The sequence below is a fragment of the Schistocerca serialis genome, chromosome 4 (genome assembly GCF_023864345.2).
Source record: "Schistocerca serialis cubense isolate TAMUIC-IGC-003099 chromosome 4, iqSchSeri2.2, whole genome shotgun sequence".
Taxonomy (NCBI): Eukaryota; Metazoa; Arthropoda; class Insecta; order Orthoptera; family Acrididae; genus Schistocerca; species Schistocerca serialis.
Window position 1 is genome coordinate 647,191,189 of NC_064641.1, and position 72,089 is coordinate 647,263,277.

Below are 72,089 nucleotides of genomic sequence, written 5' to 3' on the forward strand. Positions count from 1 at the left end.
GCAATTTATGGATGGGCCAGAAATAGCACATTTATCGTTTGAAAACTGTGGAATGGAAACTGAAGACTTGGTAGACCTACGCAATTCAGCAATTCATCGTCACAGTCACTAGCACTACTTTCAGTAGATTCACACTCAATTTTTTATCTTGTGCAATACACTGTCTTTTATTAGAAAAGAAAGAAATTAAAGTTTGTTGATTCGACATTGTATTTCGGCACTAACACTTCTTTTTATCTTATAAACTGACGAAGACTGCATGTAGTAAACTACATAATCACATCACACTTCCATAGCAACCTGCCGACTGACTGTTACAACCTTACAACTGTTTCAACAATGCATTGAGTTTTTATATAACAATGAAAGCTTAGATTATACTCGTAGAGCAGCGTTGCCAAATGTCCAACTCATGGTGGAAAGTACCGCTTCTTTAGGCAAAAATTGTGTATCCCCATTGACACTGCGAAAATCATTATAATAATAATAATAATTTTATTGTTGTTCAGCTGATTACAACAATAGACAAAGTCAAGAGCATATATTTCTACATAAACTACTATATCGATGTAAAGTGGTTTACATAAAATAGGTACACGTTAGAATACAGTATTTTCATCTTCAAAGAATTCACCAATGGTGTAAAACGGATTGTTCACTAGTAGCTTGTATAATTTAGCTTTAAAGATATTTACAGGCAGTTCTTTAAAGTCAGCAGTTAGTCTGTTAAACATCCTTAGTCCAAGAACTAGGTAAGAGTTGTGCAATTTTGATAATCTATGATATGGTACATCTACAGATGTTCTGTTTCTAGTATCATGGCTATGAATATCACTTCTCAACACAAAATTAGACACATTGTTTCTAATGTACATTAAAACATTGTAGATGAATAAGTTTACTACTGTAAGACTGCAATTTAATAAACAGAGGTTTACAATGTACTGTTTTATCAGAATCCGTTATTATTCTTATTACTTTCTTCTGTAAAAGTAAAATGTCATTTACATGACAGCTACTAACCCACAGTAAAATTCCATAAGAGATGATGCTTTGGAAGAAGGCAAAATATGCTGATCTCACATCGTCATTGGGAACATGTCTTTTTAAATTTCTAATTAGATAAATAACTCTTGAAAGCCTAGCCAATATATTTTTAATGTGTGGTTCCCACGTCAATTTATTGTCAATAGTAACACCTAAAAATTTAACAGTTTCTAATTCCTGGTAGTTAGGAATCTCTTTGAGGCTAAAGTAAAGTGCCTGGGTTTTGTCTTCATTTAGCAAGAAGCTATTAGCTTTGATTTTGAACCATAATGAGGACTGAGCAAGGGTATTTTCAGTCACTGTTTTCAGTGTACCTAGATCAGAGCTTTTATGTAGAAAAGTTGTGCCACTGGGGCAAATCATGTCGATGTGGCACATTAACAACAATCACGTTGGTGTGGGTTAACATTCCGAGAGTCTTCTTCAGTGTCGAAGTAGCAATCTTCCTTTCGTTTCTGCTGACGTCGTTTGCTCCGGCCATTACCACTACAAAGTCTCTGTCCGCGTGGACTGTGCTTTCTTTCTTGATTGATGTTGAAACATCTTGTAAACCAGCTCCTGATTTAACGGTCCCTTCTATTTCAAACTCGTTAATCACACGAGGTCCGCTTTCCGTTAACATAGCTGCTAATCCTCTGGCGTAACTGTCTGAATAAATCTTGATTTTACGTTTTTTCTTATAACTTACTTGGCTGTTCGCTAAGTTTTGAGAGTCCTGCACCACCTTATCAGATGCGTATGCTGATGCAGTTTCTATATCATCTGTGTTTTGAAGCGAATTATATTTGTTATTTAATGATAACACAAAGCCCTGCCTCTGTTTATCGTTAACATGTTTGTAAGCGCTGCCCTTCGATTTTACAGTTACCCATCTACCGCTAGGCCTGTTGTGAGCCGTTTTAGTCGTAGCTTCACTTTCTGGCAATCCTTCCATAGGTTTGGGGATATTAAGACATACCTGATGACCACTCTCTTCCAATTTAAGCTTGAGTCTTCTGTTTTCATCACTCAGAATTTTTGTGTCCTCTCGTAGCTCAGCAATAATTAACAACAGATCGTTTTCGGAGGATGAAGCACCGATTTTCACATCTTTGGTTTTTGTTTTACCACGCCATTGCTCCGACTTGTGTGGATTTAATTCATATTTCTCGTACAGTTTTTTTAATTCGTCCTGTAAGAGTCCAATAATTGTAATATATGATAGGTTTTCCTTTTTGATACTGCCGGTATTCCTTGCTGCATCACACGTACACGTTCCTTGATCATTAAGGGATGCAGCCTTTTGTTTACAATCCGCACAGTTCCACATAGTCGCACAATTATCGTCGCTTCTCAGGGAAGGATCAACCTTTCCGCAACGAAAATGAAATTTATGGTTACACTGGACACAGACGAAGCCACTTTTAACAGGTTTCGTGCACTTTTTGCAAGATTGACACTGTATAACACTATTTTCGCGAACTTCTATATTCAATACTTCCGCAACTGACGCCATCTTGTACAGATCATTGTCGAGTGTACACAAATATTTGGTTTGAGCTTCGGACTCATCGATTAGGAAGAATCTATATGACTATTAAATCTTGGAAATATTCCCAGTAATGCAATAAAAAATTAAAACAATCTTTTATAATGTTGCATGCTACTTCCAATTCCGTAGCAATGCCCGCGGACGTGTTTTGCGACATCAGGTTTATTCTAAGGGCAAATAAAGTATAGATACGAGTAGCTGATAAGAATAAAGTTCGCAGCGAGGGTGGGCTGCGTAGCTAAGGGACTAGCGTACACGTTGGACCGATTGGAGGTGTGGTGAGGGAAGACATGAGAGAGGAAAGGCTGACTTATTCCACAATCGGCGTTCCCAACACAACTTGCAACGCTTAGCTTTACCGCACTCTTATTATACAGTAACTGCTAATTTGTTGGTGTTTGCAATAATAACAATAATAATAAGAACAGAACAATCGACGCTGAGTGTTCCAAACCGAACCGATAAGTAACGAAACCAAACTATAGGGACCCAACCGCCACCTATTGTGTTACACGTTCATTTTGCATGTAAAAACTGCATGTCATCACGACTTCTCCATAGTTGACTCCAAACTTCGTTAAAAACAGCAACTGGCATAGTTTAAATTTTGTCACAACGGTACAAGTTAACAGACCAGGTGACAATTTTAATGTTTCACCACAACTATAGATATGAATTTCTCGGGGGGAATTTCCAATTTCCAGGGGGGACTTTCCCCCCCAGGCCACCCCCTGAATTCATCCACTGGTCATGTACAGGTAACAAAGTGAGCTAGGTGATATGAAGGTCTATGCAAACGTACTTGTGACAGTGGAACATTTTTCTAACAATTGTGACACTATTTAAGAATGATGGGTTGCTGGATTGTGATGTAGGGTTACTGCCCAAACTCGGAATATTATCAATTTATACACTCAAAAGACCTAAAATTAGTGGCTGTGGTAAGGTGAAGGAGAATTTGAGTGAAAACAAACAGAAATAGTAATATTAAAATTTGAATTGATGATGAAGAGGCTAGCACTATGCACCAGTAAAGGAAGACAAAAGTGGGGATGGTACACATTGTTGAATAAGTGGAAACTTGCAAAGAGAATCATACAGCTGGCACAAAGTGTTCCACAAACTGTGAAGTAAAAAAATGGAATAAGTTTATGTGTTGAACAGCCGTAGAAATTGCAAGAACGCCTTGGAGCGGTTTTCAGTATTGCAGAGCACAATATATCATGCGACCACAGCAATTCAAGACATCAGTAAGTAGCAGTAAGTCTCGCAGGAAGCAACACTGTAGTCTTGCCTAGCATTGCTGCAGTAGAATTTTTGGTGGTATCAGTTTTTTTTTTTTTGGTGTGAAATACAGTGTGAAGATTTAGAGCTAATTGTGTTGGAACTGTATCTTAAGTAGTTTTTCAAATTTAATGGTGATTGTTAAGCTTGTACGATTGAAAATTGTTCATCATGGCTGAAACCAGAGGAATACTGGAAGAAGGACAACAAAACAAGTCTGAAACAGACGCAGCTATGGTGGAACAACTAAGAGCATGCACATAATGAAGAAAGAAAATGTAGAATTAGAATGCAACCTACAAACAGTGCATAGTGATGCCACCAAAATAGAGAAGACTGTAGCGGAAACATGTGATAGATGTGATGGACTCTATAAATAAATGGAAACAACAAGGAATTAAATCACCAAGAACAATAACAGGATCAAATAAGCCATACAGGTATGCACTCAAAATGAATTATAGACAGAGTCAAATAGCATACACAATGGAATCATACTAGTAGGGTGTCGCGATTCTTGGTATGTGGCATCGACAAATTTGATCCAAAATACTACGGTAGATTAACAGAACCTGAAAATACACAATACTCAAGGACAATCACATAATGCATCTTGTAGGGGGTCTCCCCTGTCAGATATGCAAATGGATGTATCAATATACATTATATCTCCTGTGTCTGGCGAGGACACCTGCATGGGTAAAGTAGATGATATCACTGGCGCTTCAGTCCGGAATCGCGCGACTGCTACGACGCAAGTTCGAATCCTGCCTCGGGCACGGATGTGTGTGATGTCCTTAGGTTAGTTAGGTTTAGGTAGTTCTAGGTTCTAGGGGACTGATGACCTCAGATGTTAAGTCCCATAGCGCTCAGAGCCATTTTTGATATCACTGGCTTCACCACTATATTGGTGGTTAGGAAGTCTTTGGTTGTGTGGAGACTTTAAGCGAAGCATTAACACTCAAGCAGACACTGGTTCTTGTCCACATGATTTTGTTTTAAAGAAATTTTTAGGAGGAAAACTACTTTTCTAACGTGGGACTCTTTCGATCAAACATGTTGCCTTTTGGTGTGAGTAGCATCCTCACCATATTCCAGAGGTTTCTTGAACAGACTAGTGCAGAGATTTCAAATTACGTGTATTATGTCAATGCTATTCTGTTCACTGGTCACATGAGAGAAGAACATTAATTGTGCAATATGTGTCGAGTTTTCATGACTCTTGCGCGGAAAGGCCCGTGACTTTTCAAGATGCACCTTCTTCAAAAATGGTTCAAATGGCTCTGAGCACTATGGGACTCAACTGCTGAGGTCATTAGTCCCCTAGAACTTAGAACTAGTTAAACCTAACTAACCTAAGGACATCACAAACATCCATGCCCGAGGCAGGATTCGAACCTGCGACCGTAGCGGTCTTGCGGTTCCAGACTGCAGCACCTTTAACCGCACGGCCACTTCGGCCGGCAGCACCTTCTTCCAACCAACAGCCACCTATTGGGCTAGATCTTCAATGATGAGGTCCCACCAAATAATATGTAGGGGCTATTCACAACAAGCCTGTGCCTAAGAAGTTAAAGAACGTCAAGCATTTCTAGGAAAAATCAATAACTATGTCCGATTTATTCCCCAGACATCCTCCATACACTACCCTATAAATCAAGTAGTGGAAAGTGAGTCGTCTTTCAGTGGCTAGAAGAATGCTGTTTGCCAGGCACACCAGCTAGCTCGACCTCAGTTGTTCTCTCCATGGCAACTGCTAACATAACCATGACACTGAGTTTATGCTGACATCATTGGGCCATGTGATTAGTTGTCATAGACTTTTTCTCCCACTTCTCATATGTTGTCTGCCTCCAGTAAACTCCATGGTGGGAACATTGAGGCAGATCTTCACGTAAGTGGGTTTATGTCCTTCATTGTAAGGCTGTGCACAAATAATTGGTGACTGACAAGTGATGATTTCATGTTAGTATTGCCAGTAAACTTTGTTACAACACCAAACACTGGAAACACACATTTCAGCATACTGCAGAATTATAAATAACACAACTAAAAATCGTCCTGATCCGATATAAGGATTATGCAACCACGAATCATTCATTAAATTGGTCATGATAGTCACAATTAGGCTCAAGTTGATTACCTCAGTTCCAACCCTGATGGCTTCTGGCATAATGTTATGATCCAGCATAAGGCTAAATTTACACTGCCCGCGATGCGATGCGATGCGATGCGATGCCGAACCGAGCGGAACGATGAGGCGCTGAAATCGCGTGACAATGGGCAGGCTTGGTTTAACAGTGGCAACAGAGCGGGGCCCGTTTAGACAGCAGGCTGGGCCGAGCGATGTGATGTGTGCGATGCGATGACTCCGCTGTAGTCGCAACCGAGTTTGCGTTTCGCGCGAGTGTTTGGAGCGATTGCTTGTTTGCGCTTGCGTGTGGAGTAATTGCTTGTTTGCGATGGACATCAATGGCCCCCACATAATTCAGAAAATTCCAGTTGGCATACATGTGTTTTGCAGCGGTTTGAAGCAGTGGTTATAGTAGGAGAAGGCAGGTGTACAGGGCTCAGAATTACACATATTGTGGCGCACGTTTCATGCACACATTGTGCGACTATAGTTAGACCCATCCGAAACAACTGTGACAGTGCGTGGAAAGACATCCCAATCGACAAATATCTGAAAAAAAAAATGAAATGAGCGTAATTGAAGGATGTGTAGGATCTCCGTAGGATTTGCAGTTAATGTGCTAAGGACAAAAAATCTATCAAGTATACAGTGTACTTAATTATTTACGCATATTTTCACGTCTATATTTTCAGGCGAGGTACTGAAGAATAAATGGAAGAACCTACGTGACACTTTCCGCACTGAACTCAAAAAAACTCGTGCTGAACGTTCAGGAGACGAAGGTGGCGTGCCGCCTTTCCAATCCAATTGGCGGTGGTACGAGCTAATGACCTCCCTGACTGACATAATGACGCCACGGAAGACGAAGACAGTATAAAAAGAACAGCATCGCAACACGACGACGCACACAACGACGCACCATTTTCACCAGCTCTTACAGAGAGAGGGAGTGTTTCACCTGATGAAACCAACCAAGCCAGCTCTTCAAGACTGTCTGTAAGTTCAGAGGGTAGCGTTTCGATGTCTCCTCCCTCACCCACCCTACACACAAACCAAAACAGGAGATCCAAGAAATCGACAAACTCTGAGTTGCTAAATATAGAGAAGCAAAAGTTGAAGCTAATTGAGCAACAAATGTCGAAATCAGAAACGCAAGATGACAGCTATCATTTTGTAGTGAGTTTGCTGCCAGCAATGCGAAAACTATCACCAGCAGCTCAGTTGAGAGCCGGGATAAAAATTCAGCAGGTTCTTTTGGAAGAATTGGAACAATCAACCACTGCACATTCGTTGATGTCACCCTATGCACCTGAAAATCCAGTTGAAATCGTAATTGCTGGAAATCCGCAAAATGAAATAGTCATTTCTGAAATTCAACCTGATGACATTGTTATTTCAAGCCACCAACATTCTGAAAACTTTGATACTTAAGTGAGTGAACTGTGATGTATTTTACTTCTCATTATCAACTACGTCAAAATTTATTAAAAGAAAGTTTGAATCTATCACAATTTGTAAATTTTTCATAATAAAATGATTGCTGTAAACTTAATATTATGTACTTACCTGATGGTGATCATAACTTTCTTTTCAGGGGTAATAGCCATTCTGAAATTTGTGTTTTGCTTCTGTAATCTATTTGAAACAGAGGACACTATATAATCAAATGTCTCTGTACTCATTCTGAAATAATTCCAAAATTTATCCTCATCTTTTCTCAAGTCACTGTACAAATGATGAAATTCTCCTAAAGCCCTCCTCTCCTTGTTGATTTCATGCACCCATTCACAACTGCGTTGAATTCTCAGAGCAGTTTTCTAATAAAAAAGAATTTACTGGGTCGAGGAAAAACGACATCGTGCCGAGACTGCTCAATTGCTGGCCAGATCGCGCGCGCTGTATCGTGTGCAGTGTGAACGCTCCATCGCATTGCATCGCTTTGGCCATTATGCCTCGCATCGCGTTGCGTCGCATCGCATCACAGGCAGTGTAAACGTACACTAAATGCAGTCCCTCCCAGGCTAGTCTCTGATAGATAGGCTGCTGGACGTGACTGATGTAAAGCCTAGAGCTAAGTAAAAAGCATTGCCTGCTGGTGGTAGGGTGGTGACTTCAGTATGCAGCCTGTAGGATATTCACAGGTGCTCGGCAGGCACATGACCCACAGATGCAAACTATTCCCTTTGATTACAGCAGCACCGTTGATGCAACAGGTTTAATATTCCTACACCCCCCCCCCCCCCCCTCCCCTTAAGGAAAAGATAGTGGACCCTTCTTGACATTGGCCACATATCCTGCATCCCCTATTGTAGGAATATGGCGTTCACAACCCAAAGATGATAAAAATATGGGTGGCTACACAGAAGATACACCTACCCAAGGTCAATGCAGACAATGTCCAATGGAGCAGGGGTCTCGGGACAGCTATTACTCTGTGGCTCAGAATCTGGGACCTGAATTTGTGTAGCATATGCTAGCATGGAATAAAGCTGAAAAGGAGCAAAAAATGCATAAGAAAGTGTTGCAGTAGGACTGAGCCCCAAGAGGTGTAGCCTGGCATGGGCCAGCTTGTTATGGGTACCAATTCTAAGGATTGGCTGCAGAGCCAGCAAAGGTCAACTGGTGGCCCAAGGAGGTAGTTCTGATGACAGACTGGTACAATGTGGTGAGGTGCGATACGTCCTATGGATGACAGTGGCATCAGAAGATGGAAGATCTGGAGAAGACCGCCCCTGCACAGTGCAGGCATGGGCACGAGTGTAAAGACTGCATCAAGCAGAATTCCTTGTTCAGAAGCTGTGATGCCATGGGAGATATGGACCTCGCAGTGAGGAAGGAGCAACTGCATCTGCTGAGCAAGCCCGTGGGAAGCCGACGGGATACAGGGCTCAGCTGAGGGCAGTCATGTGATGAAAAGAAATCGTATGGGGCAGAGGTCACCATAAGGACAATTGTGAAAGCAGTGAAAAAGGGAAAAGGAACGTGCCTGGAGGGCAGAGACAGGGTGTGGGGTGATGGGAAGGTGCCATGGACACTGAAAGAATGGATCGCTGGAAAGCCACAAAGGCCATGGGCAATGGCACACAAAGGGGAGTATGTGAAAGAGCAGACATCACACCCAGAGGTTGGACAGTGGGCCATGATGGCAGAAATGTCATAGGCACAAGGAGAACAGGAATGACAGCTATAGTTCCCAGGAGAATGGGAATGACAGCCCAATATGCATGGCATGTGGAGCATCTCGAGAGAGGAAAATGGCTGACAGGTGGCAAGAAGTGGAGAGATAGATGTCACCAGATACACAACATGTGTAGGAGCATGCAAAGATAGCAGTGAGAGTGGCAGGAATCGTGCATAATGAAAGGTATCATAGCCTGCAGTGCAGAAATGCAAGGAAGAGGAGAGGTCAGTGCATCAAAGGAAGCAAGGAACAGCAGCACGGTGGCATAAGACACCTGAAAGAGTGAAGGTATGAAGTGCTGTGCCACCCATGTGAGGAAGGAGAACAATGGCTACATCTCCATCACAAAGGCAAAGGTAGCATTAGGCTCAGCCAGGGACGGCAGCAGCCAGCAGAACACAGCTGCATCTGGTTCCATATCCTGTGACAATAGATGACTACACTGGGAATGCAAGCTTTATCCTCATTGCCAACTTTTATTTCCTTGGTTGGAAGGCTGAACAAAAATAATTGAGGATTCAGGAGTGATGATTCCCAGGTAGTATTTCCAGTACACTTTATTACAAACTCACACATTTAAGCACAGTTCAATATAGGTGCAAATTTAGAAATAACACAAATAAAAGATTATCCTGGTCAGATATAAGGAATACACAGTCAAGAGTCCTTAATGATGCCAGTCATGATGGTCACAGTTAAGCTCAAGTTCACTAGCTAAATTCCATCCCTGGCACAATGTCATGGTGAAGTGTAGATGTGGCCCCCTGGGTTGGTCTCTGATAGATGGGCCTCTGTAAGTGACTGGTGTAAAGTCCAGAACTGAGCAAAAAGTGATGCCTCCTGGCAGTTGGGCAGTGACTGCACTTGGGAGGCATGTGACCTGAGGATGCAAACTAGCCCCCTTGATTGCAGCGCCACTGTTGCTAATGTGTTTGCTGCTTGTGAGCAAAGCTGGTACCCATAGTGATGCCTGCTAGTGGTCAGCATGTCAACAGATATTTGTCAGCAGTGCCATCTCTGCACCCTAACACTCTCTGGAGGAGAAGCATCTGTGGTCCAGGAGCAGCTACCCACTGGTGACGGACATTGTACTGGAAGGTGAAGTAGCCAACAATGGCTGGCTATAACAGAGGGTGTATCCATTATGCTGGTGACCTCCAGTGGTACCAAATTCACAGCTATTGATTTCAAAAGGTTATGCACCCACAAAACCCTTTCCATCCAGCCTCAAATGGGCTGGCAGGACTGTTTGTTTGTATACTCACAGTTCAGATATTAAAACCTTCAGGTATGTGAAACTGATTTCAGTATGAAACATCTCCCTAGCTTCTTACAGGTCCATGCTGATCAATGGTTGAAACTCAGCAGAGCTTTTTCATGGGCAACCTCACACAGTTCTTCTGGACCTCCTGTTTCCACCCTGTAACACCAAGCAGATGCATCCACACTATTCTGTGTGGGTACCCAATGTGGGCAAGCATATTTTGGCAGAATGTGGGGTGGATCCAAGAGTCCTTGGAAGAACAGTGGGGGTGCTAAGTGGTGTTAGTGGCTATTCCAACCTGGTCAGCGGCCTCCATCATCAGAGAGTCCATCATCTCTGCTGTCACAACCATACTGTAGTGCTCTCTACTTCTGGCCACTGCAGATAGTTGTCTGGTTCTCTCTTCTCATGAGCTGTGGAGCACCCTCATTGATCCAGTGTCAACGAAGGTCAAATCACCAGACTTGCCACATCTCACAGCAAAATCTTCATCCCCAGAATTCTGTAGGACTCTGCAAATCTCTTCAAAACCAACACCATCATCGTTGGTGACCCAATATGTCTCTTGGGCACCTTTCGTCTTGATATTGGCCAGCTCCTGGCCTCCTTCCACTGCTGCCTTCTGACACACTGGCCAGTCTGGTACTGGCACATCATGCTCGTTCAAGGAGGGAGAAATTTACTTCACCACCAGATGGGTGAATGGAAGATACGGATGTGAAACGTTGCCCACATCCAGCAAAGGAAGTTTTCAGTGGGAAAGTTGGTGACATGACAGGCTGTTTGTGTTAACTTCTGTAATGGGAAAATATGAGGTGGTGGGCTTGCTCTCAGTTACTATTATCTGACTTTGTCTCTGCAAGTGAACTATGACTGCTGCTGATGTTTACCTGAACCAGTTTGGACTTGTGTTGGATAGTGCTTCACCTGATGTGCATGTGGTCTCACTACAAGCCTTAAGTGGAACGCTTAATGTTATAATTTCCATATGGATACATAATGAAGTAGTACTGCCTGTACTTACATTAAATTTTGTTATTAATTTCCATTGGGAACTAATGCTTGTATTCTTTTTCATGAAGAACTATTTCTGTTTGTGGACTACTAGATAATTTTAATCTGTTGTTATGGAATGTTAATTGTGTGTAATAAATGTTGTTGGTCTTAATGTGAGGATTAAAATAAAAGCCTTTTTCCAAGAGTATTACAGTAGGAGCACCACAACATTATCCATTCCATAGAGTTTCACTTGTGAAACACTTTTTCAATATTACCACTAATACTGAATTCGGGTTTTCTACAGCTGTGATCAAAATGTCGGAAACAGCAAAGTACAGCAACTCTTTCATGTAATTAATGTGGCTATTATAATGTCACAACTGTAGAAATTATTGTCCATAGCAACAGATGGATCAATGGTGATGACCTGTCTGTACTGTTTCATACAGAAGAAAATGGTATGCAAGACAAATTTGTCAATTTCCTCTATAGTCCTTGAACTGGTATTTGACTTGGCATTCTCAAATTCTATGAAAAAGTATATTCTCTTCATTGGCAACACTCTGGCTTGTTGTGGTTACAGTGCTGACATTGTCATAATTTGACACTCAAATCTGATTGTTTAGTGGGGATCTTTGAGCACAAATTTTGCAAGCTCCAAAAATACTGGAAGACAATCAAGCTGCTGTACGTGTGTCTTCCAGAACAAGGAAAGCTCCAGAGAGGAACAGTGATTTTTTATGGCTGGCGCCAGGGAAATCACTTCAGCACCATCCAGATCCAGTGCCATCAAGAATCTAACTATGGATGTAAGTATACAACATCAAAGTGACAAAGAAATATACAAGCCAAGTGAGCAAGGTGATGGGATGCTACAGAAGAATCCAGACCTACCCTTTTGTGAACATGGCTCATTATTAAATATTAGGTCTTTAAAAAATAAAATTGATGATCTTAGTGGTAACTATATAATGCATTGTAATATAAATGGTTTCAGTGCTGAATACTCATGTGACAGAAGCTCTAAGTTGGATGAGCTACAAGTTTTTTTATCTGAATTTCTAAGTGTTAAAGTAATTTGTTTAAATGAACACTGGCTTAGTAGTGATACCATAAAAATCTGAAATAAAATTGAAAACTTCAAGGTAGCTACCAGCTTTTGTAGGATAAATAAGTCACGAGCATTGAGCATACTCATTCATTCTGATTTAGATTACCATGTAAGATGCGACTTCAGTTGTTTTAATGAAGAGTGTATTTTTGAAAGTTGCTGTGTTGAGTTAAAGGACTTAAATGTTGTTATAATATCAATTTATAGAATCCCAGGGAAGGTGACGACTGAGCATTTCCTACGTAAAATTCAGAGTTTGTTAGAATACCTCAGTAAAGAAAAGAGGAAAAAAATTGTGGTTGCTGCTGATTTCAATATCAATGTGTTGAATGAAACATGTGAGGTATCAAAATTTACAGACTTAATAAAAAAAATATGGCTTCAAATTAAATTTTTCTGAATCTACAAGAGAAAATGCTCAGTCAGCCACATGCATTGACAATATTTTAACGAATTACGTATTTGAAAATGGATATAAATTTTGTCTAGATCTAGGAATTTCTGATCATTTAGCATTATTCATTGAGCTACCCAGAGCAGGTAGAGAAGTCCCATGTAAAAAAGCTTATGTAAAAATGATCTTCAACCAAGAAACTTTGACTCTATTCCATGATAAGCTCAAGGAGAATGGAACTTTGATAAAAATATTTCATGCACAGCAAATCTTGAAGCATTTCCAAAGGATTTTCTAAGTGTTTTCAGTGAAATGTTTCCACAAAAAAACTTATTTTAATAAAATGACAAAATTAAAATGGATCACTAAAGGTATAAAAATCTCCAGTGCTAAGAAAAGGCAGCTACATAAGGAACTAAGACATAATAAAAAAATTGAATTTATTGAATATGTTAAACAATACAAAAGTACATTTAAGAACGTTGTCAAAGCAGCAAAGCAAATGACAAATAATAAATTAATCTTAAAACACAAGCATAAATCAAAGGCAGTGTGATCAGTTGTAAAACATGAATTAGGTATCAAAGCCTCTAGACATGGAATTAGTACAATTAAGCTTGAAGATGAGATCATTGTAAATCCGGCTCAAATTTCAGAATGCTCAATGAGTTCTTCATTAATGTAGTGAAACCAGATGTTGCAGATTATGGGAACAATGTATGTCCCTTTGGACTAAATCATAATTCTGAATGCCTCACAAAATTCAAAACAGTTTCAACCATAGATGTAGAAAAAATTGTATTAAAACTAAAAAACAAAAATTCTGCAGGTTGGGATGGAATACCAGCAAAAGTCCTTAAATTTGTGTGTAAAATAATAGGATACCCACTGTCTAAAATAATAAACCAATCCTTTGAACAAGGAAGCTTCCCAGAGGTGCTGAAGTATGCGGAAGTGAAACCGTTGCTCAAAAAAGGGTCAAGATAGGATATGGGGAATTATCGTCCCATCTCCCTCCTTCCAGTCCTTTCAAAAATCTTTGAAAATGCTGCTGCTATGCAGAAATATGATATTATTACGGAAACCAATTTGGTTTCCAGCGTGGCAAAAGTACTACTGATGCAATTAACAAGCTTCTCGACAAGATCAGCACATCATTAGACAACCATAATAAAGTTGCAGGAATCTTTTGTGATCTCACAAAAGCCTTTGGCTCTGTAAATCATGCACTGCTTATCTATAAGCTTGACAAGTATGGGATCAAGGGTAATGTTCTAAATTGGCTTACTTCATACTTATCAAATAGGAAACAAAGAGTGATTGTCTCATCAAATGCAGCAAATTACTATTCAAAATGGAAAACAGTACTCCAAGGTGTCCCTCAAGGCTCGATTCTAGGACCTATTTTGTTCTTGTTCTATGTTAATGATTTACCGAACAATATAAATGCTCCATCGATTTTATTTGCAGATGACACATCTGTATTAATTGAAAACCAGGAGCCAGAAAACATCCCTCTCTACATAATAAACACAATGAACAAACTAGAAACATGGTTCCAACTGAATGGATTAAGACTGAACATCCCCAAAACCCACATAGTCCAGTAAGCAGGACAGTCAAAGCCCCAAGAAATTAAAATAACTCATAAAAATCAGGATATAGAAGAAGTAGATTCTGTAAAGTTTTTAGAGTTAAACCTAGATAAAAATTTAAATTGGAATAAACATGTTGACTACCTGTTAAACAAATTATGTAGCTTTGCATTTGCTATGCATATATTAGCTGGTGCAACAGACATGAATACAAGGAAAATTGCGTACCACAGCTACTTTCAATCAGTTGTAAGGTACGGTATTATTTTTTGGGGAAATTCGAGCAACATATTGCGCATACTAAAGCTACAGAAAAGAATAATAAGGAACATGTGTACCCCCCATCCAAGGACATCATGTCGCCCACTATTTGAAAAACAACAGTTATTAACAGTTCCCTCCTTATACATCTATGATATTATCATCTTTCTACATAGCAATTTAGAGTTATTTGAGAAAAACTGTTTCAGTCACTCATATAACACAAGAAACAAAGACAATTTTATGCTTCCCACTCAACGGTTAAACCTACATGCGCAGTCTCCTCAGTATATGGCAATGAAAATCCATAACAAGCTAAAAGGAAAGAATGTTCTGAGTATGAAGCTAGAGACACTGAAAACAAAGCTATATGATGTACTTGTCAAACGCTGCTACTACACTGTTGAGGAGTTCATGAAGGATGAACTGAACATTTGAGCAGGATAAATTTACATATAGTCTTGTGTGTAAATGTAGCTGTCCTTCACAAAAGGGAGGAAAGAAAAATAAAAGTTTATATTAATGTTAAAATTCTTTGTATTAATTAGCCCTAAGTTGTGTTATCCATTTTTTGACGTGTCTCCTGTGCACTAATCATATGATTAGAAATTGTATGTTATGAGACAAATAAAACACTATTCACTATTCACTATCTCCTCTAAAAGACAAACTACACAACTTTATCTGTTGAGGATTTCATTAAAAACTTTTAATTTGACAAAGAATTTACATTTTCATATGGAGAGAACTGTCACTCCCATCCTCAAATCAACATAAAAAGTCCTCACATATCTTAATAACCTTTTTCTCTTTTAATGAACATTCATGGATCCCATTTGGTAGTAACATTTGAATTTGTCAGTGTTATTCACATTGTTTCACTACACTGAATTCAGCACCATGTACTCAGATCATTATACAGTCAGATTCATACCAGAATTCATGCGTATGTTCAATGAACATTTTCCCTTCACAACAGCACATGACAAATCCAGCAAAACAAACTCTTGGGTAACTGCTGAGGGTGTCAGGATCTCTAGCATTAGAAAGAAGGCACTGTACTTGGAAGCATATAATAAGCATGATCCAGAGTTTCTCATGTATGTAAACAAGTGCAAAAGAATGTTTGAAAGAGTTATTAAGTAAGCAGGACAATTGGCTAACAGTAAATTCATCTGATATGACATAAACTAATTAAAAATGGTATAGTAAATGTAAGGATTGAAGTAGGTGCTGAGAAAGCTACTAATTTTAATCCTGTATTAGAAATTGATGAGAAAACTGTTAAAAACTCCACAGAAATCTATGAAAAATTCAACAGGAACTATAAAACTTCAAATAAAATGGATGACGTCTCTCCCCCTCAGATGGACCCCAACATAATGCAGCACAGTTTTGCAGAATATAAATTTACTCAGGTATTTTGTCATGAAGTGGCTAGCAGTATAAAATCCTTAAAATCATAAATTTGTGAGCTGAGATGAAGTTCTAATAAAAATATAAAAGCAGGTCATCACAATATTGCATCCCAATCTGCCTCACAATAAATGTCAGTTGATAAGGGCTGCTTTCCCAACAGGCTGAAATATGCAGATGCTCTTGCGGTCACTGTCTTAAGACAACAAAGAAAGAAAACATTAAAGAGGTGAAAAATATTGAGATATTACACATTACACAATGAAGTGATTGATTCCATTTCTTTTAATACAGATACAGAAAGTCACAATGAAAATATTTTTGGAAGGCTAAAAGTGTAACACTGTCAACTGGAAACTTATTAATACTGTTTTCTTAAATATAATCTTACTTATATTTTCACAGCAAGAAGTATGTGTATTATTATTTTGTTGAACTACAACTTGGCCCATTATTTATTTGAAATTACTCAGTACTAGCTGCATAAAGCAACAGAACCACAACATTTAAATGGGATTCTTTTAGTCCATGTCTTACATACATTTAAGGACCTTATGAAAAGATGTTACATTTTAAAGGTATCTTCATCTTCTTGGAGCCTGAGTATATCTGATTTATTCATGAAGTAGTAGCTTGGCTGTCTCCCTTTCTGAAAAATAAAGTGGAAAATGAAAATAAAATCATGTTTGAATTGTACTAAAGAAACAATTTTACATTTCAATTTTCTATCAGAATATTTCTGTTTACATTCTGTAGTGCCATAATAATTATAATTTAAGCTAGTTAAACAACAAGTATGCGCTGAAATAAATTTTATACTCAGTCATGAGTCACCATAAAGAGCTTAAGAATAGCATAACCTAACAGTGTTATGATTTTATTAAGTCATGAGACATGTACATACCAGATCCTTTGCAATTCTTCTGGCTCCTGCTCTTATGAGGAATGTACTTAGTTCTTCAACTTTTTCCACACCCATTGCATAGTGTAATGCAGTCCTTTCAAGCTGCATGCAAATGAAAAATGTATGTAATACAATCATGGAATATCCTGGATGAAAAATAGATAATGGTACAGAGCAGATCACCAGCCACTACGAAGAGAACTGTCTGATAGACAATAAACAAAATGTAGAATATAGTGGTGATAATTGCTTGCTTAGTGAAGTAGCAATGTGTGTGTGTGTGTGTGTGTGTGTGTGTGTGTGTGTGTGTGTGTGTGTGTGAGAGAGAGAGAGAGAGAGAGAGAGAGAGAGAGAGAGTGAGTGAGTGTGTGAGGGAGGGAGGGAGGGAGGGAGGGAGGGAGGGAGGGAGGGAGGGAGAGAGAGAGAGAGAGAAAGAGAGAAAGAGAGAGAGAGAGAGACTGTTGTTCATTTCTGCTTGGGCTGAAGAGTTGGGTGACCAGGTGGACCTGTGTCCTCATGAGATCCAAACTGGTCTGTACCCTCCACCCTTCCCTGACCGTCCAGTATATCTGCCTGGGCTGATAAAATGGGGCTTCTTCACATTGTACTATGAGGCCAGTATTTTTGCATCTGTACCTTAATGAAACACTACTTTAAAGCTGAATGCCTGATGGATTGGAACTTACAAGTCATATGTGTCAAAGAAATGATTCCCCACTTCTAGGCTGCAGCTCACTTCATCTATGCTAATAGTACACACCTGTGTTACCAGGTCAGAATCAGCTTGAAAGAGAAATTGGATCATTAGGAATTTAACAAGGTCATTGCTAAAGGCTACTTCATTATTTGCATACTGAAAACTTCTCAACAGGCATCTACTCACTCCACTGTGCAGGCTCACCTCCAGTACATCAAAGGACAAGTAGTGATGTTCACCGAGTTATGGTCAGGAACATTTGAGCAACATGTAGATACAAGGGAGCTACATCTACATCTATATGAGTAGGGGGTTCATCAAAACACTTTCAGACTATTTCTCTACTGTTTCACTCTCGAATAGCATGTGGGAAAAATGGACACTTAAATCTTTCTTTCCTTATTAAAATGGTAATTTCCCCCTATGTAGGTGAGAGTCAACAAAGTACTTTTGCATTTGGAGAAGAAAGTTGGTGATTGAAATCCAGTAAAAAGATCTCAATGTAACAAGAAATACCATTGTTTTAATGATTGCCACCCTATTGACACCTGTGCCATTCTCTTCTCTTTTTCATGGCAATAGAAAATGAACTGCCCTTCTTTTAACTTTTTTGATGCCTTCTATCAATCCTGTCTGATAAGGATCCCATACTATGAAGCAATACTGCAGAAGAGAACAGATAAGTGTAATAGAGGCAATCTCTTTTGTAGATCTGTTGCATCACTGAGCTGTTCAGCCAGTAAAACACAGTCTTTGGTTCACCTTCCCTGAAACAGTTTCTATGTGATTGTTCCAATTTAAGCTGTTAGTAATTGTAAACCCTAGGTATTCAGTTAAATTCAGAGCCTTTAAATTTATGTGATTAACTGAAACTGAGTGGATTCATTTTAGTACTCATGTGGATGACCTCACACTTTTTGTTGTTTAGAATCACTTGCCACATTTTGCACCATATAGATATCTAGTCTAAATAACTTGGCAATTGATCTTCTAATGACATAAGTGGGGCAGTAAGCAACACCATCATCTACAGACAATCTCATAGGAAGCTCAGATTGTCTCTTAAATCATTTATACATATTAGAAACAGCATAGCATCTGTAACACTTCCTCAGGAAGCACCATATAACACATCTGTTTTTCTCAGTGGTTTTTTGTCAGTTACTATGAAATGTGATCTTTCTGACTAGTCACACATTCAGTTGTGTAACTGTGATGATACTTCATAGGCATGCCATTTTATTAGAACTGATTGGGAGGAATGGTGTCAAAAGCTTTCTGTAAACCTAAAATTAAGGAAGTAGTTTTTTATACCATGTCAACAGCACTCATAGCTTACTGAGAATAAAGTGCAAGTTGTGTTTCACAAGAATGATATTTTCTGAATCCATGCTCACTATGCCAATAATCAGTTTTCTCATTTGGACACATATGTTCCAAATTCGTAGTGCAAATCAATGCCAGTGACATGAGTCTGTAATACTACTTCCATTTCCTTTCTTGCGTATTTGCGTAATCTGTGGAACTCTCCAGTGCTTAGGTAAACACCTTTTGTTGAGTGAGCAGTTGCATATGAATGAAATATATGGACCTATTAGATCAGAATACTCTGAAAGGAACTTAATTAGTTTTCAATCTGGATTGGAAGTTTTGCTTTTATTAAGTGCCTTAAGTTGTGCTTTGCTAGGTATCTATTGCTAAGATTCTCATCTTGTCAGCTATTTTTATTTGAATTCTGGAATGTTTACTTTGTCTTTTTTGATGAAGGAATTTTTAAAAACGAGGTTTAGTATCTGTATACACGTTTATTTGGTCCAGTAAATCTTACATGTACAGTGCAGCACATCTGATATTGGACAGGTCAGTGCAAATCTATCTCCATTTTTACAGTAATAAATATATTTTTTTCAGCTGTGACCACTTTACTAGAAAATTACAACTGAAAACATGAATAAACTAATATTAATGATTACAGTCTTTACATGCTACAAGTTGGTAGTCATTTTTACACAATTTTTTAAAGTGATAAATAATGTGGCTTATTCACATAACTTTCTTAGGCTCTCAAAAATTTTGGTGGAACTCATCCAGACTATAGAAGCAATGTATTAATAGATATTCCTTTGATACTGCTTTAATTTATTTCAGATCATTTATTACTTTAATTTATTTTGGCAACTTATTGTAAATAATTTTGCCATAGTGTAGTGTTCCTTTTTGGCGCAAACTGGTTTTTATTTGGAGCAATTGGAAGTCAGTTTTCTGTCTTGTGTCATGTTGATGCAGTTTTTCATTTTTGAGGAGGACAATATGATTTGTTATTGCATATTGCTTAGTGAACATTGCACTTTCAAAGATGTAAATACATGGGAAAGGAAGAATCCCCATCCTTTTAAATAGTGGGCTGCAGGGTTTGTTCCTTATTTTTCTAGCCATGATTCTCGCTATCCTTTTATGCATCCTGAAGAGTTTTATGCAGGATGACAAGTTAGTGGTGCTGTCGTCAGTAACATTAACATTGCTATCCTCAGTGAAGATACTGATTGTGTCTTGCCATTGCTGTACTATACATAAAACCAATGTATCTCTTAGAATTTTCTGCCAGATTTTGAGACAGATTTTCATTGTAGAAACTATTAAAAGCATCTCACATTGAAGTCCACACAAAATTTCAAGCTTTTGTAAAACATCAGCACACTTGGAGACTAAGACCCTTTTGAGCAAGGAAAGAAGAAGTCAGCATTATTTACACACACACAAAAAAAATCCTTTTCTGTCTGACTTGGTTGCTATTTTTCAGCCACCGCTAACACATCATCACACCAAATTTCTGAAGCAGGGTAAAGGTTTCTGGTGACAGTATATGCTGAACATATGGTTAGAGAGACTAAATAAACTCAGAACCAGCCAACAAACTCAATGGTGCTTTTGCCAACTACAGAAAGGGAAGTGGACTTGATGAAATCCCAGTCTGCATAATTAAAGAATGTATAGACTCCATAAAGGGCCCATTAACAGACATAATTAATGAATCTTTCGAATCTGGATACTTTCCAGAGTACCTAAAACAAGCAAAAGTTATACCTATCCTTAAAAACCGAGATGTGGAAAATGTAGAGAACTACAGGCCGATTTCTATACTGTATATCATTTCTAAAATAATAGAAATACTAGTCAAAAAGAGACTGCAAAATTACCTGAATAAATATAACCTTCTTTCCAATGACCAATTTGGTTTTCGGCCCGGAAAAGGCACACAATCTGCTATAGCACAGTTCACTAAAGTAATTTTAGACTTGTCCAAGGCCTTTGATACAGTTTATCACAAAATCTTGCTTCATAAATTAGGGCAAATAGGAATAAGAGATGTGACAAAGAAGTGGTTGAAATCATACTTGGAAAACAGAGTTCAGCGAGTTGAGATATTACAAGTTTCAAACAATTCCCTTATAAAACACCTGTCTGACCCAGAAAATGTGAATATAGGCGTCCCACAGGAAAGTGTATTAGGCCCAATATTGTTTCTTATGTACATTAACGACTTCCCATAAAGTATCAGACATGGAGAAAAAATACTTTTTGCTGATGACAGCAACATACTAATAACAGGTGAAATTCCAACACAACTGTAAGAAAGAGCAAACAAGGCTCTCAATGATGTCCACAACTGGTCATTAAAAAATAAAGTAACCCTAAGTGTAAAGAAAACTAACTATATTAACTTCCAATTGAACAAAAAACACAATGACACTAGAATAAAAGTTAATAATAATAAATTAGAATGTGTAACAAGTACCAAATTCTTAGGGATGAATGTAGATAGCCAACTGAAATGGACAAACCATGTCAACATTTTGGCAAAAAAATTATCCACAGCATGCTATGCTCTTAGAATCCTTGCACCGGTATGCAATAATACCTGTCTTAAAATAACATATTATGGATATCTACACTCAGTCCTCAGCTATGGGATCATGTTTTGGGGAACAAGTGCCAGTAACATACAAACCGTGTTCAAAGTACAAAAAAGAGACATAAGGATAATAACAAACAGCAACAACAGGGCCCACTGTCTAGAATTATTTAGGAAGCTAGGCATTCTAACTGTTTCTTGTGAGTATATCTTTCAGAACATAATGTTCATTAAGAAAAATCTCAACATGTACAACACAAACAGCTTAATACATGACCATGAAACAAGAGCTTGTCACCACCTCCATCTAGATAGAAAGAACAAGGCAAAGACGCAAAAAAGTATATTTTATAATGGGATAAAACTGTATAACAAATTACCACAGGAAATTAAAGAAATAAATGAGCCCCTCACTTTCAGACAAAAGCTTAAAATCTTCTTAGTAAGTAAAAGTTGTTATACTGTAAGAGAATATTTAACATAGATGTAGATTATTAGCAACATATGACATTATCACCAAAATATTATGTAATTATAAATGTGTGTATGAGTAGTTATAGAAACTACACAAAATATGAGAAACCTGTTTCATTGTAAATGTAAATGTGTGCTCATGTGTTGTAAACTGACGACATCCATATAATATTTATTGTTCCACAGATGGATGAATAAATAAATAAATAAAAAAAAAAATAACCAACAAGTCTCTGAATTCACGGCATAACCCAAACTCCATCTTCATGAAACTCTTACCTACTCACAAGGCCAACCAGTATAATACTTTTTGTATTGACCTGTATGTGCAGACCTGACTGGGTAATGCAGTTATTCCAATTGTTTGGGGCTAGGAGCTAATATGAGGAGGGATGATTCACACAATGACAATGATGAATGCAGCTGCAGATTCCGTTTTGATGATTATGACAACAGTAAAATCCCACCAAATACGTCATTACTGAAGTGGAAGAAGCTGATGGCAAATCTGACTTGTCATTTGGGAAAAATTAGTCAAGGCATTGACTTATTTCAAGTGACTTTGTATTCTGTTAATTGTTTTTTCATTAGGAGTAATTTGCATTTTTAAATTATCCATGTAGCTGGTAAGAAATGGTATCATATCACATGTAATGGAAATTTTATAGAGTCATTGCACAGATGAAAAACTATGCTTTTCTGTGTAGTTATTGATCTATACTGAAAACAGATCTCATTGAAGACAGTAAGGAAGGAGGTGACCTTAGGGTTCTAAACATAGTAAGTTCAGAAGTATCTGCCACAAAGAAGCTGCAGTTTTTGCCATTTTTACATGGACTTAGCAGATATGGTGGTGGGGAAGGGTGTTGTTGCTGTTAAACGTTGACCATAAGAGGTACCTACCATTATCCTTTTGAAAAAAGTTGTACAGTTAAAAATTATGCTAAAACTTGTCCCTTTAACTTTTTTTATGATTTTGCTGTATTTTAGTACACTCTACAAGAAAGGTTTAAGGTATTTTTGCATCCGATGCTAGGGGAAAAAATGTCAAAATTTCAGTTTGATGGCTCCTCCCAAACTAGCACAAGGTTCTCTAGGTCAAAAATTTGGATTTTACATTACAGTACACTACATACAATATTTAAAATTCAGAAAAATTGGACCTTTTGTACAGTCCAATGTACCTGCTGACTTGATAAATAGTATATGAATGAGTAAATGAGTATAAACTGACTTTGTGTGTTTTCTCCCTTCAAAACAGTGCTTTTAACACATATATCTCCTTCAGTATTACACTGAGCTGTATTCTGTGTGTAAAGAGCTGTAAATCTGAGATGCATGTTCTTTCAATGTTTCGGATAAAAATTTGCTATCTTTTTAGAGCAGATTTCTATGAAATCTTGAGGTAAATAATCCAAATTGGAGAATATGTAAATCCTTTCACAACTGTGACTCTAACAAGGTCTAAAGTTTCGTTTTAGAAATGACTTTTATCTGGCTTCACAAGAAAGACGATTTTCAATCATTCATTTACCTATTTCAAGAATTTCAAGAATTTTATTCACCATTGATCATTTTACAATGATATTGGCTTCGTCATACAAGATGTACTAGTACGTACAGAATAACAAAATAAACTTCTGTCAATACATTATAAATACATTAGCAGCATGGCAGTGTACCAAATTACAAAGGATAGCTTTTAAAAGCTAACGCAACAAGCTATCTTATAATCTAATATAATAAGGTATTTTATTGTTTATAGTATAAACTTTGTAATTACACACAATTAACCACAGCACAAAATAATATGTTTAACTACAGACAACTTTTAAATGCTTATATTCTCCTCAGGCATCTCAAAGAATTCTTTAATGTCACAGAATGGATGATCTGACAGCCAGCTGTACCACTTAATTTTAAAAGAATTTGTATCCATAGACTGAACATGAATTGGCAGTTTATTGAACATTTTGAGTGGGTTAACTTTGTGGGAATTTCCTGTTCTCGCTAATCTATGGCGTGGTATGTCTAAATTACCGTTCGCCCTGGTGTTGTGTTCGTGTATTTCCTTTCTGGCAATAAATTCTGAAATATTATTTTTAGTATAGAGTACAGACACATAGATGTATAAATTTATAATTTAAGTATTCTGAGTCAGGAGAAAAGAGGACGACAGTGCTCCCTATGACCTCTTTTACATATTATACATATGACTTTTTTTTGTAATTTCAATACGTTTTTGATGTGAGGGGAGTGCCCCCATATAATAAGACCATATGAAATATGTGACTGGAATAGCCCAAAGTATGTCACCCTGAGGTACTCCAAGCTCACTACCTCCCTTAGTTTCAAGAGAAGGTATGCCACTCGAGATATTTTTTCACATACATGATTGACATGTTCCTCCCAATATAGTTTTGAGTCAATGTGAATACTGACTTATTGCCTACTTCATTTGATGTTCCCATTAAAAGTTGTTGTGTTTTGTCAGGGTTGCATAGGAGCTTATTGGCTGCAAACCAGTCCAGGGCCTTATCTAGTGTTTCTTTTGTTAGGTTATTCAGATCTGAAATGTTCTGATGTGTGGTAAGTAGTGTTGTATCGTCAGCATAACACACAACAGGGTGAGCTATACTTTTAGGTAAATCATTAATAGCGACAATGAAGAAGAAGGGTCCAAGGATAGACCCTTGTGGTACACCTGTGCTGATTTCCATGATGGAAGAATTTAAATTTCTGACTGAAACGAATTGTTTTCAGTTAATTAAATAAGAATTTATCACAGATAAAGTGCTTCCTCTCACCCCATAAAACTCTAGTTTCCCCAGTAGTATGTCAACAGGAATGCAATCGAAAGCTTTGCTTAGGTCACATAATACCAGTGATACCATGTTATTATTTTCAAAAGCTGTTAAGGTTTGGTCAATGATTTCCAAGATGGCCCCTGTTGTGTTCTTCCCCTTTCGAAAGCCAAACTGATTGTTACATAGGATATTGTGTTTTTCAAAGAACTTGCTTATTTGTGTGTGTATCAGCGCCTAAAATACCTTTGAGAATATTGGAACAATGGAGACTGGTCTGTAGCTTTGGGGGAGATGTTTGTCTCCTTTTTTAAAAACTGGGACAACTTTTGATACCTTTAGTGCATCCGGAAAAACTCCAAATTCTACAAATTTATTAAAAATATAAGCTAATGGTTTGGCGATTGAGTGTATTGTCTTCTTAATTATGTTATTTGATAACCAAAAACAGTCCATACTTTTAGAACCTGAAAATTTGGATACAGCTTTTATAACATCAGCAGGTGTGACAGCCCTCCATTGAAATGCCAGGTTAACAGGCATTGCAGATGAATTTGTTGCTTTGATACTGTTACTTATTTCTTTAACTGAGTTTAAAAAGTACTCGTTTAATTCTTCAGGATCAAGCAGAACTGTTTCTGTGCGTTTCGATGTATTCTCTTGTTTTATTATTTGCCAGGCTGCCTTGCATTTATTGGGAGCTCTTTCTATATAGTTCTCCACTGCTTGCTTTTTTGCCAGAAGTAGTTTAGCTTTATAGTATTTTTTGCATTTCAGATATGACCTATGAATGTTCACACTCTGTTCTGCCCCTTGGCCAGAGGCTTGTTTATGCATCTGGTACAGCATATGCAAGTTTCCTCTAATTTCTACTAGCTCTTGTGTGAACCAGTTCAGACTTCTCTTTTTCATTTCATTTGGATATCTAATTTTTTTACTGGTGAGCAAGAATACCATAAATCTGTGTACTTTTTTAAGAAGTTACCAAAGCTAATTTCAGCTTCCCTTTTTCCAAATTGACAATTATATATAAAGTCCCAATCTGCACTTCCTAATCTATCAACAAACATATTTCTGTACTCTTCCTTCTGTCTTCGTACCACTACTACTTTAGATTCTTTAGTTTTAACTGGCTGTCTCTTACAGAGGGTAAGGAGTAGTGGCTCATCATCTGCAAGTCCACTTCTTGCAAGTCTAACTGTAAAATCCTCCCTATGGAAATTCACAATAATATTGTCTATACAGGCATTCTTACGTGTGGCACAGTTATTTGTACAATAGAGGTCTAATGATCTTAGCATATTCAAAAATGTCCTAGCAACTGGTCTCTGTGTGTTAAGCATTTCTATGTTGAAATCACCACATATAGCAATTCTCGTTTTACTCTTCAATATTTTTTTAATTATTAATTCACATTTTTCAATAAACAAATTTACATCACCATCTGGCGACCTATATAGACTAACTACCACTATATTTTCATTCATTAGTTTTACACAACTAAACTCCCCATCTAGCTCTGAGGAGTATGTAGATACATCAGTTCTGGAAAACATTATTCCTTCTTTGACGAAAATTCCCGCCCCACCATTCTTTCTCTGTTTTCTACATATCATGTCTCCCACAACATACCCTTGGGGAATGAACATATTTACTTGTTCTTGTGTTAACCAGTGCTCAGATACACATATAACAACTACATGCTCAGTGTTACATAAATGTTCTAATTCTAAAATTTTATTTCTAATACAACGTATGTTAACTTGTAGAAAAGTAAGTAGTTTGCCTCTGTCTGTATTCCTCTGAGAGCAATTTGACTTTATATTTGAAGTTGTAGGTTCTGTTAATGTCTTTAATCTTGATGCACTGTGATCTTGTGTGTTATGATAGTCAAATACCTGTTCATCCATTTGATGACTCACTTTGTTAACTGCTTTCGTCTGTGAAACCACTGCTGATCCCACCAAAAATCCTGGTCCCTCGGTTGTGGTTTCTTTTTTCGGGTTGACTGCCGTACTTCATGTGTTGGTATTCTCATCCCTTGACCAACTACAATCACTTTTGTATTTGTAATTTGTAATGCTGACAAGGCTTTATGTAGTGAACGAATTGCCAACTTGGTTTCATTCTTTGCTACTTAAGTTCCTTTCTTACTATCCTGAGTTCATTCTGTAACTTTTCGCACACACACGTTTTTAACGGGTCTGTTTTGATTTCTTCCATATCATCACCGTCAGTACGAAAACAATCACTGCATTTCCAGCTTTTCACTCTATTCATTGAATTTACACACGACTAATGGAATTTCCTGTTACACTTTACACAACACACGCCTTTTCTTGCTGTTTTGGTACAGGAACACAGTTTATTCCACGCTTCCTCACTTATTTCGTAAATAGAATTCAAATTTTCCGAACTGGTCGCGGCCATTGTGCACTAGTTAGTTTCAAAGCACAATATGTCCCTGTTCTTTCAACAGATCGCCGTATTTTTAGTTACTCACCGAGAACAATTACTAATCCACATATACACACCATAAAATGTTTAACTTAAGCTCGTTAAATGATCAAAGTAACTTATTTTGTTCACACATTTATCAGTACACACTATACAGCCATTCCGAAGCACAGCTACATTTAACATTGTAACTATTTTTATCATCAAGCAGTTTTATATTTTGGATTTACAGTCTGCTTTGTTCAAGCACTTCATCTGCTCAACATGTTTCTCTGCAATGTATAAATATTTGACTCTGAGTTCAGTGCTCATTGTACATATCACATAATATTCAGTAGAATGATATCCACTCTTTTCTAATCATGTTTTCCCCACGTGAGTGTTTCTTGGTGTTTATGAACTAATTCCCCAAAAATTCTGTCTAATAGAAAGTTTGGCATGTTTAGTTGGTTGTTTACTTTCAGTATTTTTGTTGTCTCTGAATACTGGTGATGGTTATTCCAATATCACACATCAGCCTGGCAGACAGAGGATTGTAGTTTTAAATTAAAAAAAAAGATATGTTCAGCCTTTCTTCTTGTTGTGTTCTGTCTTGACAATGGAGTGATCCATAAGAGATGAGATGACGGGTTTTGTCATTCACTAAATTTACATAGGACCAAAATGTTCTACTATTTTATGAAATATGATGGACAAAATTTTCATTAGATTCAGCATAGATCAACTGACAAATTTATGAGTTTGTATTAATCTTCCAGCTTCCCTGCAATCTCTTCCGATCTGAAAGAGTCATAATCTGTTTCCTCAACATTTCCCAAATGATAACTTTGCTGTATTTTATTCCTCACTTGATACACTTTTATTCAGAATGGAATTTATAACTCTTCGCTATCTCTCACTTTTGATCTAAATGGTACTAGTATGCCTGAAATATTGATAGGATGTAAGTGATTGTGTATTAGATATACCAGACACACAGATCTTCTATAGTCTTCTTGATAAATATTTTGTCCACATTTATTATCACCACTCTAAGACTAGCATTGAGATCACTAAGCCTTGTCTCTCTGCTGGCACTGCAAATAAAGACTGCTAAATTTTTTTAATTATTTATGTTCATCATCAGATGGAATGCATTGCGACTTCTATATTCGTGGATGTGTAGTTATATGTTTCCTGTTATACATATTCACAGATCTGTAGTCACATGTTTAGAAATCACATTGTTGTTAAAGTAGTCAGGAGCAACAGAGAGAGAGGGGGGAGGGGGGGCAGAGAGAGAGAGAGAGAGAGAGAGAGAGAGAGAGAGAGAGAGAGAGAGAGAGAGAGAGAGAATTTGTTAACTCTTAAGATTTTGTCTAAAAATTATTACATTTTCCATCTCACCTGCTCACTGATAAGGAACTGATGATGTATCTGTAGACTTATTTTATTCTACTCCAAATTTTCCATCAGTACATATTTCAGTGTTCCTTACTTCATTTTATTCTGCAGCAGGTGTAGCTGTTTTATTGATTACACGCCACTCATATATCAATAACTATAATGACTCTGCCTGTAAATGGCTTATAATGTTGTGATTCATTTATGCACTAGTGCTATACCAATTATCTTGCTCTTATTTGTATGGCACATAGCTGGCTGTAATACTTAATGAATGGAGTAAATAAGTACAAGTTGGAATGGAATGACATACTTACATTATCTCCGGTTTTCAGTGTTGCAGGAAATCTATCAGTCAGAAACTGTGTGATCTCTTCATCTTGACACAGCACAGCTATATGCAGACTGCTTCGACCATATATGTTCTTTGCAATAGCAAGAAGTTCTGCATCATCTGCTTCAAGAAGCTCACGAACTCTCAAAAGATTCCCCTGACGTACGGCATTATGAAGCTCCTCTCTTCTTTCCTATCACAACAATGCATTTTACTTCTACAAGTGCAAACTTTTTTGTTATGTTTCGATTTACCCATAACATTTAGTTATTAATTGCCTTTATTAATAAATACAAACCTCAAAGTCAGATATAGACTGCAAAAATTGTAATGTCTCAGGCTGTTCACTTTCTGCTACTACCTCAATTATTGATAGTCCATCATCATTTTCGACATCAAGTATATGATCATAACCCTCTAGCAGAAGTTCCATAAGCTTCTCCCTTTCTCCTGGAATAAGAATTTGGAAGCAGCATAATTACTTCTCACCCCAACTCACAAAATAACAATGAAACTCTACTCGACTGGAAGAAGAGAAAAAACATTACAAATAGAAACATGGAATATACTAAGTAAGGCATTTCCCATATCCAGCCTTGGTTTTTACAATCAGTGTGTTATTTTATAATAAATAATTTATCTGCTTCCATAGAGACACTGAGATAAGAAAACTAATTGTAAGTAATAACTGTCTATTTCAAATGTAGATAAGAAATTTTAAAACAATAGAAACTCCAGAGAGGAACTTCAGCAATGTAGGAAAAGGCGGATTGCTACTTACCATAAAGAAGGCACAATTAAAAGACACATACATACAACTCTCGGTCACAGCCTTCATCAGTAAAAGAGTGACACACACCATTCATACACACAAGCAAGCATCCCTCATGCATACATGACCACCAACTCCAGCACGTCGGGCTGGAATGCAGCTATCACATGGCATGCAAGCAGCAATCTGAAGGGGGCAGGGAAGAGGAAGGGACAGCAGTGTTTGGGTGGGAAAAGAGAGACGAACAATGTCTGATGGAGTGTTCAGGGACTAGAACGCCAACAGATGCTGCATCGGGAGGTTCTGGGGCAGGGAGATGGGGAAAAAAATCAAAAAGGGAGTGGAGAGGGGAAAGATGGATGGATGCATAGGCAGAGGGCAACAAATAAACAGAGCTGGAGATGAGAATGGGGAGGAGATGATAGGACAGAGGGGGCAAAAAATGTTGGGTGGAGGCTGTGGGGGCAGTAGTTACTGTAGGTTGAGGCCTGGCTAGTTATGGGAGTGGAGAACGTGTTGTAAGGATAACTCCCATCTGTACAGTTCAGAAAAGCTGGCGGTGGAGAGAAGGATCCAGATGGCTTGGGTAGTGAAGCAGACATTGAAATCAAGTGTTTAGTGTTCAGCTGCATGTTGTGCCACAGGGTGGTCTACTTTGCTCATGGCCACAGTCTGACAGTGTCCGTTCATGCTGGTGGACAGCTGGTTGGTAGTCATACCAATATAAAAAGCTGTGAAATGATTCCAACAGAGTGGTAAATGACAAAGCTGCTTTCACAGATGGCCTGATCCCTGAAGGGGTAGGCTTAACCTGTGACAGACCTGGAATTGGATGTGCTGAGTGAATGGATTTGCCAGGTTTTGGACCTGGGTCTTTCACAGGGATATGATACTTGTGGCAAAGTGTTGGGATTGGAAGTGGCATAGGGATGGACTAGGATATTGTGGAGGTTGGGTGGGCGATGGACCACCACTTTGAGGGGGGGGGGGGGGTATCTCAGGTAGGATGTCTCTCATTTCAGGGCATGATGATAGGTACTCAAAGCCTGTCGTTCAGTTGTTCCAGTCCGGGAAGGTACTGGATGATGAAGGGGACACTCCTTTGTGCTGGTTCTTGGGAGTGATGGGTGGATTGGGGGTGTGAAGGCAAATGGCACAGAAGATCTGTTTGCAGACTAGGTCTGGGGGATAGTGCCTGTCTGTGAAGGCCTTGGTGAGACCCTCAACATACCAAGCAAGGGAGTTTTTGTCACTGCAGATCCGCTGTCCCCGGGTAGCCAGGTTGTATAGGAGGGATTTTTTGGTATGAAAGGGATGACAGCTTTCAAAATGCAGGTACTGTTGGTGGTTGGTGGGTTTAATGTGGACAGAGATGCAGATGGAGCCATCAGAGAGGAGGAGATCGACATTTAGTAAGGCGGCATGCTGGGAACGAACATGGAGTGTCTTGGCCCAGAGACCAGATCATGAATATATCATTAACGAACCTGAACCAGATTAGGAGTTTGATGTTTTAGAAGGCTAGGAAGGTCTCCTCCAGATGACCCATTAGATAAGAAATTTTGTTTTGTATGTGAAGATCATAATTCTCTACAATTCTCAACTGAAGTTAATGTCATGGTAAAGGATTCTGTTACAAAATATTATGTATACCTTAGCACCAAATCTAATCAAATATTTATTATCACACAACATGCCTCATACAGTGAAATATAGGGCACAGGTTACTTGTTAATTCTAGGGTAATAAAACATATGGTGTTACTTCTTTATCGAGATACTGTTTTAGTTGTTTATTATTAACAAGCTCATCTACACTACAGTAACACTTATTTGTTGGGAGTTTCAGTAATTTTTAGATTTGGGTCACACTTAACTCTTACAGGTTTTATTTACAAATTTCATGCCCATATAATGAGGAGTTTCTTCATATAGTTTTAGTCTGTAGCTATGTACCACCTGCCCTGTTTCTAGTCTCATGCTGAGGCACAAACAGTTGCTCTCAAAAAATTGTAGGTTTCTCTTTGGGGAAATGAGAGTCTCATGTACATACAGACTTGGAGTCGACATCAGATTTAACTTTATGGTCAATGGTGTGGAATGCTGTTTTGTTTAAGCTCCCACCATAGCTCTGATGACCTTTTTCTGTAGTCTAAAAGCTTTGAGTAGATTAGTTTTCTCAGATAATTATACCGCATCTAATGAACAGAAGAAAAATATGAATGATATACAGTTTTTCTACAGTAAACTCAGTGATTTTATATAAAACATAAGTGGGACTGTTCAGCTGACTCAATATGCTGTCCACGTGATTATCTCACAAAACTTTTTTTTGTAGTAATATTACACCAGGAAATTTGGCAATTAGCGATGTTCAGTTTTTTGTCTATATTCAGTAGTATATTTCACTTACACATTGTGTACATAGTTTTATGGTGATACAAACAGTTTCCATTTTTGCATAGTTTGGTTTCAAGTTATTATTTTTGACCCAAGTCTGTAATACCCAAGAGCCTGCTCAGTGTGGCAGAGTAAAGTTTCATCAGTTTTACAGCACACTATTGCTGTTGAGTCATCTGCATAGAGGATGCCATCAGAATGAATCTGGCTTGGCATATCACCAATGTAATATCATAATACTAAGGGCCCTAATACTGAACTTTGTGGAATGCCTAATTGTGTGTGTTTCCAGCCAGACAGGAATTTTTTGCCATTGACTTAAACAAGTGCGCTTTTTAATGCTTGCTAAATAAAATGGCATCCAACTAAGAGAACTACCTTGAAAACAATAGTTTGTTGAGAAGCTGGGTATGATTTATAGCATCAAAACCTTTGATGAGGTCATAAAAGGCACCGAACACATATATTCTATTATTAGGAATCTGTTTACTTTTGTGACCACTTTATTTATTGCGTGGGTTGTGCTGCAGTCTTTAATGATACAGTATTGTTAGCATATAGTAATGCCGTGGGATGAATTATAATTTTCTAACTGATCACTAGGACTGGGATTGTAATGACAACTCATTTTTTCCCCTGAAATTCAGGGTGAATTTTACGTCATTATCCAGGTAATGTAGCATAGGAAAATGTATTTTTACTGTGCATATGAAGCCATATTTAGATATTTTTTTTAGTAAAGGTCATGTCTCAACCAACTTTGGTTATAATAGGTCATATTATGGCCAACTTTTCTCAAAAATGCATATTTTTGTTGTAACTTGAAGGCCACAGGAAGAAAAACATGAAAATGTTGCACACATGATGGTGTTTTGGTGGTATTGTCACAAATAAGCACAACCATTACTACAAAGCTTTATTTATTGGAACTATAGGTGGCAAGCAGTGTAACATACTAGTTGGTTTGATAAGACGTTGCTGCATGGGGTCAGAAAAATAAAAATAATGGTCTCAAAGCCAACAAAGGCAGCTTGCAACATAATAAACATTGCACACATGGCCACACTGTTCAGTTTGAATAGAAACTCAGCTTGGTTCAATATTCTGAAAGTAAAGTGCTCTAGTAGTATGAAGTTGCAAGATTTTGTTCATTCTTTGGTAAGAAGATCTTGAGTATTGATGGGGAAATATTACTTTTGTAACAAATGTGAAGTTAAAGTTAGTGCAGAAAAGCACTTTGTGTGGAAAAACACTGTAATACCACCAAACACAGTAACTGTGTGAAGAGAAGGCCTGAAGATGATACCAGACAGATACTGTTATTTGAGAAGTCAGGTCCATCTTCAACTGCACAACCATTCTTCAAGGACTTTTATGAGATTATGATGTTTTGCAACATCTCATTGGAGAAACTGAAGAATCCATGCTCCGGGCAAGTCTTGGAGAAGTATACAACACACCCACTGAGTGGGTTAATGCAGTAATTAGCACAGTGGACAAGCATTCGGCAGGAAGATGGCTCACACCCATGTTTGGTCATCCTGATTTAGGTTGTCTGTGGTTCCCCTAATTGCAAATGCCAGGATGGTCCCTTCAAAGGGTCTAGCCACTTTCCTTCTCCATCCTTTCCAAATCTGAGCTTGTGCTCATCGCTAATGACCTCGTTGTCAATGGGATGTTAAACACTAATCCCCTCCTCTAGAACACACCCAGTTTCAGGTGAATCTATGTGTGCCATGAGGAGGTGCTCAACAAAGTGGCTGGTGTTCTAAAAGTTGACAGGCCTAGGTAAATGTTCCTCCTAATGTGTGAAGCTCTCAAAAGAGTAAACAACTTAACAATTGATAATTTCTTTGTTAACTCTATGGAACTATTGTGGCCAGGTGGCTTGAACAGAGACAGCGGTTTGGTGCTAGTGATAGATGGCTTAGGTAGCCAAGGGGCTTCAGATTATCTACCCAGTTGGTGTATGTCAGTTGCCTTGTACATGCATTACATAGAGATGCAGAAGCCATCATATGACTGAAAGCTACTGGTGCTCAACAGTGTGACACCCTGGATGTTGTGCAACATCTGCAGATTGAGTTGGGATGAGCTTGTGAGGACATAGAACCACTGGCTCTATCCCCCACCCCCAATAATATCTCTGCCCTACCATAGTAAGAACAACTGTATCTTTGCCAGATCAGTTCTCTGTAGTACATGCTCTATGCTACAAGCAATATGTATAGACTACGAGAATAAAAGTATTCATAGTAAGTGACAGGAGTGTCAGTGATTATTTATCATCATAATTACCATGCCCACTACCTACAAGCTCATAGTCATGTGGCTGACAAAGGGAGCAACAAATTGGAAAGTTTTCTACAGTGAAATCTTGGATATTATACAATGTGCAAAATTAGTGAGTCTTTCTGGGAATGCCACAACATTTGAACACAATGAACCAATGCTGGCCTGTAGTGACCTTTCTGTCTTCAAATATGCTCCTGTGACATTCTGTGATGTGGAGAGGAACTTTTCCAGGTATAAAACTATCCTCAAGAACAACTGTAGATCTTTGAAAATGGAAAACCTGAAAATGCATGTTTTGATCCCATGCAACACTGCAGAAAATAGACTGGCAGGTTGTATTAACTAATCTGTATGACTTTAAACAAATGGTGTGCAGGAGTAAAATACTTGGTTTTATTGTTTGGATAGGTTTCATTAGTTTCATGTCTTTTTTTTTTTTAGGCACATGTAAACATTTCAAAAATAGTCCTAGGTAGTTTCAAACACTACAAAAAGTAATTAATACACTCACATTTTGTTCAGAAGTGAATTTTGTGTTACATGGTATCAAAACCAATCAACAAGAATGTTTTTAAATGAACTTATATAAACTCATATTTTATTTTTAAGGTTATATTTGTATAAGATTTAGGTCATAAGTGCTTGCATATTTTGATGTGTTTTAGGTCAGTGCAATCTGGGCCCAACTGATCATATGCAACTCTCTCAAATATTATTGAGAAACAATGAGATAGGTCTACATCTCCCCATTTCATCTTGTTTTCTCTTTCTAAGAGCTTGTCAGACCTAAACTTTAGTGTATTTTAATCAATCTGGAAAACATTCCTCATCAAAAGAGTGGTTGCTTATGAGGGAGAGTGGATATGAAATACTATGACAGACTAACTTAGTGCTTGTAGTGGGAACCTCATCCAAACCTAATGAGTTTAAATTTTTTAGGAACATTATGATTTTCAGAACATCAGAGCTTGGAACATGGGAAAACTTAAAAGCTGAGCAATTTCTCTCTGCATAAAAGGATTTGTACTTGATGGTGACCAGTCACCAATATACATGAAGATATCATGGAAGGATTCATATGTTATACTGGGATCTGCAACAGCTTTACCATTTATTACTAGTCTGGAGAGATATTTTCTCTCTGTTATAATGACATCTTCTTTTCTCATAACAGATCAAACAGTTTTTGATACACAGTACACAAATTCACACACATGAAAGTAATTTTTTGTTAACAAACTGGCCTAAAATTCATGCTAATAAATATTTAAAAGCAACAAATTACTTTTATTGTTTGAAGTCTATGTTAATCTCTATTACCGTACTATAAATGTCTATTACAAAGTACTTGGGCCATGATCGTGGTGTAATATCACCACTTGGCCCAAGGTATAATTTTCCTCCCACTTCAATAAATGGTTAACATCACCTAAAATAATAAACTGGCAGCTTGGTTATTACCGTATGATAAATGTCTATTGTAAATATTAACCATTTAAGATTAATTTTATTTGTGCATCTGTAGCTGGAGTAACATTGAATTAAGAACAGAAAAAGTTACTTTTAGAAGAAAAAAAAGCAATGATACATGTCAAGGAAATTTAAATAATTGTTTCTGTAACTAAGATGTCTTACTCATACCATTGGCGTGAAAAAGACTGAAGTTAGAGAGCAAAGACTAGAGCTGTGAGAATGGATCAGGGTACATGCCACCTCAAGGTACAACCCTCTTCCATATTCCTTACCTGATGACCATTTGACAGCCACACCCCACTAGATTGAAAATGTTACTGGACACACACACAGCAACAAATTCATAGATGTGGAACAAGTTGGTAATTCACTAATCAGTGTGAGCAACTATACTGAATTTTCTTTATTGAACATACTGAGAATTATTATTGTGTATTCAGTCTCAAGCACATGCTATTACATTCTCTTTTTTGATCATATATATTACAAAAAATGTTCTGCGAACAGAAAAATCTGATTTAAAGTATAAAGATGAAAATATATATAGAATCTTATGCTCTGCATCAAAGGATGCAGTAGTTTGAAATGTTCTAGCAAATTGCAGCGTTATTTGAGAGTTGAGCTTTGAACCTAGCATTTTGTGTGTAATGATCTTACCGACTGAGCTATCCAGGCACTACTCATGGCCAACCCTCACCCCAGCTTCATTTTCTTGAGCAATACTGTCCAACTTACCAAACTTCATGGAAGGTCTCCTGTATACCTTATGGCTAACACTCCATCCCATATATATTAATATGACTACTTGTTGAAGGAAAAGAATTATCTTCGTACTACGTGTATGGATACTTATGTAACTGGACACATGCTACCTTGTAACACTAACAGAAAAAATCAGTCTCAGGACTGAGATGTTAAGAAAGTTTGTAGAAGAAGACACTAATAAGACATACTTCTGTTGGTTTTATAAATTATGAAGATATCCACATTATTTAGAAACATGGACAGATTTTTAAGGGCTTTTACTACAATATAGAGAACAACAATTGGAACCCTAAATAAGTATAATCTCAAAGCTCAATCCTGTTCATTGCTACTATCAACCACATTTTTTATCTATTTGGTAAAAATATTTCAGTGATTTATATGAACTAATCTTCCAGATTAACAGACAGTATCCTGCAAAGATAGTCCATAGTCTTGTGTCTTCATCACCCTCTACTATCAACATCTTGATAACGCAAATCACACTTTGCTGTGGCTTTGAGAATCTCCCACCACAACCTGAGATGAGGGATATTGTACCCAATACCATACATCATACCTGCAGCCCTTAGTGTGAAATCCTTTTGTCCACCTAAGATGTGAGTCTATCCATCAGTCACTCTTGCTTTCTGCTCATGCGTTACTTCACAGTGGATGACCTAAATGGATGACCTACCTTGCGGTGGCACTCAAGAACTCTCTTCATCAACTGGCTGCAGGATTTCCATTCCAATCAAAGTTACAGCCATGTGTGAAAGCACCCCATTTTCTACTAGCTATACTATACACTGACGTGACAAAAGTCATGGGATACCTCCTTTTGCTCAATGTACTGCAGCAATTTGACATGGCATGGACTCAACAAGTCATTGGAAGTCCCCTGCAGAAACATTGAGCCATATTGTCTCTACACCACCCATAATTGTGGAAGCATTGCTGGTGCAGGATGTTGTGCATGAACTGACCTCTTGATTGTGTCCCATAAATGTTTGATGGGATTCATGATGTGTTATCCTGGTGGCCAAATCATTCATTTGACTTGTCCAGAGTGTTCCTCAAACATACCCTGTTGACACGACGTTGTTGTTTGGGGATATGAAATCCTTTAATGGCTGGAAATATTCTCAAAATACATAAACATTACCATTTCCAGTCAATGATCAGTTCATTTGGACCAGAGGACCCAGGCCATTCGATGTAAATACAGCCAACACCATTACAAACCCTATCAGCTCTTACCAACTGAAATAAGGACACATCTGACCAGGTCATATGGTCACTAGCCCAGGATGGGTGCTGCAGGCAATGTCATACTGTTAGCAAAGGCACTCGCATCAGTCATCTACTGCTATATCCCATTAACGCCAAATTTCATTGCATTGTTGTAACAGGTACATTTGTGATGTATCTCATATTGAGTTCTGTGGTTATTTCAAGCAGTGTTGCTTGTCTGTTAACACTGAAAACTCAGTGCAAGTGCCGCTGCTCTCTGTTGTTAAGTGAAAGCTGTCAACCAATCTGTTGCCCATACTGAGAGATAATGCCTGAAATGTGGTGTCCCTGGCACACTCTTGACACTGTGGACCTCAGAATATTGAATTTGCTAACAATTTCCGCAATGGGATGTCCCATGTGTCCAGCTGTAACTATCAATCTGCATTTAAAATCTGTTAATTCCTGTTGTGTGACCATAATCACATTGGAAACATTTTCACATGAACCACCTGAGAACAAATGACAACTCTGATAATGCACTGCCCTTTTATACCTTGTGTTCACAATACTACCACCATGTGTATATGTGCATTTGCTATCCCATAATTTTTGATACATCAGTGTGAGTGCTACACAGCACTATAAGTACACTAGCATCCAAAAATTATGTGTAATTACAAGAAAGAGGACATATTGCCTTATCAGGATGCCAGAAAGGGTAATGAATGAGCTATAGTCAAATCACAAGACATTTAGCATGTAACAGTGCCTGAAATATATTGTTAGAAATGTTATGATAGCTAAGATACGTATTTGTAGGAAAATAACACAACTGGAACATCTCTTCCACAAAAAAGAAACTGTTCACCTGTTAATAAGGGATATGGTTTCCCCTAACAGTTGTGTATGCTCCACATTAAAGTTGCATGATCTCTACCAAGTTGTTCAAGAGCTCTCTTGGCAGTCAATCCCATTCCTCAACAAGTGTGGTGTGGAGGTCTGGAAGTGTCCCTTGTGGAGGGGGACCTCCCTAATGCATCCCAGGCATGTTTTAGAGGATTCAGATGTAGCCAATCCATGTGACGGATATCTTCACACTCTAGAAATTTGTTCACCAGAGCAGCTCAATGCATGCAGTTGTTATCATCCATAAAGGAGAAGTCTGGAATAACTGCATTTCTGAAAAGGCAAACATGTAGTAAGAATACCTCTTCTCTGCAACTCTGAGTATTTACTGTATCGCTCCAATCACCAATGAAAATACGCAGTTCCGTACAACCATTCAACACGATACATTCCCCCCGACCCCCCAACTCCATGATGCCATCACCACCAAACCAGTCTTTTTCCATGATGTTCCTGGGGTTGTATCAGCTGCCAGGTTCTCTCCCTCCAGAATACTGTACAATGACAGTCATTTTGCAAATTAAAGTGGGATTCTTTTACGTTAAAGTGAGATTCATTTATGAAAAGCCCATTCCTCCATTCATTCATTACCAACTACATAACACACAGGCCATCTCTGTGCTGGAGTGAGGGGATACACTTGGCTGGACATCTGGCAAAAGCAACCCTACTGTTCAGAGCCTGTGATGCACAATTTGTCAGGAAACAGCAACTCCTGAGGCAGTTGCAAGTTCCAATTGTCTTGCAGGTATACCCCTACTTTGCTGGGCAGTCATGGCCAGATATTTATCCTGCTGTAGGATGGTGATTCCTTGTCAACTTTGTAGTGACCTACAAAAAACATCTCCTGTGTCTCAAAACCATCACCGAAGCCTCAAAATGACACTTCATGGCACATTCAAGGATACTGAGACTTTGGTCTGAGAGTGATGTGGTTGCAGGTAGCCAAGTATTATTCCCTGAGAAACAGGATCCAGATGGTATCTTTGTGGCATTAAATTCTCAACTTCATCAAGAGACTACAGTCTTCTCACTATGAACAGAGAAACAAGACTGAGACATGATTGGTCTCATCCGATATTTGTGTTTACCTTACAATATGAAGCCTCCCAGCCCCATCATGCACCAGAACCAGCTACTCTGAACTGTATGAGTGAAGAACTGGCCTAAACTTTCATCAAGTCCTTTACACTCCATTGACTTAATTCTTTACCCGTGTGTAATGTTTCAGTTCCGCCCCCTATCCAATATTTTGCTGGCTATGTTCCATTCTTTTTCTCTTTTGCACAGTTTTGTTGTTAATTCTGTTACTGAATGGTTATTTCCACTGCCATTTAAAGTTGTGTCTTTGTTTCTCCCACTGTATGCATTGCCCTTCACATCTTACTACCAATTTCTTGTAACATGCCTCTACTCTTTCCCCACTATCTTTCTCACCTTGTGGCTCTATGCTTCACACACAGTTCCTCGCTGTAGGTAAGTGATTGTCAGCTCTCATTTTTGTATGTTGTTTACATCCCAAAATTTTCATTATCATTGTCTTATCTACCACAAATTGTTTTTATACATGCTAGTAATATTTGTGTTGCCTGATGACTAAATTAAGAACTACGTTTCTGAATTTACGGGAAATATCAGAAAATTTTCTTAATGTCTTGCAAGTAACCAGGCACACATTATTACATCATGAAATAATTAGGCATTTACATGACTTCCTTGTTAGTGCTACATTAAAATGCCCAGTTTTCTATTTTACATAGTGCATTTCCACAGAACAGTGGAAAATGGATTTGAAACCATTGCTTTTTTTTTCACAATGGGGATCTTGAGTGTGATTCTCCTTGAGCTGAAATTTTACTTCCAGGAAAGAGAGACACAAGTATCACATAATGCTGTTGTGACTCACTGATCTTCTAAAGTGCCACCGTGCAGTTACGCACGTCCTCTACATGCGGCACTGTCTGCCAGCTATGCAGCAGCAGCGCCACATAAGCGGCCAGCCAGCCAGCGGCCGCTAGACTCGGACTGAGTTATGAATTGACTGTTAAAGTGTACACACATCTTACTCTGTTTACTTGATCTGTGACTTTCATGTATTGCGGCTTCCTTGAAATATATTTGTTCAACTTGAAGTTATAACAATTGGCGACGAGGTAGTGATTTTTCTTTTACATCGTTGACCTACATGTTTCCATGACTGCTTTAGAGCAACTATTGCAAGGTCTCATAGAACAGCAAACGCTTCTCACAAATGTGATTCGTGATTTTGTCACGGCATCAAATGCAGGGCATCTCTCATCGTTGTCTCTACCTCCTTTTCCTCCTTACGGCAAGACAGTGGAAGACTGGTCTGATAATGAAAAACGTCTTCGACAGCACTTCTTGGCATTTCATGTCACGGACGAACAGACATGTAAGTCTCTGTTCCTTTCATGGATTTCACCTCAAATGTATTGGTTGTTGTCGCAATTGGCTCCTTTGAAAGATCCTGCGTCTTTGTCCTTTGCTGAAATGTGCTCACTTCTGTCCGTCTATTTTCAAAAGCAAACGCATGTGGTGGCCTCTCGTGTTGCCTTTTATCCTTGTCAAAAACAATGAATCAATCCTATCACACTTGGGCTGCCGAACTTCACGGCGTCAGTAGAAAGTGTCAATTTGTTACTGAAGTTCACAAAGAATCCTACGCCGATTCCATGGTACGGGATGCTATTATCTGATCGGCGCCCGACAAAGAAGTTAGGCAACATGCCCTTCAGTTGGAAAATCCGACTCTAGATGAAGTCCTATCCATCGCTCAGTCATTTGAAATTTCTCGCACCGCTGGAGCACAAATAGAGGGGTGGGGTGACGTTGGGGAAATACAACCTCTGTGCGAAGTTGACGAAGTGTGTGGCGTGTCCCCGCCGGCCGACGTTGCCGCAGTATGCTTCCAAGCGCAGCCTCGGCCTAACCGTAAACAAAACCTCTAAGAAACTGCAGCAAAACCCATGGCAACTTCCTTCATGTCCGCGGTGTTTTACGAAACATTCACGAGAAGATTGTACACAATGTTGGGCCGTGTGTCGCAAATGCAAAAAAAAGGGTCATGTGTCATCTGTTTGCAAAACCGACCGTATACATGATGTTCATGAACATGACGCTGATTCTGATTCTGTGTTGTCTGTCAATTGTACCTCTTTCCTTTCAGGGAAGTTATTCCTCACTGTCCAAATACTTGGTCGAGATGTTCGCATACAGGTGGATACTGGTTCTGCTGCCACTATCATTAATTCTTAGACGTATCTTCAGATGGGTTCTCCAATCCCGTCACCTGTCACTAGGCAATTACAGACTTAAAATAAACAGAACATTTCTCTCTTGGGACAATTTGATGCTGAGGTATCTTACAAATCTGTCGTTCGCACTGTTTCCATATTTGTGGTCGACCATAGTAACACGGAGAATCTTTTTGGATTCGAAGCCTTTCGCTTTTTTGGGTTCTCCATACATGACTCTGTCAATATTGTCTCTGATGCCATTCCTTATGGTTAATTGGATCCCTTGTCAACAACATCCCTTTTTCCTCCTGGGTTAGTCTGTGCAAACGACTTTGAAGCTCATATCAGGCTCAAACCCACTGCTCAGCCTAAGTTTTGTCGGTCTCACCCATTCCTGTGGCCCTTCCTGATCAGGTCAAACGGGAGCTGGATCGTCTCACTGCTTCAGGGGTCTTGCTTCCTGTCACTTCCAGTGAGTGGTCCTCTCCTGTCATTGTCGTTGCTAAGCCAAATGGTGATATTCGTCTCTGTGGTGATTTCAAAGCCACTGTAAATGCTCAATGCCTTATTGACACTTACCCAATGCCTCGACCTGAAGAATTGTTCACTAAACTTGCTGGAGGCCAGTATTTTTCTAAATTTGACCTGTCAGCAGCTTATCATCAACTTCCTCTTGACACTGCTTCCTGGCAGTTTCTTGTCCTTAACACGCCTTTCGGCCTCTATCAATAGCAACAATTGCAATTCGGGGTTGCCAGCACCCCCTCCTCTCTTACAGCGTTTCTTGGAACAATTATTGCTCACTGTCCCTGGGTGTATAAACTACCAGGACGACATTGTTGTCACTGGCTCCACCACTGATGGACATCTTCAAAATCTCCGCACACTTTTTCATGTCTTACAGACTGCTGGTCTTAAGTGTAATCTTCAGAAATCAAAATTTTCTCAGGCATCTATCACATACTTGGGGTTTCAACTCTCTCGAGATGGTATTCGTCTGCTCCAGCAAACTGTCACTGTGATTGATGCCCTTCCTCGCCCTACATTTGTTAAGGAACTGCAAGCCTTCTTGGGGAAAATAGCATACTATCGCAACTTTTTACCATCTGCTGCTTTGGTGGCTCAGCCGTTGCATCACCTGTTGCATAAAAACGTGCCTTTTCACTGGTCCGCATCATGTAATGGGGCTTTCCAGAAATTGAAGACTATGCTGAAACAGGTGCCATGCCTGGCTACTTATTGACCTGACCAACATCTTGTTCTTGCCATGGACGCCTCTCAATACGCTCCATACGGGGTCGGTGCAGTCCTTGCGCACCGTTTTACTGATGGTTCTGAACAACCCATTGCTTATGCCTCCAAAATGCTCACGGATGCCCAACAAAAGTATTCTCAAATTGAAAAAGTAGCTTTGGCCATTATTTATGCTCTTCATACGTTTGGTGTTTTTCTCTATGGATCCAAATTTCATCTTGTTATGGATCACAAACCACTTGTTTCCTTGTTTCATCCATCAATGTCACTTCCTGACAAGGCTCCACACCGCCTCCAGCGTTGCGCTCTTTACTTGTCTCATTTCAGTTATGAGATTCGTTTCTGGCTGACGGCTCAACATGCAAATGCCGATGCACTGTCTTGCCTTCCCATAGGTCCTGATCTGGCATTCGATAGGGACGAACTTTTGTGTTTCCACCTGGATGTTGCCGAGCAGTGGGCTGTGGACAGGTTGCCCATCACTGGGGACCGGCTGGCGGCTGCTAGGGGTTCTGACCCTACCCTCTCCCGGGTTTTACGCTGTATTCATAAGGGTTGGCCAGATTGTCCATCCGCTAAGACTTCTGATCCGTTGCAGAACTACTACACTTTGTGTTACCGCCTCACGGCTAGGGATGGTGTTATCCTCCTTTCCACCGAAAATGCTTCGCGACGTGTCGTGGTACCTGCGTCTTTGCATGCTTCAGTCTTGTGCCTCCTTCACCGAGGGCACTGGGGTGTCTCTCGCACAAAATCTCTGGTGCACTGTCATGTGTACTGGCCCAGCATCAACTCTGAAATCGCACACATGGTCGCTGCCTGTGGCCCTTGTGCGTCACAGGCTGCCACCCCGAAGTCATCTTTGTCAGTGTGGCCTTCGCCTGAGAAGCCTGGGGAGCGTATTCATGCTGACTTTGCGGGACCTTTTTTAGGTACTTATTGGCTTCTCGTTATTGACGCCTACTCTAACTTTCCTTTCATTGTCCGTTGCATGTCACCTACCAACGCGGCAACCACCAATGCTCTAGCTTGCATTTTCTCTTTGGAAGGCCTTCCTTCTACTCTTGTTACTGATAATGGTCCGCAATTTGACTCTTCTGATTTTGCGGATTTTTGTGCCTGTCACGGCATTATGCATGTCACGGCCCCTCCATTCCATCCACAGTCAAACGGTGAGGCTGAACGACTGGTCTGCACATTTAAGGCTCAGATGAGGAAACTCCTGACTTCTTCTGCTGCTGATGATGCGCTTCTCCAATTTCTGGCTTCTTACTGTTCCACCCGCATGGGCGACCACAGCCTCGCTGAGCTCTTACATCGCTGACAGCCCTGCACGCTACTTCATCTTCTGAGGCCTTTCACCTCACGGCCGCAGGTGCCTTCGCTTGGCCAGTTCACCGCCGACGACCTTTTATGGGTATGGGGATGTGGCAGGCGGCCAAAATGGAGTCCTGGCCGCATCTTACAAGACCGTGGCCAATGCCTGTATGAAATCCAGATGGACACGGGTGTTGCAGTGCGTCATTTGGACCAGCTTTGGCCTCGTGTGCCAGCAACGCCTGTTCCTGATGCCGCTACACCACCTTCAGCTCTACCTGATGCTCGGGATACTGGAGTCTCTCATTACTCACAACGCAGTCCTCTCACCATCATATTGGTGCCATCAGAAGAACTGATGCCACCAGATGTGCCCATGTCTCCTGTTATAACAATCGGACTTGCCGCAATGGGCAGATTGGTGCACGGGGCCCCAGCAGATTTGACCCCCATGTCTCCTGTCATCTTGACCCGTTATCATCGGGGACACTTTCCGTCTATACGGGAAGCCTCCTCCTCAAGACTTTACGGCCAGTCAAACAACACCTATGGACGTTAGCAATCCACAGGCCACCTCCATCAAGACCTGTGCAAAAACTTCAAAGGGAGGAAAAGTGTTGTGACTCGCCAATCTTTCAAAGTGCCGCTGCACAGTTACACGTGTCCTCTACATGTGGCGCTGTCTGCCAGCCATGCAGCAGCAGCGCCACATAAGCGGCCAGCCAGCCAGCGGGCGCTAGACTCAGACTCAGTTATGAATTGGCAGTTAAAGTGTACACACGTCTTACTCTGTTTACTTGATCTGTGACTTTCCTGTATTGCGTCTTCCTTGAAATATATTTGTTCAACTTGAAGTTATAACAAATGCTATGTATGGGAAATAGAAGAAATGATCCAAATCATATAAATTTAGCTTCTTTTGATTCTTTTATGAACTAAACCCAGTCAGATACATTGTAGCTAAATAGAGTAATCCTCAGCTAACTGGTATGATGTAGACCTTACAAATATTTAAATTGTTTGTCAAGACTGTATAAATGTTCTGTAAAAATGATAGACATCTGCATCCATATCTATATTTTCAAGATGCCTTCAATATTTTCTGCCCCAGGGCTTCATATTGGCTTCAATTTGTTTGATTTCCCGGTATGGTCATTTCATAAACTGTCTGTGTATGTGCGTGTGTGTGTGTGTGTGTGTGTGTGTGTGTGTGTGTGTGTGTGTGTGTGTTTTCTTCTCTATCTCCTTTATTAATCCAGTCTGGTGAAAACCGCTTTTTTAGTGAAGTTTTCTTAGAAGACTTCCACTGCCTCTCAGTGTAACTTCTTTTTTCCTTGAACTTGTTTTTTGTTGTCATTCCACTGTAAATCACATCACATACACAGCTTTTTTTATGATGGCTGTTGTCTTCTACTTCTCAACTTTCACGGTTTCCTATTTGTCCAGTGTTCTTCCTGAAGGCCCCTGGAATGCATTGCGTCTTTAACATCTTGCATCCATCTTCTAGGTGGTCTACAATGCTTTCTTCACATAGCTGGCGTCCATTCATGTATTCTTTTTGGCCATAGATTCTCAGACATTTGTTGGAGGTGGCCATACCAAGTCAATATTTTGCTATCTATGGCATCAAGAATAGTGTCTTTTTCTCCTGTAATTTCTTGTATCCCATAATTTATGATGTTTTCTAATTCAGTGAAGGGACAATTTCTTTACAAAAAAAACCAATTCAAGGGACTTACATCTGACACTTTCAGTTCAGTACTCCGTCTGATGACAATATAGTTGATTGTACGTTACATGCTGGTTGTGTCCATTTATATTTGTGGATATCTTTGCTTGAAATCCATCCATTAGAAACTTTTAGTTTCTGTTGTTGACATATAAATGAATTAATCTTTTGCAATTATTATTGAATATAGATTCACCACTGTATCAAATTGTGAGGGACATTTGTTTTGGAACCTTTTCTGCCATTTAGGTCACCAGTTATGAACACCTCTTTTCCAACATTTTCCAAAGTTGTTGTCATATTAAAATAGAAATTTTCCTCCTCAGCAGCTGCAGCATCCTGCATTGAGAGAAGTGCTGCTATGGTTACCATAAAAATGATGTCTTATATTGATATCCACTTGCAAACGTCTGTGACTGGTTTGGTCCCTGGATTTTATACATTTTTGTACTTCTTTTTAACTACTAGGGATACTCCTCCTTGGTCTTGTTCTTCTTTTGGTATACCACTTTAGGTATGCATATACCAATATCTTTCCCCTGTTTGTTTTCCTTATTCTTAGTCTCTGTGAGAGTTTTTATGTGCATGTCATACCAATCTAATTCTTGAAATACTTCTCTTTTAGATGATATTCCTGGAATATTCCACATTTCTAATCATAGAACACATTTCTTTGCCAGTTTTTGTTTACATTTTTAACAGTACATTTCTGAGTTGTTGAGAAATTGTGCATTTTGTGGTTTTCTAAAAGTGATGGGCTGCACACGCATTACCTCAACTCCCAACCTGGAGGACTAGAAGATTTTTTGTAGGGATGCTATTTCCTTAGACTGGTTGTATTTCTAGACTTCAGACGCAAATCTTCCCTTTTGAAGGTTGCCATATCTGCCAGCTCCACTGTAATGAAGTCCTTTCTCTCCACCTTTGATGCCATTGTGGTCTTTGTCTGTATCCCTGGACAAGGCGACTGCACTGTAGCCCACAATACTGGGTCCTCAGCAGGATGTTTTATGGCTTTTATTGTTTCAGGAATTGATCACTGATTGTTTGGTTGGATAACAATGGAATACATTACATCTGTTAATTTTAAGTGTGAATTGCCATTCCCTGCATCAGCCATCTATTTTTGGGAGGTATCTGTACATTTTGCTACAATTTTCTGGCAACACAACTTTCCTTCTTTCAAAAACACATTTTATTAACAGCTTCGCGGAGCTTCTCATCTTATCCATTAGGTCATGAACAGCAACAGTCCTGTAATACTCATTTCGCTTGCCCCAGTTTCTTTTAAATCCCGCAATTCTGCCCTGTGGAGAATGATAGCTCTGGCAAACTAAGAACAAAAAATTCCTAGGACATGGAAAAGGCAATGATTTGACATGAAAAAGGCAATGATTTGACTACTGATGGTGTTTGTCAATGAATGCCTTGACTTGTTACATGTCCCTTAAGGTTCTTATGTATGATAGGTTTGGTGGAACATAGACATTGATAACAATGTAATTATATTAGTAACTGAGTAGGTACTAGAGAAGAAACAATAGCTATTAAATATAACTGAGAATCTAATAGCTTCTTTCAGATTTCATACTTATTTTATTGTATTAATTTTACTCTTTATAAGTAAAAGTAATGTGTAGTAGTGTAGTGATAGTTGCTTGCTGATGCAGTTTACTTTATAGGAAGATATAATAATGTTCAGTAGTACCATTTGCAGCAAGATGAAGGACCCACTTATCAATGTCATGAATATTGTCAGGAATATTAGCCTGGATTGCAACATCTCGTGCTGTGCGATACAATTCATCCCTATAGCCAGCATTCAAACCAGTCTCCTGCAGGAGCTGGAATAATCCATTACGCCCATGTGCTCTTGCTGCAGCAAAATGGAGCATGCTCTGGCCATGTTCATCCTGAAAAAGGGAAAGACATCAATTGTTGAGGTTTTGTGCAAGTCATTATCTCTGAGCAGATAAACATTTAAAATTATCTGATTTCATTTGTACATAACTACCAGTAATTACATTTTATAGTCTTAATTGGAAAGTATTAATTCAAGCTAACCTCAATATGTTAATCAAGATAATTAAAACACACTCACCAAAATGTTGAAAATGATAAAAGAAACAGCAATATTAATAAATAAACAGGTATTTTAAGAGCTTGTGAAAGAAAACATTCATAATTCAGAAACTGAATACATATGAAAGAAAGAAAAGAGTAGTACTGGAGATACTAGAGATGGAAAGGAAATATACAAGACGAGAAGAGGTAATGATAGAGAAAAGATGTCCATAAAATTTCAATTAATGCAGCACAGAAAACATGTGGACTTCATGTAATACACCAGGTTCTTTTTTGCTAGCAAAATACAAATTCTTGTCAGGCTGTGAATTGCACAATATTGCTGCTGTTTATTGATATAAATTGTCATAAAACATTATAAAGACTACAACTTATAAAATACATTACAAATTTAAGACAAAGTTACAAAATAGTAATATTTCATGCAATATGAAGCTTCCTGAAATAATAAATTTCTGAAATAAAGCTAAAAAACAACACTTTATACTCAATAGACCCCACATTTAAAAGGCTTGAACACCCCAGTCCTGAACATTTATATGCTCTCATTCTTCAGTAGCCTATCCATTCCTGGAATGTGCAAAACACACATTAAAGAGCTGTTGATCTTCTACTAATCTTCCCTTCTCACCAGTGATGGCAACACTCCAGTAATTATTTGGGCTAGTACGATCTTTCCCAAATTTCAGTACAAGAATCATCATTGATTCCCTCCACATTTTGTGCCACTGTCCATGAGATCAGATTTTTGTTAAAACAGTTGTTAAGTTTAGCTGTTTTTCTTTGTTTATATCTTTCAGACATTGGAGGTTGTGGTTGATATTCTCTTTCTTTCATTCTATTTTTTCATTACCTTCCTTTTTGTCAACGTCTAACTTTCAGAATGAAGCGATATATTGTTGGAACTGTGAATAAACAGAATAAAATGGTATCAAATGCAAAGTGTACAAAACATAGTCATAGAAGCCCAACTATCAGTTATGATAAAGAAAACATGTTTTTGACAAATGAAAATCAGTTTTCACTTAATTTTATTTGCTGGAATTGCATTAAGTGAAATGCTAACAACATGTTGGTACAATTTTAGAAACAAGTACCGCGAAACTAGCACTACTAAACCATGCTTATCTGCACCTTCCTTTTCATGTGGCTACAACCCCTGATATTTTCCAATGATTTTTAGAGCAGTTGACTATGCTTGTCCTAGGTTGCATTAATTATCTGGATGATATTGATGTCATGGACTCCTTCATGGCGGATCACTTGAAAAATTTGCACAGCTTGTTTTCTGTCTTTCAGTCCTCAGGCTTACAGTGCAACTTTGTGAAATCTCAATTTTTTCAACCTTCTGTTGTTTACTTGGGGTTCAAGGTTCAAGGTCGTGCAGGATGTGGTCCCCCCCTCTGCCAGATCACAACTCTCCTGTTCCATCTACACCTTGCCGTCGTCCACAAAGGAACTTCAGGTCTTCCTAGGGAAGATAGTGTAGTACCACAAATTAATGAAGGGGGCAGCCACATTTGTCCACATGCTGCATGCACTGTTACACAAGAATGTAAATTTTTGCTGGATCCTGGACTGCAAAAGTGTTTTTTGAATGTTGAAACCCAAACTACTCTTGGCAGCCTATTTCGCTACATTCTCTCTGGACCAGCACATAGTTTTGATGAGTGATGCCTCACAATACGAACTCGGCATGGTCCTAGCACACCAATATGCTGACGGCTCCAAATGACCCATTGCTTTCACCTACAAATCTCTCACTCCAGCTCAGCAACAGTACTCTCAGGTGGAGAAAGAGGCTCTTGCCATAAATTTTACATTTTTTTGTGTGGCTCCAAGTTTTGCTTTATTACAGGCCATAAGCCCTTGGTTTCCTTGTTTAATTCTCACCCTTTCTTGCCTCACAAGGCTGCATACAACCTATAGCATTGGACACTGTTCTTGTCACACTACAGTTACAAAATCTATTTTTGACCTACATCTAAACCTGAATGAAATTTTTGATCTGCATTGTGTGCTGATATGAAACTTCCTGGCAGATTAAAACTGTGTACTAGACCAATACTGAAACTCGGGACCTTTGCTTTTCGCAGGAAGGTGCTCTACCATCTGAGCTACCCAAGCACAACTCATGGCCTGCCGTCACAGCCTTAATTCCACCAGTACCGTGTCTCTTACCTTCCAAACCTCACAGAAGCTCTCCTGCGAACCTTGCAGAACTAGCACTCCTGGAAGAAACGATACTGTGGAGACATGGCTTAGCCACAGCCTGGGGGATGTTTCTAGAATGAAATTTTCACTCTACAGTGGAGTGTGCAATGATATGAATCTTCCTGGCAGATTAAAACTGTGTGCTGGACTGAGACTCAAACTCAGGATCTTTGTGTTTTGTGGGTAAGTGCTCTGCCATCTGAGTTACCCAAGCACAACTCACGACCTACCCTCACAGCCTTAATTCCACCAATACCTCGTCTCCTACCTTCCAAACTTCACAGAAGCTCTCTGCCAGGAAATTTCATATCAGCGCACACTCCACTGCAGAGTGAAAATTTCATTCTGGAAACATCTCCCAGGCTGTGGCTAAGCCATGTCTCTGCAATATCCTTTCTTCCAGGAGTGCTAGTTCTGCAAGGTTCGCAGGAGAGCTTCCATGAAGTTTGGATGGTAGGAGACAAGGTACTGGTGGAATTAAGGCTGTGAGGGTGGGTCGTGAGTCATGCTTGGGTAGTTCAGATGGTAGAACACTTGCCCGTGAAAGTAAAGGTCCTGAGTTCGAGTCTCAGTCCAGCACACAGTTTTAATCTGTCAGGAAGTTTTACATCTAAACCTGATAATGCAGATGCCTTGTTCTACCTTCCTGTGGGTCCTGATCCTGACTTTGATTGTGAAGAATTGCTTTGCTTCCATCTTGATACTGAAACACAGAATGCAGTCGAGGGTTTCCCAATTACAAGCTTGCATGTAGCCACTGCAGTTGCAGCAGACCTAGTTTTCTGCCAGGTGGTTCACTTTGTTCAGTAGGGCTGGCCAGATAAAACACCTGGTCAGGCTTTAGCCTCCTAAGCAACTATTTTTCCTTGTGGTATTGCGCCTCCATTTTTGATGGTGTTTTCTGTTGTCCACGGAAGACCTCTCTCCCAGAGTAATCATTCCCACATTGTTACTGCGTGAGGTTCTACATGTTCTCCACTAAGGCCACTGAGAAGTTTCACACACTAAATTGTTAGCCAGGAGACATGTTTTTTGGCCAGATATTGATGGCAAAATTGTCTGTTTTGTCATGGCTTGTGAGCAACGTGCCCAACAACAGGCAGCTCCCAGGGTGTCTCTGTCCCCCTGGCCCACTCCATGACAGATACTGGAACACATTCATGTAGACTTTGCAGTTTCTTTCTTGAACTCCTATTGGCTCTCAGTTGTGGATGCACTTTCCCAGTTCCTTTACAGTCTCCAGTATGCATCAATGTTGGCTGGGATCACAATTCATACACTTTTGAGAGCTTTTTCTTTTAAGAGATTGCCTGGTACCTTAGTTTCTGATAATGTGCCCCCTTTGTTTCTCACATCTTTCGGTTGTTTTGTTCCTGTCGCAGCTTCACTATTCCACCCTCAATAGAATGGTGAGGTGGAATGACTGGTGAGTGCGTTTAAGTCCCAAATGAAAAGGCTTGTTGTGGATTCTTCACCAGATGATGCTCTTCTCAATTTTATAAGGTCTTATTGCTTCATGCATATGGGGGAGCAGAGCCCAGCTTAGTTCCTTCATAGCCAGCAGTGACGCATGCTTCATACAGGGACCCCTGGTGTGGGCACAAGAATTTGGTCACTGGTCCATGTGGATTCTGGCCACTGTAGTCCACCACTGGAGACGCCATCTTTGTGATGTCTGCATGGCCAACGGGTTGGTGGCACATCACTTTGATAAGCTGCAGCTCTGCTCACTGCCAGAAGCTACCATTTCATGGGTGTGGCCCCAGTTACTGCAGCCCGCACCGCCACCCTTTGCTTTGAGTTGCTTGGCAACTGCTGTGGAGATGCCTCTGTCCCAGTGGCTGCCTTCTCCATGTGTGGTGCCTTGGGGTTGCAACTTCCCAGAGCCTGGAACTGGTCCATCTCTGGCCTCGGGTCCACTGCCACAGCTTGCAGTTCCCTCAGGCTGCCTCCACGGCCCCCTCACCATCATCACCTCAACCATTGGTGCCAGTTGGTCCAGCCCCATCTCGTCTGCAGATGAGGAAGCAAAGATGGTGAGGGCACCTTCCCCTCCAGTGCTGTTGTTGGGTGATGCATGGGCCTACCACCCTCAGGCATGCTGGTTTCTGTGCACATTCTGGCCCTATGCTCTGGTGCTTGCCCGGCACATCGCCCTGCTCCTGCTGTCGCCACCAGCTGCTGCCACTCCAAATCTGAAGGATGTTTTCTCTCAGAGGAAAGGCATGCTGTACCCTGCTACTAGTGCATGTGAGTGTGAGTACCCTGAGTGTAGTGTCACTGCATGTGTGTACTTAAATCAACCACCAACTGTATCAACACAGGCCAGCCACTAGAGGCTGCATGTAAGAAGTGTGCACATGGCATGGTCTCCACCATACCTTCTGCCAGTGACTCGCACCTATATGTGAAAGAAGCAGTGCTGACTCACACTCACTGTGTTCTTTTAGTCTGTACAACTCACGTCAATTGTTCTGTGTATCACATGTTACACCTACTGTATCATTCTCTTGTCTTGTTAAGTGTGTAAATATGAGAGCCTTATTTCTGCTATTTTTCAGAGGTTTGTGAATAAAGCCATATTTATGTTACTTGAATCAATTTGATGTATTACTTGGTTACTACATTATGTCATGCTTGACTGCTCAGAAACTGATAGTTACTTGTTGCTCCTAACACCTTTTAATTGTTTTGAGAATGGCAAAAGGTGGCGTGGTCATTCTCTACGGACAATTTTCATACAAAACACAGTACACTTCGCAATTTTTAAACTGTAATGTAATTTGATTATATGTCTCTGACATGATACAGTGGGTCACTAGAGGGTGTGCAGAAAAAACATGGAATGAGGCTGAACTGTTAGACTATACCATCTCTGTACCCTTTTTTCTCCTTAGATCAGAAGTCAGCATCTTTATGTAGTAATCTTGACTTTCAGCATTCACTTTAGAGAATTCTGTCAGTTATGGACATTTATTGTTTTGATAAACTTAGTACAGTGTGTGTGTGTGTGTGTGTGTGTGTGTGTGTGTGTGTGTGTGTGTGTGTGTGTTTGGTGATCATCATTTGAAGTTCTTTTGGCATGTAACAAGATTTTTCAACTTTGATATTGCTCTGTGGCTGTGAATCATATTGGTCTCTATTTCAAATTCAAGATTAAACCTTAGGTGCTTCCGCATCTTGCTGGGTGTGCCATTTAAAGATAAGAACTTACTGTCTCCAGTGTCTATTAGAGTATGATGCTGCTCTAACCAACATTTAATTCAATATAATGCCCATACTTGCCCTCAATTAATACATTTGCAGTATTTAGGTGCATGCCACTGAACACCTATAGATCAAGTTGAGTAAGATGGAAAAATATTTTATACACAAACTAAATTATTTAGCTTTACAAACTATTAGGCTTTTTATAATGAGATGGAAGAGTATTAGATGAAATCATGCCCATTTTAAATGGATGGCTATTGAGGCATGGAAATCATTAGTGTACAATCTCTGGGGCGAATAGCCTTCTCAAGACTGGCAAAATTGATGCAACTAGCAAATACATTAGATGAACTCAACATCCAAATTGTAATAGTACAAGAAACAAGATGTTTCAATGAAAACCACTTTGAATCAGGAAATTATAGAATTTACAATACCTTTAAATATTTACAAACAAAAAGACCCAATAAGAGTAGAGAATTTCTGTGAATTATCAGAAGAAACTATAGCTTAAGTCCCATTGTGTCACATCAAAATTTTGGTGTTGTTCTTTGGTGCAAAATGCCTTAGGTCAGAAGTGTCCAGGAATTCAACAGAGACTTCAATGCACAAAACAGCAAATAAAAGAAATACAGAACCTGCTCACAAAAGAACCAACAAATAAGATAAAAGATCAATTTGATTTTGTGATATTTACGTAACACAACAGACTGAGAGTCACTAAATGTAACACACAGTACATTATTTTAATATACCTCTCAATACATTAGAAAGTTCACTATGTAAAAAGACATGTAAGACCATGGACTGGTTTTCATTGTATACCAGTCATTGTACAATGTCATGAAGAGTAATGATCAGACTTAAAAGAATAAGCAGAATCAAACAACAAGTCCAGGATGGAATAACAACAATATTACAGAAAGGACAGATTGCTGATGGCTATATGGAAACGCTGAGTCACAGACAGGCACAACAAAAAGACTGCTACACATTGTAGCTTTCAGCCAAAAGGCTTTCTTCAGAAGTAGAAAACACAAACAATTCACACAAGCACAACTAACACATACATGACCATTGTCTCTGGCTACTGTGGCCAGTCTCAATCTGTGGATGGACTGCATCTAGCCAACGTGGCCAGATACATTGGTCATGTGTGTGTGAATTGTGAATGTGTATGTGTTTTGTACTTCAGAAGAAGGCCTTTTGGCTTAAAGCTAAAATGTATGGTAGTCTTGTCATTGTCCCTTTCTGTGACTCAAGACCTCCTCTACATGGTTAGATTTAAAAGATAGTAATTCCATACAAACTTATTAAATGATGAATTCACTGGTTTTCATAATCTACACCAGTTTTAGTTACTAATTTCCAGTAAAGGATGGAACACTGTATTTTGTATAAAATAATGAAAATTTAGCATTGGAGTTTCCACTATTATGAGCAAGTGGAGTGTTAACTTATTTTAAATGAAAACTTACAAGTCATGACATTTATTGTTAAAAATATTCATCATGCAAAATTAAAATTTTGAATACTGTATATTTTACAAAACCACATTTGTGAAGTATGTATGTAGACACAGATAATTTTGTTTAAGTTTTCTCCATTGGAAATTACCTACACTATTAATTGTTACAACATTGCAAATACCATGAATTGTTACTTTCACATATAAGTGCCAGTGTTGGGCCAAAGTAATTAGTTGTCAGTTTATGTTAGTTGTTAATGGCAGTTCAAGTGTGAGTCAGTTCAGGTTGTTCTGGAGTTGCAGTCAGTTAGAATGAATAAATGAAGAAAATTGTTGGTGTCTCTGTGTTGGATGTTTTTATTTCAAAGTGTATTGCTAAAGATTTCAGTATTATCCAAAAAATCAATGGAACCAGGACATCTGCAGCAAACAGACTTGAATGATAATGAACATCACCCTCAAATTCTTCAAGATAAGTATCCATTACAAATGTGATGTTTCCTGGTCTTAAACTTCTAAAATTTGCAATAAATTTCTCATTTAGTTACTGAGGAAAATTCAATCTATAATTAGAACTTAGCTATAATTTTTACATCTTAAAGGGAGCAGGAGTATTAAACCTTCGATTTAACATTAACCTAAATTCATTTCCTTATGTTAACATTTTTTTTCAAGAAATGGTCAACAAACTTTTATTTAAGACAAGTTCAAATAGACAATGTGGCCATTTACAAGAATAACCACAAAAAATTAATATCAATATCAAAAAAGGAATAATTGATTGTGATCACTACTTGTCTCCAATTACAGTGAAATTTCAACCTAACAGTCCCAAATCTAGAATGAGCTGAAGCCCACTGATCAAGCTGGAATTTTTTAAACAAAATTCTGACATTTTTCTTGTAAATATCCACAATCATAATGCTTCCAACTGCTCAGATCTTAAAGATACACTCTTGAAAGCTTCCTAAAGCATTGATGTACCCAGATGAAAAGTGAATGTACACTCTTGAAAACATGTCAGAGCATTAGCATGCCTCTGGGAAAATGTAAATGTATTTAGTGGAATGGTGCATGTGATAAAATCATAGAATTAAGGTTCAGAGCTGGCAAAACTGGAATGCCTACCAGGGTGTCGGATCCAAAACATTGCCATTATGATCACAACAAACTGACAGAAATTGGAAAAAAATATACACACACACAATGAGCTCCTATGGGGGAAAAAAACCCTGTCCTGCTATCAGGCACCCAGCTTTTTTGTTAAATATCTGAATGGGATTTAGAAACAAACCATGAAGAGAAAGGAAAATGTGTAGCAAATTTTTTCAAAGTTCTTTTAAACTGTAAATCACCCAACAACCAATGTACCTTTGCAAAGCCTGAATAAAATCTAGCTTCAGTACCTTCATGATACTTAAACTCAAAAATAATAAAGCTCCAGGGCAAGATGGCACAACAGTCATAACATGGAAAATAGGCGATAAAAGCCTCATACAGGAAATTCCTGTGATTCTTCTAGATAATCTATCTCAGAGGGAAAAAAACAATGACTGCAAATGTATTCTAATCCTTGCTTTTACATCAGAAAGCTGATCAAAACAGACTCAATAATTACAAAGGATTTCCTTGCCACCATTCACTTAAGAAATTATGTCAAAAGTCTTACTCAAGAAATATGAAGCACAGACAGATCATTTAACTGCTGAATATCAGGCAGGACTTATAAAAGATAGATCCTGTGCAGAATAAATTCTCAGTCTCACAACCAACTTACAAATCTAAAAAGGCAAATGAATAACGATCATGTTTGTAGACTCCAAAAGGTATACGATTTGATAGACATAAACTGATCATCATATTAGAAGCATTCAAAGAAGGAAAACGAGAGAGAACTGATCAAATAAAACGGACTTAATGCCACCTCAAAAACTAAATTCACATGCAAAATATTCAAAATTTCTTATATTAAAACAGAATTCTCTCCATTGTCCTATCTTGTACTGGAATAAGTAATCAGGGTGTGAGTAAAAGAAGTAAATAGGATTAATATTGGCAGACTATGTGAAAATACAATGTGCATCTGAAAAGTTTGATGAATGGTCCCATATCTCAAAAACAGGACTGGTTAGTATGAGACACAAGCACATAAGCATTGAGAGACATGTCAAAAAGTGTCCCCCCCCCCCCCCCCCCCAAAAAAAAAGTAACTCACCAAAGTGAAGCAGTGGTACACACTGCAGCCAAGCTAACAGAGACAGTGAGAACTTGTCTCAGTGCTAAATGAAGTGCAAAATGGAACAACATGTTAACATGATGCTGTCTTCAAATTAGGGAAAATGGCAAGAGAGATTCAAAGTACCAATGATGTTGAACCAATGAGTAAAAAGTGTGAGTCTGAGTGGTTTAAATGCTTTAGAGATGGAAAGGAAGGTGTCAAGGATGAATTGCATTTGGGCCGACTGTCTACATGCACAAAACCCAGACAATACTGAAGGTGTGACCGATCCTTGCAGGTAGTTGATGGCTCTCTTTGAGAATGACAGCAGAAGAACTGAAGATGAGCAAAGGCAGTATAAACACAATTGTTCATGAACATTTGAAAAAGTGGATGATTTGTGCTCAGTTTGCACCACAAACACTGACAGATGAGCAGAAGTAACCTTGGATAGAAACAACTGCAGATGTTATGAAAAAGTCTGACTAGAATCCACAGTTTTTGGAAACCATCAATATCAGAAATGAGGTCTGGAAACTACCAGTACCATCCATAGACCAAACGACAGTGAATGGCATGCTGTTCGCCATCTTCTCCACCTCCCAAAAAAAAGTACACTAGCAAAATCCAAGATTAAAATGATGCTGATTGCCTTTTTTGATAACAATGAATATCTACTGAATGATGAAACTGTCAAAAAGGAGGTTTATGAAGGAGTTTTGGAATGGCTGCTGCAATGGATCCAGTAAGTTCACCCAGAACTCTTCTGGAGTAGTCAGTGGAATTTCCCCCACAACAATGCTTTTCCACACTGTTGTGACAGTGCCATGACATTAAAGAGTGCCGCCACGTCAGTACGTGCAAATGGCGATAGAGGCGCTCCGCAACTCGGCTGAGCGCGGGAGCGCCACCTAGCTAAGAACGGCGCCGGCCGCATGTCACGGCACGGCAGTCGAATGACCGATACGGAATTGGTAGCATGTAACCAGCTATTGTTTCTACGTTTGTATATCCACGCAATTTATTAGTGATTAAAGGTTATAACACTTTTTGGCAACGAGGTCGGATATTTTTGTTCCTGCATTGTGGATTTGTGTGTTCGTGTCGGGGCAGACATGGAACAGCTTATGCAAGCGCTCATTGAACAGCTGCTATTCAGGCGTTGTCGACGTCGCTTACTCATCGTCTGTCTTCCTCTTCTGTGCCTCCGTTCCCTCCTTACGACGAGGCCGCTGAAGACTGGGAGGATTATGAGATGCGTTTGCGGCAATACTTCTTGGCTTTCGGCATTGTTGACGCTCCTATGTGTGAGTCGTTATTTCTATCTTGGATTTCCCCATGGATCTATCAGGTGCTATCTCAGTTAGCCCCGCTGCAGGAACCTGCCTCTCTGTCCTTCCAAGAAATGTGTGACTTATTGTCTAACTATTACCGAAAAAACACCCACGTTGTTGCCGCCCGCGTGGCGTTCTACCGGTGTCATAAACAGCCCCATCAATCTTACCAGGCTTGGGCGGCGGAACTACACGGTCTGAGTAGGAAATGTCAGTTTGTCACGGACACTCATCATGAGTCTTATGCTGATTGAATGGTTAGGGATGCTATTCTACAGCTTGCTCCTGATAAAGAAGTTTGGCAACGTGCCTTACAACTGCCAAACCCGTCGTTGTCGGAAGTTCTAAGCATCGCTCAATCTTTTGAAGTGTCTCACGCTGCTGGCACGCAAATAGACACGTGGTGTGATGTAGGTGCTATACAGACCACTTTCGACACGGACAATTTGCCTGTTTCCCAGGGGACCAACGATGTGGCAGTGGTTCACTCACATCAACAACGTCGCGTTGGGACGCCACGCTCGCAGCGAAAACAACAACCACAGAAGCAGGTTCGTTCCGCACTTCCTTCTTGTCCACGTTGTTTCATACAGCATGACAGGGCCGCATGTCCAAAATGTTGGGCCACGTGTAATTCATGTAGGAAAAAAGGCCACATTGCTTCTGTGTGTCAGTCCCCTAAAGTTCCTGTCAACGAGGGTGAGGCATCAGACATGGATGTTAACTGTGTGCTTTCTCAAACAAATAAGTTGTTTGTTACTGTTCATGTTCTGGATAAAGACATTCGCATGCAAGTGGACACTGGCTCTGCAGTAACTCTCATTAATTCTCGCATGTATTTGGAGTTGGGCTCCCCTCCCTTGTCTCCAGTTACGCGAAATCTGAGAACTTATAATAAACAGAAAATTCCTATCATTGGCCAGTTTGATGCTTCCACTGCCTACAAGTATGTTGTTCAGCACCTCACGTTTTATGTGGTGGATCATGCGGGCACTGAAAACCTGTTCGGTTATGATACTTTCCAGTTGTTCGGGTTCTCCATTGATGATGATGTGCACCTCATATCTGAGGATATTCCATATCAACAGCTGGATGGATTGTGTTCTGAATTCTCGTCCGTGTTCTCTGCTGGTCTGGGTCATGCCAAGGATCTTGAAGCCCACATTACTCTTAAACCTACAGCTCACCCTAAGTTTTTCCGGGCACGCCCTATTCCGGTGGCGTTGCGTGCACCTGTCAAGGCTGAGATAGGCAGGTTAACAGCTTCAGGGATTCTCCTTCCTGTTACCTCCAGCGAATGGGCATCGCCAATCGTGGTGGTTTCGAAACCAAATGGGAGTCTGCGACTGTGTGGTGATTTTAAAGCCACTGTCAACGCTCAGAGCCTCATTGACACTTATCCTCTTCCCTGTCCTGAGGAGTTATTTACCAAGCTCGCTGGGGGCCAGTTCTTTTCCAAACTTGACTTATCGGAGGCATACCATCAGTTGCCGTTGGATGCGTCTTCCAAGGAATTTCTCGTCATCAACACTTCTTGTGGGTTGTATCAGTACCAGCGGCTACTGTTTGGTGTCGCTAGCGCGCCGGCCATTTTTCAGCGGTTTTTGGAACAGCTCATGGCTTCTGTTCCCGGCTGCATAAACTATCTGGATGACATTGTTGTCATGGGGGCCTCCACTGAGGAGCACCTTTGCAATTTGCGTTCACTGTTTCGGGTTCTGCATTCGGCTGGGTTGAAGTGCAATCTGGACAAGTCACAGTTCTTCCAACTCTCCATCGTGTATCTTAGTTTCCACTTGTCCCGTGAGGGTATACGTCCTCTATGTCAGCATGTTGCAGCCATTACCGCTCTACCCCGGCCATCTATGGTAAAAGAACTTCAGGCGTTTCTAGGCAAGATTGCTTATTATCACAAATTCATTCCATCCGTGGCGGCGGTAGCTCATCCTCTGCATCAGCTGTTACGCAAAAACGTTCCTTTCTGTTGGTCCAACGAGTGTGAGCAGGCTTTTGTCCACCTGAAGGCTCATTTGCAGTCAGCGCCTTGTCTTGCCACATTCCGTCCGGGTCAGCACTTGGTTCTGGCGACTGACGCGTCCCAGTATGGCCTAGGGGCTGTTCTCGCCCATCGGTATGAGGATGGGTCGGAACGACCCATCGCCTATGCTTCCAAGACCCTCAATGATGCGCAACGGCGTTATTCTCAAATCGAAAAGGAGGCGCTCGCTATCATTTATGCTCTAAAAAAGTTCAGCGTTTTTTTGTATAGTTCTAAGTTTCACCTCATCACCGACCACAAGCCGCTGGTCTCTCTGTTCAGCCCATCGGCGTCACTTCCGGATAAGGCAGCTCACAGCCTGCAACGTTGGGCCTTATACTTGTCTCATTTTCACTATGAGATTCATTATCACCCCACGGCCCAGCACGCCAACGCTGATGCGTTGTCACGTTTGCCGATGGGCCCCGACCCGGTTTTCGATCGAGATGAACTACTCTGTTTCTACATTGATGAGGCAGAACGTCGTGCGGTTGAGGGTTTTCTGCTTACAGGTTCACAGGTCGCGTTGGCTACTGCGCGGGACCTGGTCCTGCGTCAGGTGATTGGTTTTATTCAACAGGGTTGGCCGGACAGGACCAAGGGCCGGGCATCGGATCCCCTTCGCAACTACCATGCCTTGCGCCTTCGTCTGTCTGTTTGTGATGGTGTTGTTCTTCTGGCGACGGATGGCGCATCTCCATGGGTCGTGATGCCAGCCTCTCTTCGCAAAGATGTTCTCAAACTGTTGCATGAAGGCCATTGGGGGATTTCTCGGACTAAGTCCCTGGCCTGCAGGCACGTTTATTGGCCCGGTATTGATTCGGACATCGCCCACATGGTTGCTGCATGTGGTCAGTGTGCTCAACAACTGGCTGCACCCCGTACAATGCACTCTCCGTGGCCTGACCCGGCACAGCCATGGGAACGGGTGCACGCTGACTTTGCCGGCCCCTTCCTCGGCACTTATTGGCTGCTGCTGATTGACGCCTTCTCGAAGTTTCCGTTTGTTGTTCGATGTCCGTCGCCCATCACTGCGGCGGCGACGCTGGCTTTGTCCAAAATCTTTGCGCTAGAAGGTCGTCCATCCACAATCATCACAGACAATGACCCTCAGTTCTCTTCACAGGCCTTCCGTGATTTTTGTACTGGACACGGGATTCATCATGTTATAGCACCGCCCTTCCATCCGCAATCGAATGGGGAGGTTGAGCGCCTTGTCCGCACTTTCAAAAGCCAGATGAAAAAATTCCTTAGTGATTTTTCCACAGATGACGCTCTGTTGCATTTTCTGAGTTCTTATTGCTTCACGCCTCTGGGTGATCGCAGCCCTGCTGAACTCTTGCATGGCCGCCAACCGCGCACTCTGCTGCACCTGCTTCACCCTGTCAGGCCTTGTACTGTGTCCCCTCATGCGGGAAAATACTCGGTGGGTGCCGACGTGTGGGCACGAAGGTATGGATCTCGCCCTAAATGGATTCCAGGGGTGGTCAAGGCTCTTCGCAGCCGCCGGCTTTGTGAAATATGTATGGATGACGGCATGGTTGTTCGCCATTACGACCAAATGCGCCCATGAGTGGTGGCCACGCTGGCCCCTTCCATCACCTCCACCAGCCCGAGAAGCCAGTCCTGTCACTGCTGCCGATCTCCCGTGCGTGTTGCTGCAGCCGACATCGCTACCGCTTCCGAGTCCACCGGAACCGGCCCCAGTCGCGACGCCACCTTCTCCGGGACCCATCTCGCTGGAGCACACCCCCAAGTCCACAACACCTATGGATGCTGCTCCGGAGTTTTCACCCATCATCTCGTCCAGGAGGCACGTTCCACGCACGGGCTTCCGTCCTGGACATTTTCGACCGTACTCTCGTGTTTCTCCGCGGGATCTTCTCGGGGCCTTCCAAGAGGCCATGGATGTCTCCGCGCTGTCCATGTCTCCCAGGAAGTGAGTGTTTTTTTTCAAGGAGGGAAAAGTGTTGTGACAGTGCCATGACATTTAAGAGTGCCGCCACGTCAGTACGCGCAAACGGCGATAGAGGCGCTCCACAACTCGGGTGAGCGCGGGAGCGCCACCTAGCTACGAACGGCGCCGGCCGCATGTCACGGCACGGCAGTCAAATGACCGATACGGAATTGCTAGCATGTAACCAGCTATTGTTTCTATGTTTGTATATCCACACAATTTATTAGTGATTAAAGGTTATAACCACACCTTGTCCTTCTGCCCACGTTTCTCACTCAATGCAAGGTGTCTGTTCTTCAACAACCTCTTTCTTTTCCAGATTTGGCACAGGCAGACTTCTTTTTGTTTCCCTGTTTTAAATTACCTCCAAAAGGCTTACACTTTACAAAGTTGCAGACATCCAACAATGCATGGCCACAGTGCTGTGAATGATGCCACAAGAAGTATTTGTTGACAATTTCCGACACTCATACAACCAATGTCAGAGGTATGTTCTCACTAATGGCAATTACTTTTTATGGCTAGTAAAGAAATTTTTTGTAACCTTGTTTCCTTTATTTTCTGAAACCATTTACCAAACTTTTCAAACACACCTAGTAAAACTGTTTTGCAATGTTTGATCCTTATGGTTCAGTCCCTCCAACAACAGAAGAAACAGTTATTTATTCCTAAGCAAAACGTAATGAAATTTCAGTCATAACTGAAAATACATAAAAACTCAGTGTCTGGGATGATGGACAATTTATAGAAATTCAATTTGGCAAAATACATCACGTAACCTAAATTCAAATACCTAGGAAAAATTATACAATAATTAGTACTAAATCATTAAGTTAATAATAGGGGATCTCTAAATTGCTTAATGCCTACAAAACCACCTGGGACAGATATAATGAAAGATTAATATCTTGGAACACAAATCTATGACACTACAATAAATTAACAAAACCATGAACATTAAGTGAATGAAAAACTTAAATGAGCAGAGGTGGATTGCTCATCCAAGACACACAAAAACAAGGAAGAAAATTTTTAAGGGAAGTTTTTGGCCCAGGCTGCATAAGAAGAATTTGGAAAAAAAGAAATTACACCAGTACTGAGAAAATTTCTGACACTTTCTGCAAGAGAAGATTAAAATTTTACAGCCACATTCTCAGAATGGATGATGACAGCCTGATAAAAGAATTCTCAGTCTTGTCATCTCAATGAAATTTAAGAAACATTGGCTGTTTGAAACCGAAAGACGTCAGGAAATTGGCGTAACAGGTGACATGGTACAGGGTGGATCTGCATTCAGAACACTTGTTGAGAATTATTAGTTTGTAAACAAACCATGAACTGAAACCATCATGGATAGATTTCTGTGGAAAAATGAAGACATTTTAGAAGAAGAAGAAGAATTGGAGAAATATTAAAGGTGTCAATTATTGTTAGGGGAATTTGTTCTGTGGCCTCACTTTCATTGAGTACAGATGTGTCATCTGCAAATAAAACTAAGTGCAATGTTATATTAAGAAGTAAATCATTTCTATAAAATAAAAACTGGATTGGGACTAAAATGGAACCTTGTGGGACTCCCTATGAAATAATTTTTCATTCTGAGAAACAATTTCCTGTACCTTAGGTTACAATTACCTTATGACTTCTATCTGTTAAATATGATTTGAACCATTTCAAAGCACTACCTTCTTTTCTGCATCTTCCTAATGTATGTAACAGTAGAAAGTTGTTCTCAGAGCTTTCATAAATCTCAGAAAATTCCTGTAACTTTTTGGGATTTGGCCAGAGATAAACAAATTTCCTCAACATTTATTGATGTCCCATATTGCACTCTTCACTTTCTGGAATTTTAGATTTTACTATGAAATTTTGGACACGGATTTTAGCTTTTCCAAATAGTTTTGAGAATACCGGGAAAAGATTTACTAGTCAGTAGTTTCCTACAACTTCTGTTCAGTCATTTTTGAAGAATGGCTACGCTACTGCATACTTAAGATGTGCAGAGCATCTGGGAAGCACTCTTCTTCAAATTACTGGTTATTATTTCAGGTAGGGGTCCTGATATTATACCAGAAGCTGATTTAATTATGCTAGTGGGTATTTCGTCCCATCCAGCAGAATTTTCATTTTTAATGAATAATACTACTTTAGGTGACTGTTCTTCAACAACCTCTTTCTTTTCCAGATTTGGCACAGGCAGACTTCTTTTTGTTTCCCTGTATTAAATTACCTCCAAAAGGCTTACACTTTACAAAGTTGCAGACATCCAACAATGCATGGCCACAGTGCTGTGAATGATGCCACAAGAAGTATTTGTTGACAATTTCCGACACTCATACAACCAATGTCAGACGTATGTTCTCACTAATGGCAATTACTTTTTATGGCTATACTACTTTAGGTGTAATTCATTGAAATTTAACTAGAAACTCCCTGTTACCCTGTTTGAAACTTAATGGTTGGACATTCTCTCTGTAACCACTTACATTTACATATGATTTTGATACATTTATAAAAAGAAGTCATTACTGAAATGTTCTCATATTTCTAATAGTAGATTTGTCACCTATATTAATTTTGGAGATCTATGGACTGCCGACAATGACCATAAGTCCAGATTTTATTACTTACCTTTGATTTATTTGTGTGGTTCAGAATGTATTTTTTGTGTGATATTGCTTTTGCTGCCTTTACCACACTTCTAAATACAGTTTTGTACCTTTGTATATAGTTTATAAAATCTAAGTTGTATTACTTTTCAGCTCATAATGTAACTGTCTTTTCCAGGCACTTGACTATTTTATACCAACTATCATTCATTTCAGGTTGCTTGTCCATTTTCTGTGGCAGACTGTAGGGAGAAATATCTCATCGGGGATATGCAAAAAAACTTCCAAGAAATCGTCACAATTTTTAGAACTTGTAGTACAATGATACATTGATTAGTTTACTTCTTCAAGTTTAAAATAAAACAAATTTTATATTTACCTTACTGAAGCATCATTTGGTGCACATTTTTCTAATGGCTGGTTGATTTATTTTGATGGATACAAAGACTGCAGAATGTATGAAATACCTGAATCAATGCAAAATTTATTTGTCTCATCAAGTGAATAATTCATCAGAATGTTATCTAGGCAGGTTGCTGTCTGTTAACTCTCTCTTGTGAATTCTGTGAAGTTTAACTTTCCAGCAACACATTGCAGTGCATGAGCACACACCACCCATCTGCTTCAACAAAATACAACAGCAGATGACATGTGGATTGTCTATGAGCAAAGTGAACATAAGTAGTAGAATATCTCTCTGCCATGCACTGGTTTGCTGCAGCTCTGGGGTTTTTATTGAGAGAAGCATGCAACAGAAAGAGCTCCCTGACTAGCATTACCAATGCCAATGCTGAATGACTGATGCGCTTGCCCAAGTGAGATAGTGTTTTATACTGAATGTTGATTGTACTATGTGAACTTGAAGAAGGGACTTACCATGAGGTGTAGTAATGGTATTCTGGGCATGTATGAGTGCTGAGAGAATGACACTGGTGAGTCTGTACTGTACACTTCTACTGAACAATAACTGCTGGCATCAGCTAGCCTTACTGAGCACTAGTGCTGGAGCATTAAATTTTTCTTCATACAGGCTAATTTGATAGTGATGTTTTCATGCAATACCAGCAGTTTCACAGGATTGATAGGCTACTTCCACATCAAGGAATTCTTACTAACAATCCTAGTGGATAATGTGCCACATGTCACCTGACTGCCATAGACCACCATGTGCATGTCTGTAAGTTTTGTCTGGGTTGCTTCATGCATCATCATCACGATCATATATCATATGTGCACAAGTGGTATACTCATCTCATTTGTGAGGCCTTATGGAGTTGCCATTGTGGCTTTGTGGCTTATACCCAGCATCTCATCTGTAGGGATATGATGCACACTTGGATTAAACAATTCCATACACGGCATGTTTGTGGATCCTTTACATTTTATTCCTTAAAAAAATTTGCTAAAGTGTAGAATCACTGTATATTGTTTTTGACGTTTACAGTTTATTACTTTCCACTCACTGAAACCTTCACTTCAGTCAGCCTGCTGTGTTCTATAGGAATTATTTCCCCTGTGTCGATTTTCATTGTTATATAATTTTACTGTGTTATTGTTCTGTTAATTTTTATGTCAATGTGAACTGTTCTAATAAGGGAACTGAAAAACCAAACAATGCACTTTCCATGTCGTGTTCGCTTTTTTCCCACAGTCAGCTGTATGTACTACTGCAATGTAGGCAGCTTATGTGTGCAATATTAGTGAGGAATGCCTTTCTCACACTGGTGATCCTCGAGTAAACCACCTCTACGAATCACCATGCCATGTCGTATGTATTGTGCAGCCACATCACACAGGCATTCCTATCCCTCTGCCAGCCCACCACTACTGAAGATAGCAGTGAACTGTTATACAGACCGATACTGCTACACCACTCAGGATAAGTCTTGCCCCCAGTGATGGCCAAACCCTCATTGCCTCTTCCAGCCCACAGGCACAAATGAATGGATTCCAAGCATTCCTAAGCCACTTTGCACAGCTCACAGATGCTGTAACTGTGCAGGCACATGCATCATCCTGTGTGCCAACACATATCCTTCACAGTTCCACTGCCACATGCTAGTTGAACCGGCAGTGCTTCCCAACATGCTGCTAACAGCAACTTGGCACATGCATTTGTCTGTCAAAATACACATGGTGTTAACTGCACAGGAGTTTCAGAGTTCCAGTACAGCAGTCACTACCACTGACAGGGTTTTTGAAGCCCCTGACTCACAAACTATCACTGCCACTATGCAGCATCACAGAACCTGCACGTGTGACCGCAATCTGGTGCAACCTGCACCGTCTCCCACTGCCCAGCCCCTGCACCCCCTGCAGACACAACACAGCTAATAGCCAAGATGATTAGCGAGATGAGCAAGTTCATTACTGCTTTGGAGTGCGTGCACCTGCACCACATCATGCACTGCCCACCTCTGCCCAATGGTACGCACACCTGCACAGGCACCTCCCCCCTCCATGGCATTTTGGGAGCTGGTGCATATTGATGACATTGTTGGTACCATAAGTGTTTTGGCAGAGATGCTGCACACTGTCATGTACCATGTGCATGAGCCCCAAACACTAACAGCAGCCAGCAGTAGCCACACCTGGCTGCTCTGTGATTTCACAGAGCCTATTTGTGTGTGATCATTGTAATCCTCATTCCTCAACACCCTCTTTCCTCAACACAGGTTCAGACATTTCCATCTATCCCTCATGGTTACTATTCTCTGCTGGTCACTGTCCACTTTCTCCCCCTACTCCTCAAAGCAGTTAATGGCTCAGCCATCACAACCTACTGCTCCCATATCTGATCCACCAACCTAGGCCTCAGTAGGCTTTCCTGTGAACCTTTACCATGACCAACATTACAGACTCTATCCTTGGCATTAAGTTTATTTCTCATGATGGCTTCCTCCTTTGAGGGTCTTTCACCTACTTGGATGACATCCTGATTTATTCATGTGATCCCTAGGAGCACCACTGTGGTCTCTGGGAGGTATGCTGTCACTTCCACACGGGTAGCAGGGGTTGTGTGGCGTGGGTCGGGCAGTTTTTTAGGTTAGATGGCCTTGGGCAAGTACAGAAAGGGCAACAGTCTCAACAGGTGTGGGGCAAAGTCAGGACATGCGGGGACCAAGCAGCAATCGGTATTGTAATTGTAAACTGTCGAAGCTGTGATGGTAAAGTACCGGAACTTTAAGTGCTGATAGAAAGCACCGAAGCTGAAATCGTTATAGGTACAGAAAGCTGGCTGAAGCCAGAGATAAATTCTGCCGAAATTTTTACAAAGGCACAGACGGTGATTAGAAAGGATAGATTGCATGCAAACGGTGGTGGCATGTTTGTAGCTGTTAGTAGTAGTTTATCCTGTAGTGAAGTAGAAGTGGTCAGTTCCTGTGAATTATTATGGGTGGAGGTTACACTCAACAACCGAGCTAGGTTAATAGTTGGCTCCTTTTACCGACCTCCTGACTCAGCAGCATTAGTGGCAGAACAAATGAGAGAAAATTTGGAATACATTTCACATAAATTTTCTCAGCATGTTATAATCTTAGGTGGAGATTTCAATTTACCAGATATAGACTGGGACACTCAGATGTTTAGGACAGGTGGTAGGGACAGAGCATCGAGTGACATTATACTGAGTGCACTATCCGAAAATTACCTCGAGCAATTAAACAGAGAACCGACTCGTGGAGATAACATCTTGGACCTACTGATAACAAACAGACCCGAACTTTTTGACTCTGTATGTGTAGAATAGGGAATCAGTGATCATAAGGCCATTGCAGCATCCCTGAATATGGAAGTTAATAGGAATATAAAAAAAGGGAGGAAGGTTTATCTGTTTAGCAAGAGTAATAGAAGGCAGATTTCAGACTACCTAACAGATCAGAACGAAAATTTCTGTTCCGACACTGACAATGTTGAGTGTTTATGGAAAAAGTTCAAGGCAATCATAAAATGTGTTTTAGACAGGTACGTGCCAAGTAAAACTGCGAGGGACGGGAAAAACCCACCGTGGTACAACAACAAAGTTAGGAAACTACTGCAAAAGCAAAGAGAGCTTCACTCCAAGTTTAAACGCAGCCAAAACCTCTCAGACAAACAGAAGCTAAACGATGTCAAAGTTAGTGTAAGGAGGGCTATGCGTGAAGTGTTCAGTGAATTCGAAAGTAAAATTCTATGTACCGACTTGACAGAAAATCCTAGGAAGTTCTGGTCTTACGTTAAATCGGTAAGTGGCTCGAAACAGCATATCCAGACACTCTGGGATGATGATGGCATTGAAACAGAGGATGACACGCGTGAAGCTGAAATACTAAACACCTTTTTACAAAGCTGTTTCACAGAGGAAGACCACACTGCAGTTCCTTCTCTAAATCCTCGCACAAACGAAAAAATGGCTGACATTGAAATAAGTGTCCAAGGAATAGAGAAGCAACTGGAATTACTCAACAGAGGAAAGTCCACTGGACCTGACCGGATACCAATTCGATTCTACACAGATTACGCGAAACAACTTGCCCCCCTTCTAACAGCCATGTACTGCAAGTCTCTAGAGGAACGGAAGGTTCCAAATGATTGGAAAAGAGCACAGGTAGTCCCAGTCTTCAAGAAGGGTCGTCGAGCAGATGCGCAAAACTATAGACCTATATCTCTGATGTCGATCTGTTGTAGAATTTTAGAACATGTTTTTTGCTCGAGTATCATGTCGTTTTTGGAAATCCAGAATCTACTATGTAGGAATCAACATGGATTCCGGAAACAGCGATCGTGTGAGACCCAACTCACTTTATTTGTTCATGAGACCCAGAAAATATTAGATACAGGCTCCCAGGTAGATGCTATTTTCCTTGACTTCTGGAAGGCGTTCGATACAGTTCTGCACTGTCACCTGATAAACAAAGTAAGAGCCTACGGAATATCAGACCAGCTGTGTGGCTGGATTGAAGAGTTTTTAGCAAACAGAACACAGCATGTAGTTCTCAATGGAGAGACGTCTACAGACGTTAAAGTAACCTCTGGCATGCCACAGGGGAGTGTTATGGGACCATTGCTTTTCACAATATATATAAATGACCTAGTAGATAGTGTCAGAAGTTCCATGCGGCTTTTTGCAGATGATGCTGTAGTATACAGAGAAGTTGCAGCATTAGAAAATTGTAGCGAAATGCAGGAAGATCTGCAGCGGATAGGCACTTGGTGCAGGGAGTGGCAACTGACCCTTAACATAGAAAGAAGGATCCTTTATTGTATGATTATATAATAGCGGAACAAACACTGGTAGCAGTTACTTCTGTAAAATATCTGGGAGTATGCGTGCGGAACGATTTGAAGTGGAATGATCATATAAAATTAATTGTTGGTAAGGCAGGTACCAGGTTGAGATTCATTGGGAGAGTCCTTAGAAAGTGTAGTCCATGAACAAAGGAGGTGGCTTACAAAACACTCGTTCGACCTATACTTGAGTGTTGCTCATCAGTGTGGGATCCGTACCAGATCGGGTTGACGGAGGAGATAGAGAAGATCCAAAGAAGAGCGGCGCGTTTCGTCACAGGGTTATTTGGTAACCGTGATAGCGTTACGGAGATGTTTAACAAACTCAAGTGGCAGACTCTGCTAGAGAGGCGCTCGGCATCGCGGTGTAGCTTGCTCGCCAGGTTTTGAGAGGGTGCATTTCTGGATGAGGTATCGAATATATTGCTTCCCCCTACTTATACCTCCCGAGGAGATCACGAATGTAAAATTAGAGAGATTAGAGTGTGCACGGAGGCTTTCAGACAGTCGTTCTTCCCGCGAACCATACGCGACTGGAACAGGAAAGGGAGGTAATGACAGTGGCACGTATAGTGCCCTCTGGCACACACCGTTGGGTAGCTTGCAGAGTATAAATATAGATGTAGATGTAGACTGGTATCATTATCGACCTGGAGAAGTGCATTTTTGATGTTCCAGAGACCGACTTCCAGGGGTACAGTATGCCGTGCATGGGCTCTCACTACCTGAACAAAAAGGTCTGGGCTGTGTCAAAGTTCCCATGGCCCACTACATGCATTCTCAGCAGGTTCCTCAGGATGGGGAATCTTTTTGGTGCAACATAAAGGACATCACAAATGTGCAAGCACCTCTTATGGCCACACTCCAGGGCAACCACACAAAAGGCCCACTCCTTGGGTGTCACAAATGTTGATCAGTTTTGAACAAATGAAGCATGAGCCACCCCATGGACCTTTCCATTGGTGGGGAGACTTGCGTGTCTCTGTGATACAGATATCTGTACCATATGTGCAATCGCAGTGGGGGTATCTCTTGCAAGGCCAGACAAACATGTGGTTCCTGAAGAGGGGCAGCAGGATTTTCAGTAGTTGCAGATGCAACAGTCTGGATGACTGATCTGGCC

General features: G+C 40.0%; 1 protein-coding gene across 1 annotated transcript; it reads right to left on the reverse strand.

Moving 5' to 3' along the window:
* Positions 1–10,847: 10,847 nt before the first annotated feature.
* On the reverse strand, positions 10,848–52,872 carry LOC126474659 (uncharacterized). Its single transcript, XM_050102138.1, has 6 exons — positions 52,609–52,872; positions 48,274–48,478; positions 29,482–29,633; positions 29,167–29,376; positions 17,122–17,223; positions 10,848–11,060 (listed from the first exon to the last, which is right to left on the reverse strand). Exons 1-6 carry the CDS (start codon positions 52,870–52,872, stop codon positions 10,848–10,850), a joined length of 1,146 nt encoding a protein of 381 aa, XP_049958095.1.
* Between the last annotated feature and the right edge of the window lie 19,217 nt (positions 52,873–72,089).

What these genes read in the sequence shown, in the direction of transcription:
- LOC126474659 (XM_050102138.1), bottom strand. Translation starts at nt 52,872, where the DNA reads ATGGGGCTGGACCAACTGGCACCAATGGTTGAGGTGATGATGGTGAGG. An exon ending in CCTTCATCTTGCTGCAAATG is followed by an intron (nt 29,634 to 48,273) that starts GTACTACTGAAC and finishes TTCTTATTCCAG; the next exon opens with GAGAAAGGGAGAAGCTTATG. An exon ending in CACTGAAAACCGGAGATAAT is followed by an intron (nt 17,224 to 29,166) that starts GTAAGTATGTCA and finishes ATTTGCATGCAG; the next exon opens with CTTGAAAGGACTGCATTACA.